General features: G+C 39.3%; 6 protein-coding genes across 9 annotated transcripts; 3 read left to right on the top strand and 3 right to left on the bottom strand.

Moving 5' to 3' along the window:
- Positions 1–14,801: 14,801 nt before the first annotated feature.
- LOC112188414 (protein ACTIVITY OF BC1 COMPLEX KINASE 7, chloroplastic) lies at positions 14,802–20,228 on the top strand. The gene is made up of 18 exons (XM_024327523.2): positions 14,802–15,114; positions 15,518–16,127; positions 16,258–16,401; positions 16,558–16,683; positions 16,781–16,868; positions 17,023–17,116; positions 17,296–17,389; positions 17,524–17,578; positions 17,696–17,787; positions 17,920–18,090; positions 18,285–18,341; positions 18,436–18,519; positions 18,794–18,878; positions 19,126–19,187; positions 19,297–19,371; positions 19,473–19,577; positions 19,685–19,826; positions 19,922–20,228. Exons 2-18 carry the CDS (start codon positions 15,534–15,536, stop codon positions 19,993–19,995), a joined length of 2,142 nt encoding a protein of 713 aa, XP_024183291.1. The 5' UTR covers positions 14,802–15,114; positions 15,518–15,533; the 3' UTR covers positions 19,996–20,228.
- A 2,245-nt stretch (positions 20,229–22,473) lies between these two features.
- LOC112189280 (acetyl-CoA acetyltransferase, cytosolic 1) lies at positions 22,474–25,995 on the top strand. Its single transcript, XM_024328579.2, has 10 exons — positions 22,474–22,590; positions 23,311–23,379; positions 23,651–23,749; positions 23,856–24,029; positions 24,137–24,242; positions 24,327–24,465; positions 24,561–24,704; positions 24,957–25,042; positions 25,274–25,373; positions 25,495–25,995. Exons 2-10 carry the CDS (start codon positions 23,331–23,333, stop codon positions 25,822–25,824), a joined length of 1,227 nt encoding a protein of 408 aa, XP_024184347.1. The 5' UTR covers positions 22,474–22,590; positions 23,311–23,330; the 3' UTR covers positions 25,825–25,995.
- Positions 25,996–27,778: 1,783 nt separating this feature from the next.
- On the top strand, positions 27,779–31,297 carry LOC112188282 (protein NOI4). Its single transcript, XM_024327376.2, has 3 exons — positions 27,779–27,956; positions 30,133–30,315; positions 30,997–31,297. The coding sequence occupies exons 1-3, from the start codon at positions 27,951–27,953 to the stop codon at positions 31,030–31,032; spliced, it is 225 nt and encodes a 74-aa protein (XP_024183144.1). The 5' UTR covers positions 27,779–27,950; the 3' UTR covers positions 31,033–31,297.
- Positions 31,298–31,750: 453 nt separating this feature from the next.
- On the bottom strand, positions 31,751–33,549 carry LOC112188281 (transmembrane emp24 domain-containing protein p24beta2). The gene is made up of 5 exons (XM_024327371.2): positions 33,326–33,549; positions 33,007–33,212; positions 32,493–32,679; positions 32,301–32,408; positions 31,751–32,122 (listed from the first exon to the last, which is right to left on the bottom strand). Exons 2-5 carry the CDS (start codon positions 33,205–33,207, stop codon positions 31,989–31,991), a joined length of 630 nt encoding a protein of 209 aa, XP_024183139.1. The 5' UTR covers positions 33,208–33,212; positions 33,326–33,549; the 3' UTR covers positions 31,751–31,988.
- An 8,188-nt stretch (positions 33,550–41,737) lies between these two features.
- On the bottom strand, positions 41,738–47,299 carry LOC112189383. 2 transcript variants are annotated; one of them, XM_024328708.2, is made up of 8 exons: positions 46,952–47,299; positions 46,590–46,847; positions 45,835–45,883; positions 45,695–45,762; positions 44,017–44,065; positions 43,265–43,550; positions 42,584–42,653; positions 41,738–42,268 (listed from the first exon to the last, which is right to left on the bottom strand). In XM_024328708.2, the coding sequence occupies exons 1-8, from the start codon at positions 47,255–47,257 to the stop codon at positions 42,089–42,091; spliced, it is 1,266 nt and encodes a 421-aa protein (XP_024184476.1). In that variant the 5' UTR covers positions 47,258–47,299; the 3' UTR covers positions 41,738–42,088. The 2 variants fall into 2 exon arrangements, with proteins under 2 accessions (XP_024184476.1, XP_040370440.1); XM_040514506.1 differs by having other exon boundaries at positions 41,738–42,209.
- A 3,505-nt stretch (positions 47,300–50,804) lies between these two features.
- LOC112190288 lies at positions 50,805–60,479 on the bottom strand. 3 transcript variants are annotated; one of them, XM_040514507.1, is made up of 5 exons: positions 60,254–60,479; positions 59,722–59,786; positions 52,339–52,566; positions 52,101–52,179; positions 50,806–51,347 (listed from the first exon to the last, which is right to left on the bottom strand). In XM_040514507.1, exons 2-5 carry the CDS (start codon positions 59,784–59,786, stop codon positions 51,153–51,155), a joined length of 567 nt encoding a protein of 188 aa, XP_040370441.1. In that variant the 5' UTR covers positions 60,254–60,479; the 3' UTR covers positions 50,806–51,152. The 3 variants fall into 3 exon arrangements, with proteins under 3 accessions (XP_040370443.1, XP_040370441.1, XP_040370442.1); XM_040514509.1 differs by lacking the exons at positions 59,722–59,786; positions 60,254–60,479 and adding an exon at positions 56,222–56,336 and having other exon boundaries at positions 50,805–51,347; positions 52,339–52,555; XM_040514508.1 differs by lacking the exon at positions 59,722–59,786 and having other exon boundaries at positions 50,807–51,347; positions 52,339–52,555; positions 60,254–60,476.
- Between the last annotated feature and the right edge of the window lie 346 nt (positions 60,480–60,825).

Raw genomic sequence — 60,825 nt, 5'->3', positions numbered from 1 at the left:
GATCGCTTATGACGTACAAACTCGAGGACGCATATGGTCGTGTGAGCATATGGATTGCATATGATAAATGTAAGTTGTATGAGCGTTGCGGAGGTAAGCGTTTGTAATTCGTGAGTGTTGAATGCTTGAACGCTTGTGTTTGTTTGGTTGTCGCTCGTATTAATGGAACGTGAAAAGAATTCGATTTGTCACAAGCGACAAATGGTAAAAGAATTCAATGTTCCATTAACGTGTGGTGTGTCGAGTAGACATGAGTGTAAAGCTCGAGGATTGCCGGGCAGGCATGCGCGAAACACTCGGGGTTGCGGGGAAGGCATGAGCGGAAGCTCGGGGTGCCGGGAAGGCATGAGCGGAAGCTCAAGGGTTGCCGGGAAGGCATGAGCGGAAGCTCGGGGGTGCCGGGAAGGCGTGAGCGGTAAGCTCGTGAGCGGAAGCTCGAGGGTGCCGCGAAGGCGTGAGCGGAAGCTCAAGGGGGTGCCTCGAAGGCATGAGCGGTAAGCTCGTGCGCGGAAGCTCGTGGTGCCGCGAAGGCGTGAGCGGTAGCTCGGGGTGCCGCGAAGGTATGAGCGTGAGATCTCGTGGATGCTGCTGAGGTGAGAATGAAAGTTCGGCGGTGCCCGCTGAGGCATGAGCGCGAGAGCTCGGCGGTGCCTTGAGGCATTAACGTGTAGCTAGAAGGTGATGCCCTGAGGCATGAGCGTGACCGTTGCTAATTATGCTGGGCTGTATGTACAAGTCCCCAAAGTCCCCAGTCAAGGAGGGTGTTCTTGCGGGTTGATACCAAAGCGTAGCTTTGTGCCGTATATCAAGCATAATTAGTGCGAGTGCGTCGTCCATCTAGAATTGTTGGAGCGAACGCTTTTGCCCTTTCGGGTGGGCCCCTGCTAGGCCCTGCGAGGAGTCCCCCACTCCTGGCTATAGACCTCCGGATGGTCGGAAAATTGTTTGATGAGGGGAGCTGCGCGGAGCAGAGGGTGTTGGGTAGCGAGCCCAATCTTTGGTACCCAAGCTTCGGGGTTAACTGCCGGATCAATGGCTGCCGTAGGCTGTGTTAACTAGTCCTTTGCTGTTTTCTCAAATGAGAAACTTGACTGCAATGCCGCTGATGCGCTTTTGGGAAGCGCATAATTTAACCCTGAAATATCGTTAGTAGTATAAGCAAATAGGGATCGTTCTATTCCGGGGATTGAGGGTACACCTGTCATTGTGAAACAAATAAAGAAAAGTATTATTTACAAAAATAAAATAAAGAATATAAATATATACAATTGTATAAACAAATAAAGAATTAAAATAATAAAGTATTATTTACAAAAATAAAATAAAGAATAAATATATACAAGTAAACACAAATAAGGGGGGGATTAGGATTCTTAAAATTAAAATTAAAATAAATAAAATAAAGAAAATGTAAAAACATATATACAAGGGTGGAACGCAAGGAACAAAGATCAAAATCAATTCCATGTAATCAAATTCGAATCAAATCCTATAATTGTTCTTCCAAGTCATGAGAGAGGAGTTGATCATGTGAAACATTCGAAAGCAAATGATTTCCCATATTTTACTTTTCAATGCTAATTAACCTAAGCGAAAGCACCTAGATTAATCCTATCAAACATGCAATCAAGCCCTAGAAAGCTAGTCAATCATGTCATGTTTAACGCATTACACATAGAGAAAGGCTATCAACTCAAGTGTACAACTTAGTATGAATAAGTTCACCTAATTGCAATCCTCTTCAATTGAATTCGATTTTTGTCCAAAACCTTTACTACTTTGATTCAAGTTTACACAAAACGAAAAGTCGATTTCATGTTCTTAAACCTAGCACCAATTACATGCAAATCCTATAAGTGTCGACCCAAATAAGATAAACATATAAAAGTTTTCTATCAAGCAAATTCAATCGAACAAACTCACATAAGCAACTTAGAATCACAATTATGGAATTCGAAAACTTTATTTAAACATAGAAGTTGGGTTTAAACTTTACCCTAAACATTATTGTTAACTAGAAACAAGTTCATATGAATTCAAACAAGGAAAACAAAAGATCATTACAAGGAAAAGAATGAATTACACCGTGAGGGGAGATGGAGATGGAGAGCTAGATGGTTGGATCTTGAATCTTGGAAGCAAGCCTTCAAGGTGGATGATGGAGGATATGATCTTCACGGCTCCTTCTTCTTCTTCCTCTCCTTGCTTGAAAACGCAGAACTTTGCAACTAGAGAATGGAGAAGGAAAATGGAAAGGAAATGGAGAGACAAAGAAGATGAGATGGATGAAGGAATTGGTGACTAAGGAAAATGGAGAGGAAATGGTGAGACAAGGAGATGAAATGGATGAAGGAATTTGTGGGAAACTGGAAAGGAAATGGTGAGACAAAGAAGATGGAATGGTTGAAGGAATTCGTATCTTGAGAGTGAGAGGAGAAGTGTATTTATAGCCCAAAAAATGATGAATGGAGGGTGGAGATGAACATAAATGAAGGGCTAGATATGTTAGACAAATTTGTAAAAAATATTTTCCCACTTGTTTATCACTTGTTCAACTTGAATTGATTTTCCTCCACAAGATTTTCCACTTGGTTGCAACTTTGATTTTCCTCCTCAAGATTTTCCACTTGGTTGCAACTTTGATTTTCCTCCTCAAGATTTTCCACTTGGTTGCAACTTTGATTTTCCTCCTCAAGATTTTCCACTTGCTTGGAGGTCCTAAAAATAGAAACTAATAAGAAAAATAGAAACTTTCCTAAAATGAAAAATGGCAACTACCGAAAATGGAAACTTACTAAAAATGATAAATAGAAACTATAAAAATAGAAACTTTCTACAAATAGGAACTTTCCCAATCAAAGAATGAAAACTTTCCTAAACAGGGTTTTAATAAGGAAATAACGCAAGAAATGTAGGGAAAAGCAAGTAAAACGTCGCATTAAAATGCTCCTATCAGCCGCGTAGCGGTCATTGTCACTATGAGGCGTAGCCTTACCGCCTGGCGGTTGGTTAAAAAAAATGATAAACACATAGAGCAAGTAATAAAATTTTGTTTGAGTGTCCCATACTTATTTAATTGAGTTGCAATTAAATATAAGCATGGCATATGTGTGTAGCATGTACTTGTAATGTGGATGCTAATATCATTTTTGCATTTTTGTAGATATGCTAAAGGATCATTGAGATCGGTATGTGAAGCATGGCATATCTAGCATGTGAGGTCTAGAAAGTGTTGCCAAATCTACGAAATATTGTTGGCATGCTCAAAAGTTTATGGAAGCATGTAAAAGCATATCAAGTGTGATATTCTATAAGCATTCTTAGAAGTAGTAAAAGCATGTGATTGGCATGGCATTAGCTCAATTTGAAAGAGCGTAAAAGATAAGATATAGTTACTTATCTTATGCCGATTTGGAGGCTAGAGAAGTCGTTCGAGCATGACACTCCATCGGATTGGCAAATGATGTCGTTGATTGCAACGGTGCATGTGCCTCGTTAACATAAGACAAGGTAAATAATTAGTGCCTTTGTCCATGTAATTGAATTGATTAAATGTGCAATGAAGATTTTAATGTACACATTTGAGAATGTCATAGTGATAATCATAGTGATATGATCGCTTCACATATATATGCATATACACGCATTCACGTTATAAACATACGTAGATGCAAAGACTTGCATTTTGATGAGCATCAGACTCAAGTTTGAATCAAATAGCCAAAAATGAGATGTGGCCAACACATCATGCATAAATAGCATGTGTAATTAAAAGAGTTGTGAAAAGTGCCCCAAAAATACCAGAAGGATTTAGTCTCAACCTCAATAAGTAAACCAAATACAATGACAATAATGAATGGAATTGAAAAGCTTATCACATTTCTTGGCTGGCGGTGTCCCAAATCTGGGCCTTGACAATCTAATCATCGACATGGATGCTCCGGGTGGCAAACTCGACACCGATGGTGGACTTAGACTCGAGGTTGAACTCATTGCGCATGAACTTGGACAACAAATCAGATTTGCCGATACCGGCATGGCCGATCAAGATGACCTTGAAGTGGTAGTCGTTGTCTGACCTGTAGGCCATGTCGAAGAGCTGGAGTGACTTTTCCGTTTGGAGATGAAGAGGTCACGGGCCTTGTCGTCCTCGCCGGAGAATCAGTGCTCATTTAGGTTTCCGATGCAGGTGAGGTGGAGGAAGTGGCGATGGTGGCGGTGGAAGAAGAGGCGATGATGGCGGTGGAGGAAGGTGTTGCCGGAGCCGAGCTAGATGTAAGGAAGGGAGCTGCCGGAGCCGAGGCTCGTGAGGTGTCTCAAGTCGAAATTGGAGATCTGAGTGAATCGGAGATGAGTAGAGAATCGTCTCCAGTGAGAGAATCAGAAAGAATTGGAGATGAGTAGAGAATCAGAGAGATCTGAGTTGGACTCCAGTGAGGTAGCTCCGATCAGAGCTTCTTCGTCGACGTCGTCATCTTCAGGCATCGCGGCTCCTTTTTGAGGTTTTGTAAGCTTGGAATCTCACCATATCAGAGGCAGTGGTCGTCGGAATCAGGGCAGGGGGGTGGTTGGGCTTTGGTCAGGTTTATGTTGTGGTTCAATTGATGGTGACGGTGATGAAAGATGATGGCCGGAATTGATTCTTTCCGTTGATTGCAGAGGGAAGAGAAGAAGAAGAGAGATCGGGGAAAGAGAGAGAGAGAGAGAGAGAGAGATAGGAGAGGAAATGAATTTCTATTCATTTTGGCCGGATGATTATGGAGTTAGTGGAAGGGTAAAATTGTCAGGTTGAAAATAATTTAAAGCCACAAGTGGCCTTATGTATACAAGAAAACATTGGTGGTCTTATGGCTAATTTAAGTTTCAAATTAACACTTGTATGTAATTTTCTAATATATCTATTGCCCATCAATACAAGTTTTGTAAAGTGTATACTTGCCCCCAATATTGGTAATTTTTTTTTTTACTTTTTTGTTGTTTTATTAGTTGCAGGTTCCACAAGCAAGTTAAGAAGAGAACATTAGGGTTACTGGAAACATGAGAGTATTCCTAAAGGAGATAAATACAGTGATTGAAGATGAAGGTGACAAAAACAAAATGGAAGAGAAAATAAAGACTATCTTACAAGCAAATGAAAAATTGGCAAACCATATTAAGGTGCTATGGGAAAAGATTATGGTTGCCGATGAGAAGATTTTGTCAATGGAGAAGAAAGTGACTGAAGTGATGCAAGAAAACAGAGCGCACAGAAACCACATCAGAGCTCTGAACATATTGTTGGCGAAGGCAACTGGGATGAAACCTGATCAGGAAAGTAGTGATTAGAGATCTAATCAACTTCAGATGGTGCTGGCGTCAACGGAGCAAGAAGATGGAACGGGGTATGAATATGATCGAAGCCAAGCTGAATATCAACCTCAAACACAAGTCAACGAAGGACCAAAGGGAGGTGATCCAGTTAACGCAATTCCTCTATCTTTCAAGAAACCATAAGAGGAAATAATTAAGCAAGCAAATGAGGAGGAGATATTAAATGCTGTAGAAGCAGAAAAAATAGATATAATTGTGTCGACAATTCTCGAAGCAGCTAATTTGGTAGAAATAGCAGAACCAGAGAAGAAAGAAACTGCCACAAAGACAGAAGCCATAAAAGAGAAGGAAAAGGTTGTCATGCATTCTATTGAGAGGAACGTGAAACAAAACAAGAGAAAGACAACAACTAAGGACAAGGATGAGGATTTTGAGTATGACACTCCGAAGATCTTGAAGACTTACAGAGAGAAAAGAAAGATGGCTCCACAAGAACAGCCAAAGTAGAGAAAGAAAGCCGAACAGAAGCTGGAAACAAACCTGCAGAAAGGGAAACAAGTGCAGCAGCCAATCCAAATTAAAGATGTGAATTGCGAGAAGTACACATGGAAAACTTTAAAGCTTGATCGCAAAACACTACCAACAATTCTTTGAGATGGTTGGTGACAATTTGTAAGTGCATAGTGTTAATGTTAGTGACCGAGAGGTCTAATGACAAGACCCGCCCCGGATTTCACCCTGAAATCCGAAGTGGCCCTGCGGGGCTCACCTTAGAAGAAATTCTACCAAGAATTTGGCGGAACTTCCCCTAAAATGAGCTACCCAAAACCTGTAGAAAGCATTTACACTTCTAAATCAAATCATCCTTATACTTCTGGAGCCACCCTGCTCCCCAACTCAACATCAATCTCCAATTCACAAAACACAAACCCCAACTTGAAAACATAAATCACATAGGTAATCAGAGTCAGGTTCTAATAGAAAGGTAAATAAGGACAACCTAACTCAAAGGCAACCGCGGAAGCTATGCTATTGACTATGCCTCAACTCCGTGTACGCCCGACCTCAACCAATTCGCCTGCAAACTGGGCATTTGAAATCGAAGGGCCCAGGGGAAAGTACATAAAAACGTTAGCGTGAGTGGACAAAATAAACAATTTTAAACCAAAAGGATTTTATACTTTCCCACATTTATTTCCTTAAAACTCTCGATGCATGTAACGATGTAGAAAAAAAATCAAGAGAAGCTCTTCTCAAGAAATGGGCTAGTCACAAATAACCACAAATAAGAATTTAAATTCCCATGCTCGGGAAATAAGACCAGCCCCCAGTGGTTAATGGAAAACGGACTAGCCCCGCTAGTCAAAAACAACAATAAAAGGATACGGGGAAGAGAGTTCACCATACGGGAATGGAGCCCCTCAGGCTCTACCTACCCTCGACTGCCATTCGCACATAGATTGTGCGAGGAGGAGAACTAATAACCTCAACTACCATTCGCACATAGATTGTGCGAGGAGGAGAATATCACCTCGACTACCACCCACGTGAGGAGGAGAAAGCTACCTCACTGCCACCCACAAACACAAAGTAAGTGAGGAGGAGACCTAAGCACATAACCCGCGTATGGTGAAAAAGAAGATAGTCGAAAGCCAAGAAAAACTGTATAATTTCCCCACTTATTTCACAAAGTAAGAATCCAAATGTATAAAGACGTGGCCCCGCACGCCAAGCTCATCTGAGGTTCAAATACAAATAGGGTATAAATAAGTATAAAATCTTGCTTCATCGAAATCTCCATATAATCTCAAATCGCCGAATATAAATATAAAATAAATAGTATAAATTTCCGAATCCGCATAAATCAAAATCCTCAAATCGAGCATAACGAAACTTAATTCAAAAGTTCAAACTAATAAATCATTCCAAAATAAAATGCTCGATAATTAAGTTGATAATTCAATATCTTAAAACATGCGGAATTTAATTTGCATGCATCAATTAAAATCAAAGGTCCACTCACAGTACTATTCCGACGATCACGCATTTATGTTCCGTCATCGAGCAATAGCTCGGTACGTCGTCCTGTACACAATTATATTCCGTGAATAATTATTCAACAATTTAATACGATTCCTAAAATCAAATCCTTACAATTACATCTCCCATTCTCCTCGGATTCAGCCCAAATCTCTTCCACAATTCTAATTCCTCAATTTACATATTCCATAATGAAAACGAGGGAAATCCGACGGCCGGATTTCCCATAATTCCACCACAAAACTCCAAACTTCGAAAATTCACAAACAATTCCAAACTCCACCAAAATTCACCAAACTTCATATATAAGCTCTATGATAATTATAGAATTTAACTAGCTAAAAATTGAAATTTATAAACTACCCTAGCCGCCGCTACCGCCGCCCACAGTGGCGGCGCCGCCGCCACCATCTCCCATGGCCACCAAAATTTGGCAGTAGCACCTTCTCAACACACTGATTCAACTTCTCAACTACAACATTCCCAAATAACAATTAAAAACGGCCGAAATCGAACAATGAACAAAAACCCAGAAATCCTCAAGAACCCTAGAATTTCAATTCGTCGATTCGGCATCTACACACTAAATCGTGATACAAGGCCATAGGGGAAATGATCAGTGATGAAAACTGAACCTTCGATGGCGAAATGGGGACCGGAGGTGGCCGGAATCGCCGGAAAACGATGAAACCTCCGTTCGGCTACAGTGACCGTCCTCTTCTTCTCATTGCTGCACCTTCCACAGTTCATATTAGGCTACCAAACGAACCCAGAAATCAAGAGAATGAAGAGAGCTTTCCAACGACACCTTACACGTCAAAATCCGTCGCCGGATGGAGGAGATATGGCCGGAAGAAGGTGAAGAGGTCGGAGAGGAAGAGAGAATCGGGGAGAGAGAAGAGAGAGCTCGGTAAGTTTCCGAAAATGGGAACTTACCACAGTAACTCGGCTATTTATAGAAACTTACTACATGAACAGTAACTTTAGTATTTCGCTTATAACTTTTGCATACGAACTCCGATTTTTACGTACCACATATGCACGCGCTCGGTTTAACGTCCTCTACAAAAAGTCAACTTTTAGGGCCACTAAAAGTACTAAACCGAAAATAAAAGTGAAAGTAAAGGTCGTTTACCGTCCAAATGACTAGTAAACACGTGGATTTAGGTTCGGGACGTTACATCTAATTAATGTAAAAGAGAGAGAGGGAGAAGACACAAGAAGTATAGTGGTTCGTCTCCCGCCTTAGCGGGAGACTGCGTCCACTTGAATGTTTAACTATGTGTGTTGGGCCCTGTGGCCCAAGAGGAATACATGAGATGTAATGGGATGGCTTCTAAATGTGAGGAGAGATCCCTTTTATAGGTAAGGGAACCCCTCTCATTTACATGTTCTTCAATGTGGGATGCAAACCCACTATTCTAGTGTAGAAAGGCCTATTATGGAGGCAACTTGGCAAGGCCGGGAAGGTGGCTTCCCGGCGAGGTCTTGGCCGCTTCCGACTATCACTGTGTAGCTTGGATGTCTGGCTATGGGATGCATATCGTGATTGGGTCCCACCATGGCTTGTGGGCCCACAAAGAGGGTGTTACTTATGCTTGGTGAGATAGCAAAACTAGCTTACTAGTAGAGGGATCTACAAGTCCTCGAAGTCCCTAAGTAAGAGGAGCTTCTTGGTTGGAGAGTTATAATCATGAAGTCATCAAGCATAAGAAACCGGGAGGTACAGAGCCCCTACAAGTCCCCAAACTCTGTAAGCAAGAAGGGACTCGTTAACTTGCACAACAAAGACAAAAAGAGCACATATGTAGAATGCTTGTTGTACTGGGGAACAAATGCGAGTTGCATTGATATGCGTTGGCATATATGAATGTACGAGGTGCATGATACATGTTGATGTATACATGTGAATGGCGCCTAGTATGATCGATTATGACATATAAACTTCAGCACGCATGTGGTTATGTGAACATATGAATTGCATATGCTAAATGCGTGATGCGCGCAAGAAAAACGAATGAAGTCAAGTTGACGAGGTTACACTCAGTTTAAGTTGCAAGAGTGCCATGAAGGTAAGCGTTTGTAATTCGTGAACGATGAATACTTGAACGCTTATGTTTGTTTGGTTTTCGCTCGTATTAATGGAATGCTAAAAGAATTCAATTTGTTGCAAAGGACAAATGGTAGAAGAATTCAATGTTTAATTAATGTGTATTATGTCGAGGGGATGTGAGTGCAAAACTTGGGAATGCAGGAAGGCAAGAGCGTGAAAGCTTGGGGTTGCCGGGAAGGCGTGAGCAAAAAGCTCGGGAGTGCCATGAAAGCTTGAGCAGAAAGCTCGGGGTTGCTGGGAAGGCATGAGCGGGGAGCTCGTGAGAGGGAAGCTCGGGGGTACCAGGAAGGCATAAGCGGAAAGCTTGTGAGCGGGAAGCTCGGGGGTGCCAGGAAGGTATGAGCGGAAAGCTCAAGGATGCCGGGAAGGCATGAGTGGAAAGCTCGGGGTTGCCGCAAAGGCATGAGAGAAGAGCTCGTGAGCGGGAAGCTCGTGGGTGCCGTGAAGGCTTGAGAGGAAAGCTCGGGGGTGCCGGGAAGGCATGAGCGGAGAGCTCGTAAGCGGGAATCTCAGGGGTGCGGGGAAGGCATGAGTAGATAGCTCGTGAGCGGGAAGCTCGGGGGTGCCGGGAAGGCATGAAGGGAGAGCTCGTGAGAGGGAAGCCCAGGGGTACCGGGAAGGCATAAGGGGAGAGCTCGTGAGCTGGAAGCTCGGGGGTGCCGGGAAGGCATGAGTGGAAAGCTTGTGAGCGGGAAGCTCGGGGTGCCGTGAAGGCATGAGAGGAAGCTCAGGGGTGCCGAGAAGGCATGAGAGGAGAGCTGGATGGGTGCCAGGAAGGCGTGAGCAGAAGCTCGGGGGTGCCGGGAAGGCATGAGAGGAAAGCTCGTGAGCGGGAAGCTCGAGGGTGTCGGGAAGGCATGAGCGAAAAGCTCGGGGTTGCCGCGAAGGCGTGAGCGGAAGCTTGGGGTGTCGTAAAGGCTTGAGCGGAAGCTCGGGGGTGCCGTGAAGGAGTGAGAGAAAGCTCGGGGGTGCCGGGAAAGCCTGAGCGGAGAGCTTGATGGGTGCCGGGAAGGCATGAGTGGAAAGCTCATGAGCGAGGAGCTCGATGGTGCCTCGAAGGCGTGAGCGGGAAGCTCAGGGGTTGCCTCTGAGGCATGAGCGGAAAGCTCGTGAGCCAGAAGCTCGGGGATGCCGCTGAGGTAAGAATGGGAAGCTCGAAGGTGAAGCCTTGAGGCATGAGCGTAACCGTTGCTAATTATGCTGGGCTGTATGTACAGGTCCCCGAAGTCTCCAGTCAAGGAGGGTTTACAGCGGGGTTGATACTAAAGGGTAGCTTTGTACCGTATTGCGAGCATAATTAGTGCAAGTGCGTCGTCCATCTAGAATTGGTCGAAGCGAACGCTTGTGCCCTTTCGGGTGGGCCTCCTGCTAGGCCAGCCAAAGAGTCCCCCCACCCCTGGCTATAGACCTCCGTATAGTCGGAAAATTGTTTAATGAGGGGAGCTGCGTTTAAGCAGTGAGCGTTAGGTAGCGAACCTAATCTTTGATACCCGAGCATCGGGGGTTAACCGCCGGATTAATGGCTGCCGTGGGCTGCGTTAACCGGTCCCTTTACTCTTTCCCGGAGGAGAAAAGCTTGACTGCAATGCCGTGTAGCGGTCATTGTCATTATAAGGCATTGCCTTACATCTTGGCGGTTGGTCGTAGGCCATAGACTGGTGGAGTCTAGACCCGTTTGGGTCTCTTTCCCGTGGGGAAAGTTTTACAAAATATGGTGGCCAAGAGGCTGGACAAAATATTTTACATATAGTGTACATGTAATCCTGCTAATTGTATGAACAACAAATAAGCATGACATAGTTTGTCTAAGTAAGCGTCACATGTTTATTTAATTGAGTTGCAATTAAATAGAAGCATGACATATGTGCATAGCACGTACTTGTAGTAAAGTTACTTAATAACATTTTACATTTTGTAAACATGCTTAAGGATCATTGAGACATATGTGAAGCATGGCATATCTAGCATGGCGGATGTACTAGTAACATTGATACATGGTGTATGCATGCTTAAAGTCATAGAAGCATATAAATGCATATCAAGTGAGATATATTGTAGGCATGCTTAGAAGTAGTAAAAGCATAGCATTGGCATGACACTAGCTCATATTGAAATAGCGTAAAGGAAGATATAGTTACTTATCTTATGTAGATTTGGAGCGAGTTGGAGTTGGAATTGATGTAAGTACCCAAATCATGTTGGAGTTGTCCAAGCATGACGCTCCATTGCTTTGGTTGGCCAGTGGAGGATGTCCAGCGGAGGGTGGCCAGTGATGGATGGCCAGCGGAGGGTGGCCAGTGATGGATGGCCAGCGGAGGGTGGCCAGTGATGGATGGCCAGCGGTGGATGGCCAGTGGAGGGGTGGCCAGCGGTGGATGGCTAACGGTGGTTGTCCAGCCGTGGATGTCCAGCTGTGGATGGCTAGTGGAGGATGTCCAGCTGTGGGTGGCTAGCGGAATATATCCTAGCGGTGGATGGCTAACAGAGGATGTCTAACTATGGATGGCTAGCGAAGGATGTCCAACTATGGATGGCTAGCAGAGGTTGTCTAGCGGGGGATGTCCAGTGGTGGAGGATGTCTAGCAGTGGATTGCTAGCGGAAGGTATCCAACGGTGGATGGCTAGCGAAGGATGACCAACGGAGGCTGTCTAGCCGTGGATGTCCAGCCGTGGTGGATGGCTAGCTGAGGTTGTCTAGCAGAGGATGTCCAGTGGAGGACGTCCAGTTGAGGGTGTCCAGCTGTGGATGACTAGCTGTGGATAGCCAGCGGATGATGGCTAGCAGAGGATGTCTAGTTGAGGATATCCAGCGGAGGACGTCCAGTTAAGGGTGTCCAGCTGTGGATGGCTAGCGGAGGCTGTCTAGCCATGGATGTCCAACTGTGGATGGCTAGCGGAAGGTGTCCAGCGGTGGATGGCCAGCGGAGGCTGTCTAGCCGTGGATGTCTAGTGGTAGATGGCGAGCGGAAGATGACCAGCGGAGGCTGTCTAACCTAGGATGTCCAGCGGAGGACGTCCAGTTGAGTGTATCCAGCTGTGGATGGCTAAAAGTGGATGGCCAGCGGAGGCTGTCTAGCCGTGGATGGCTAGCAAAGGATGACCAGCGGAGGCTGTCTAGCTTTGGATGTCCAGCGGTGGATGACTAGTGGAAGATGACCAGCGGAGGCTGTCTAGTTGAGGATGTCCAGGGAGGACGTCCAGCAGAGGGTGTCCAACTGTGGATGGCTAGCGGTGGATGGTTAGCTGATGATAGCTAGCAGAGGATGTCTAGCCGAGGATGTCCAGCAGAGGACGTCCAGTTAAGGGTGTCCAGCTGTGGATGGCTAGCGGTGGATGGCCAGCGGAGGCTGTTTAGCCGTGGATGTCCATCGGTGGACGTCCAAAGGTAGATGGCTAGCGGAAGGTGTCCAGCGGTGGATGGCTAGCAGAGGATGACCAGCGGAGGCTGTCTAGTCATGGATGTACAGCCGTGGAGGATGTCCAGTGGTGGATGGCTAGCGGAAGATGACCAAAGGAGACTGTCTAGCGGAGGACGTCCAGTTGAGGGTATCTAGCTGTGGATGGCTAGCGGTGGTTAGCCAGCGGATGATGGCTAGCCGAGGATGTCCAGTTGAGGGTGTCCAGCTATAGAAGGCTAGCGGTGGATGGCCAGCGGAGGCTGTCTAGCCGTGGATGTCCAGCGATGGATGGCTAGCAGAAGGTGTCCAACTGTAGATGGCTAGCAGAGGATGACCAGCTGAGGTTGTCTAGCCGTGGATGTCCAGCCGTGGAGGATGTCCAGCAAAAGGTGTCCAGCTGTAGATGGCTAGCGGAAGATGACCAGCGGAGGCCAATAGACATTTCACAAATACCGAAACCGATCGAGCTGTTCTAAAACAGAACCACACAAACTTAGCACAACGAAATAGATCTAACTTAGCACAACAAATTTATAAGCATGAAAATAGCAAATCAAACCAAATCAAAGATGAAATTCACGCTTTTCAAAAAAGAAAAAAAAATGGAATTAACGAAACATAGACAAATCTTAAAGCAATGATTCGGAAATAACAAACCGCATAGGAAAACAAACTCAGATTCAATGCAGGTGAATAGCAAACATGGATCCAAAAAAAATTGAAGAAACGGAATTGAAATCGAAGAAACAGTTCAAACCGAGTTGAAGCAAAGTTGAAATATAAGCCACATTGCTTCTCTCTCTTAGTTCTCTCTCTCTTTATCGCGCGAAGCAGAGTTTCTCTCTCTATCGCAGTTCTCACTCTATCACGCAAACCATAATTTCTCTCTCTAAGCGAAGCTTTACTCTCTTCATTCGCTCGAAATTTTGAATCAAACGGGGTTTAATTGGGTGGAACGCTGGGTAGTTAAGAAAAGGGCAAAAATATCAATAAAAATATGTAAAAATGGAACTTTTGTGTAAAGGGAAATAAGTCTTTAGAGTGTTTTGTGTAAGTGAGAATTAAATAAACTTAATGGGGTAAGTGGGAGCATTGACTCTAAAATTAGGGTAAATGGATAAAAACCCTTAAATTATAAAGTTTAAATTACCCAAAAGTAAATAGCCATTTTTGAGATGACGATTTTTTTTTTGTTATAAAAAGTTTAGGTAAGATGGAGGTTTCCCTACACTACTAGGGACAGAACAAACCTACGACCTCAACCCAACATGACTTATGAAACTGGCCAGTGTCACAGCCCAGCCCATTGGTATGGAATTATGCAGGACATTTTTTAGATTGCCCACCAAATGAGAGATTGTTGGTAGCGGGGATCGAACTTATGTGAGTTTACACCTCAAGTCCGCCCTTGCTAACTGAACCAACTCTCATTGGCGCGATTTTTCATTTTTCGCTTATAGAATTTAGCCTATTGTGCAGTCCTACCTTTTGTTGATAGGTCAAATGTGTGTCTTGGAGAACTGTTCTGTTTTGAGTAGGCTAAATAAGTTTGGCTTTTGGCCTATGATGGTAGATGTATTTACTAATCGTGTCATTATATATCTGAGACCACTTAACAAAAAACCTTCTTACCTAGTCGGAAAAAAAATAAAATAATAATAACCTTCTTACCATTTTCCTCTTGTGTCATGTCATTCTTGGTAACAATTGGCATCAACGAAGCAAAACCATAACATGCCAACCTTCCCTGCTACGTATTTGGATACGATATTTCTCTCTATGTAGTATGTACAGCGACACCATAGACTATGAGAGCATAGCCAATAGAATTTACCAGACCTAAGGATTGCCACGTGACCATGAACTGATCGAAGGTATAGCGTATAGGAGTCCAACACGCACCAAGCAACCGAATGGCGGCAGTTTAATATACCATTTTCCGTTTTTTGTCCTCAACACAAATTGCTCCGACCAAACTCTGCCTTGAACGCAATACTCTTGGAAACTTGGACACAACAGAAATACAGAACAGACCAGCTCATGTTGTGCACGTTCTTCTTCTTGTTATAGCAGGCTCTCTAACCTCTCTCATTTCCTCATTATTATTATTCCATAAAAGTACTGCTCACTTGTAGCTTGGTTAACAAACCCATTAAATATTGCTCCAAAAGTCCACCTTCTTCTCTACTCAGTCTCCCCACAGTTGTGAAAGATTGGAGCTTTGGTTCTGATTCCTTCAGTTCTTCTTACCCAGTAAGTTTGTTTACTCTTTCTGTCATCTGGGTTGTCTTTGGTTTCAGAGAAACATATCAAAGTTTTTATGCTTTCTGTCGACTTGCAATATGTTGGTCTGCTTATTGTTTATGTCCAATTTCAATGCTTTTCAGTTTGAAAATGTGTTTGATTATCTATATGAGTGTTGGTTGGGTCAGTTTTGTGCATATGCATGTTGAGGCTCAGATGATCATTACTTTATTTTCTTCAGAATTCCCATGAACACCAAGGTTTTGATCTTTTTCTGGTCCAGTATTATTGTGTGCGCTTAAAGATGACTGTGTCTATTGCTTTGCTTCAAAGTCAAATTGGGATTTTTGGATTTTTCATTTTTCAAATTCCACAGTTGTGTTAGAGTTTCTGTGAATATTGTGTGCTGTAGGTGTCTGCAATCATAGATGGCTGCAGTACTGGCTACCAACAGATGCTATGGGCACAATGTGGAGTTAACAAATCAAGGGAAATCAGTAAATAGTCTTAGTTTCTCAAGCTCAATTTCGATTCCTAAAAACATCAATTCCGGGAGACCAACTAGTAATCCAGCTCAGGCCAATCAATGTCTTCGGTTTCAAGTGGAAATGCGACAGGCTGAGTCATCATCTTCAAGGCTTGGTGTCAATGGAAGGTCTGTGAAAATGGTGCCAGCTAGTGAGGTAATGAAAAGACAAACCCCATCTACTAATAAGGCTGACATAGTGAATGGAGTGAATGGTTCGAAGCCGGTTGTTAATGGAGCAAGTCTAGTTAGAAAACATTCTACTCCAGCTGCAACCTTGGTTAAGACACAGAAATCTAAAACTTCTAAAGAACTTCCCCCGTTAGAGGAGCTAAGAGTTTTGCCATCAGATGAAAGCTTCAGTTGGGCCAATGAAAACTATAATTCATGGCAACGATCTGCAGATGTATGGTCTTTTGTTCTCTCATTGCGTGTTCGTGTTCTGTTCGACAATGCAAAATGGGCATATATAGGAGGTTTCACAGAAGATAAGCAGGTGGGTTTGTTGGTTTTGTGGACTTGAAGTCTATTTTGCTTATGTCATAACTGGCCAAGTTTCCCTTCAGTTGTTGGTTTTATGGACTTCTTGTTCTTCTGAAGTCTTTATAAATCAATCTCTCATTCAGAAAATCAGAAGGCGAAAGACCGCCTCATGGCTGCGAGAGCGTGTATTGCAGCTTGGCCCAACTTTTATCAAACTCGGACAATTATCTTCAACAAGATCAGATCTATTTCCGCAGGAGTTTGTGGACGAGCTTGCCAAATTACAGGTACTTAATATCAGTTACGATACTTTTTGTTAGTGCTGTGCTCAGAAATTGCATAACCTTATATTAGTTTAATCAGCTTTCAAGCATTTGTGCAGTTATGTTCTAGATTGATATTTCCTTATGTGATTCATGTGGTTCTCATGTTCTATAATTCAGGATAGGGTTCCCGCCTTCTCACCAGCCAAAGCGAAAGGCTTTATTAAGACTGAATTAGGAGCTCCCATCAATATATTGTTTAAGGAGTTCGAGGACCAGCCAATTGCTGCTGCTAGTCTTGGTCAGGTATTTAGCTCATCACTATGTGTCATCAGCTGCTGTCTGTTTATATTGTTAAGTATTCTCTTTAGCTAATTTGAAGATCAATGAGTCATGTCTTTAGGTTCATCGCGCTATACTACATAATGGAGAGAAAGTAGTCGTGAAAGTTCAAAGACCTGGTCTGAAGAAGCTTTTTGACATTGACCTAAGTAAGTGCATAACATCGTATCGTACGTGTATATATGTTCTGTGATTTTGTATAGCTAGCTATCTGACGTGCTTCTCACATTTCTCAGTGGAGTATGTCATTAGTGAATTTAGAAGTTTTAGTTAGCTGTCTAATTTTCTGCTCTTTCATTTCAGAAAATCTGAAGCTAATTGCAGAGTATTTCCAGAGAAGTGAAAGCCTTGGTGGTCCATCAAGGGACTGGATTGGGGTATATGAAGAATGTGCCACGTATGTGCTAAGTGTATCTGAGTTGCTTGTTAATATTTGATGATATTTTTTGTACTATTACTCTATTACTGTAAGCGTGTCAATTTGAGCTCGGCCGAAAGATTCTAGTGAAACATTTTTTCATTTTCCCCTTCACAAATGTGATGCTTTGAATCATACTTTCACTTCACGGATTGCAGGATTTTGTATCAAGAAATTGATTATATAAATGAAGGGAAGAACGCTGACAGATTTCGCAGAGACTTTCGGAATATAAAGTGGGTTCGAGTACCTGTATGTTTCTGCTGCAGAGCTACAAGATAAACCTTAATATTTGATCTTCTTAGGGGAAAAAAAAAACTATAAAACTGCAATCTTTAGTGCAGTCTTGCTGATTTATATCTTAACGACACTGTTCCCTTTTGTAGATGGTCTTTTGGGATTACACTGCCACGAAGGTGTTGACATTGGAGTATGTTCCAGGTTTTGCTCTATACTAATGTCTCTTCTCCTCTTTTTGTTCAGATCCTGTATTTGCCTTCTGCTGTTGGTCAGCATCATCTTTATGTTGTTGATCAGTTGTCTTTCTTCCATCACCAGGTATTAAGATAAACAGGCTAGATATGCTAGACGCGCAGGGATTTGATCGTTCTCAAATTGCATCACATGCTATTGAAGCATACTTGATCCAGGTCAGGACCTTTGTTCCTCTCCACACCAATTCCTGTGATCACTCATCCTGCCATTCCTTTCTTTTGATTACCATAACTAACAAGCCTATCTTATATAAGTAAATAATGAACTAGATTTTTCTGTTCTCACAGATACTCAGAACCGGTTTCTTCCATGCTGATCCTCATCCAGGAAATCTCGCTGTTGATGTGGATGAAACTCTAATCTATTATGATTTTGGCATGATGGGAGATATTAAATCTTTCACCCGAGAGAGACTACTTGAACTTTTCTATTCTGTATATGAGAAAGATGCCAAAAAGGTGTAGTTTCTAGCACCCCCTTACAGACAGCTGATTTTGAATTCCCACAGTTAATATAAGCATTAGTCATTTGTTACAGCTTTGGTCATCTAACCCTTAGAATGACCCAAAAGCATGCATTTAAAGAACACTAAATTACATTTTATATTTCTGGCCTTGCTCCAAAGACTTAATCTGATAAAAACCACTTGCAGGTTATGCAATGCCTCATAAATCTTGGAGCACTTCAGCCCACAGGAGATTTATCTTCCGTATACATCTTGCCAAAACTCATGTAATGTCTAAAGCTGATTTTCTGGAGCATTTTTGGTACTAATTTTCTCTCTTTTATCACCTTATTTCTAGGTAAGGAGATCCGTTCAATTCTTTTTGGATAATTTGCTAAGCCAGACACCAGATCAGCAGACTACTTTTTCTGCAATAGGGGAGGTATGCTTATATTTGTCACTCTAAATGAGCTTACAGGATAACTTTACTGATAATAGCTTCCAGTTTTAGCTCTTATAGAAAGAGCCAGAAATGGAGAAATGATCAAACAAACACAGGTCCTACAGCTATCAGGATATTGACTGTAAACCAGTTTCAAAATTGAGATCTTTGATTACTTGCATCACTGCGTTGATGAAGATCAATGTTGAATCATTTGCCCATTTCACCCTATAACCTTTTATGACCTAAAGTTGGTAAAATTTCTCAATGGCAGGATTTATTTGCAATAGCACAAGATCAACCATTTCGATTTCCATCCACATTTACTTTTGTTCTCAGGGCATTCTCAACCCTAGAAGGTGCTCTCTCTCATCCTGATATTCTAGTTGTAAAGATCTCCCAATTCTATGGAATGTCCTAGTCCTTGATTCTATGTTCTTTTAGATGAAATGACTGTTTGTTTCAGTTCAAAATCAGATCTCATGTGCATAGGACCTTTATGTTTCTGAATAATCTCATTTTTCAATTATTCAACCATTTCATTTTATCAAGTTCAATGTTAAACAGATTAGTCACATTTATTCTTACTCGAAATTTTGCTTTCAGGTATAGGCTATATTCTAAATCCAGATTTCTCCTTCGTGAAGATTGCTGCACCTTATGCCCAGGTTCCTTACAATTTCCTAACAATTATAATCTACCACTTGGTGAATAACAACTTGTTTGCCTTGGCAACGGTTTGGAAGCATATCACCGACATTATTGTGCTATATGCAGGAACTCTTAGATTTAAGACAGAAGCGGCGTACTGGGACACAACTTGTAAATGAAATCAGGAAACAAGCCGATGATGTACTGAGACTTAACTGGCTTTCCTTCATTTAGTTCCTTGTTCTTGTTTTCATGAAGTAAATGTTAAAGCAAAATTAAGAGTTTTCTGTATGCATTTTTAGGCCAGAAGCTACACAATGTCCATGCCATACAGAGTTCAGAGAATAGAGGAGTTTGTGAAAGAACTTGAGTCGGGGGATCTGAAACTCCGAGTTCGGGTGCTTGAGGTATTCCACTGATCTGACTCGAATGGATACATTTTTCACTTGTGATATACTTTCTTAGCACTTACAAACACAAGTTCACTTTCTAATGAAAAGACTACATTTGACAGTCAGAAAGAGCTGCTAAGAAAGCAAATATTCTCCAAATGGCGACGATATATACAGTCTTGGGAAGTTCTCTGCTTAACCTTGGGGTCACTTTGGGCAGTCAAGGCAATCTGGCTTTTGCAAATGGGTCATACATTGGTGCAGGTGATCACCTGTTGCTATAAACTCTTGATATAAAGGCCCCATTTGTCAATTTAAAGATTGTGTTCATCGCAGTTCTTTTCTTTGTAACTGTGCAGGAGTTCTTTTCGCACTGTTTGCTAGATGTATGCAAAGGGTGAAGAATCTTGATAAATTTGAGAAGATGATATAGTTCCTCAACCTGGAAAGCTAGAACAGAAGCTTATAACCAGTATTCTTGTCTATAAAAGTCTAATTTTTTGCATGCAAACAAGAGTTGCATGCCTTGTATACACAGAGAATTGAACCTTGTATATATATGCATTGGTTGTTCATTGAGGAAATATAATAGTATTGGTTACAAAGAAAATGACCAGATCGAGATATTATTGTTATTATGAATGTAAAGGGGAAACCATTTTGGTTTGGGAAAGTGGCAAGAGGTTGATGGCCTCCAATTTTTTCAATTCAGGCAAAATACTTGAATTCCATCCAGAAAAGGGTGCTTGTTTCTCAATATGAGAATCTTGATCACACGGTGGATCAAAAATTAGCTTTTTCAAATATGGTACTTGAACTTTAACCCGTGTTTGGAATCACTTAATGAACTCTAATGATCATTTCACTATGTTCGTTTTCCTGTTTTAGTAAGTTCAAAACAAACTTCCGTTGGATGATCATATGCTGTGTCAATTAAACATGTTTAACTTGCCAACCAATGTTTATTTATTCTTGGGCTTAATTAGCAGCCTTTTTTTCATCGACATACATGTGAAAAATAGAAAACTGAAAAATAAGACAGCAGCAGTGATCAGTGGACTGGTTGAGGTGCTTGGGGATGCAGAAAGTGACGAACTTCAGTTGAAGTCAACAAAAGGCTTCTATAGATACATAATTAATTGGTGGTTGGTGAAATTTGACTCAGACTTTCATGATCCACGAAATATTATAGTGGTTCACACAGAAAAAGAAACTTGAACTCATATTAATCACTCTCTTGGTAAAAACTAAAAACTAGCGAGGTGAAACAAGCATCTGTTTCCAGTAGTAATCAAAACATGAATTTGGTAATTTTAAAAAATTAATATTTAAACTTTAAAGTAACATCCACCAACTTCACTCGTTTAAATGTTGTAAAATGTATGCATAACGATTTTTCAATTAGTTCTAATTGTCACAGTTTTAGCTTTACATTCCTTCGAGTGTATGCTTTTAACTCTGAAAATACTATGTGTGTAAGATTGAGCCTCCCAACTTAACTCAATTCTAAAAGGTAATAAAGATAATTGGATACCATGTCGAAATATTTCTGCTTGTGTAGGTCACAAACATCATGTTGATACTTTGCTGTGGTTGACTTAATCACATGAAAAGTCATGTTCATTCACAATGAGAACAAAACTTAAATTTTTCTCCTTACTTGCTGGCTTAAATTGTTTAAGTCCAATTGACTTGAAAATGATTGTTCAACAACTTAGCTTAAATGATTGGTTGCTGCATCAAGATTTGGTAAAAGTTTAGCAGCTGCATAGATACGTGCACCTACTGACAAAATTTTACCGAGTCATTTAAAATTTGCCTCACTAGTTTCAACTTCTCACAATCCTAAACTTCTTCCCAATTAAGATTTCTGAAATAAATTTCAATATAAACACAATATCATCGCATAAAACCAAATTCTTCCCAAGTCGAGAAATATGTCTGATGCTGCGTTTTGTATGCTCTTACAAAGTGATATTCCTTTTTTCACATCTAACAGACCGAAATTTGCATTGTTATTATCAACTAGATTGCCATTAAAGCCTACCCCAGGAATATTATGTAGCACACCCTAATCGGCTAATCATAGATCTTTTGGTAGATAGGTAGGAGCCAGATTAGTGAATTTATCTTCTTACCAATTAAAAATACAAAGCTAAGATGCAATGTGTAGTTGGCCCATTTGCCACAAAACATAGATTGGAGCTGTCCTTAGTTGACCAAAAACAAACAAATATAAACTCATACAAAAAAAAATGATCATTTGCATCATACCTTACAGAAGTCCTCATGCCTTTTAACAATGCATAGTCTCTCACCCATGTTCTTTGTCAAACTTGACGCCTAGGCACCCTTTGAATTTTGAAAGCTACCAAAGCCAATTAATATCACATTTCTTTGATTGGCGCCTCCAAAGCTCCATAATAATCTCACCAAATTACTTGAGAATTTAATGTGAACTAATTTTTTTTTAAATAAAAAAAATTTCAGTACCTACCCTAATGCTATAGCTAAATAGCTACTTATATAATAAAAATAATTTATTTTCAGGTACCATGGTGACCATCCATGCATGATTGTGAGCTACTAAACAGAAAAAAAAACTATTGTCAATTATGAATTAGGAGAAAACGATTGTAAGTTAGTGACGAAGAGAACATTATTGTCAATTATAAGTAAAGCAAGTTAGTGAGCATGAAAACATGACTAATAGTTGATATTCAAGTCTCCAAAAACTCATCCAATGGGAGGAAGAGAGAGAGATATTAAAAATTTTTCCCCAAAAAGAAAATCAATCACTTAGCTTAATTGTTTTTAAAAAATGAAAGTGCTTAGAGTAACACATCAGGGGCATTTCAGTAATTTTCGACCTCACGTGCGTCGCCATGGTGGGCTGAGCTCCTCCCCCCTAGATATAAATACCCATGCTTGGATTTCTTGTTGTGATCAGCTCCAATTTGAAGACCTTGAGTTTCACTACTAAGCAGTGTTGCTCTGCACATCTCTACCAAACACCCAAAACCCAAAGGTAATGCCTTGTCTCTGTTCTTCACTTTACTCTCATCTCAAACCTCAAAACTATTACAATTTTCAACTTTACACTGATTTCATTCATCTATTTGAGCACGATCACATCATTTCTTTCGTTTCCCATTTGGTCAATCTTGGCGTTCTTACCGTTAGGATCGACTGAGATCCGTCAGTAGTCTATAAATTCAGAGCCTTTTTAGGATTGTTATGATAGTTGGTGCATGATTGTTTGGTTGCTGATGATAGATCTATCTCTAATTTGTTCGAAGAAAAACACTGTCTTTTATGTTTGGTTGCTTAAAGATATGAACTTTACATAATAATGTGAAATTGGGTTCTCAACTGGCTATTTGCTCATGACCCAAGTCACTAAACAAGTCAAATTTTCTTTGGTTTGTGAGAATATTACTCGGATAGTCAAATGGATCACTTTATACACTGTTGGAAACTTTCTGTTGAAGTTAACTGATTAGCTCAATGGAGGGTGGAGTAGATATTACGACTTGTTAAGAATGGTATAGTGGTTTTGATAAAAATCTGTTAGTCTGCCATTGATCAGCCTCTTCTCTCGTTTAAATTTTTGCGTTGAAGTTTGTAAAATTTAATGTATTTTTTTTTTCAAGCTCCATCATTTTATTTTGACTCGGCTTAGGACATCGACATGTTTTTGATCTGGTGTTTTTGTTTAATCTAACCAAATACCCTTTAATTGTTGCAGATCTCCGTTAGCTTGTATCCATGGCACCAGTCGCAGCAGAAGCATGTGCAGATTCGATTAGTCCAAGAGGTTTGTACTTTTGTCTGTTTTGTGGACAAGCTTGGACTATATAGTAACTATAGTTATCATATTAGATGGTTTTTCATATCATAGTCGTTGTTCTTGTGTTTATGCCTCTATGATCAACTTATGTTTCCCTTTGTATGTACTAAATACATGTCTATTTTGCTTACTTGCAATAAGAAAAAACATAGTTCATATATACTGTGTAGATTAAAACCAATTTTTTTTTAAGTCTCAAAAGTTCTGTACATTTAGTCTTAGTGGTTTGTTATTGCAGGTGTTTACATCGTTGGTGTTGCACGAACACCCATGGGTGCATTTCTCGGTGCACTTTCATCTTTACCTGCCACCAAGCTAGGATCTATAGCTATTGAGGGTAAGCACTACATTTGTCTCCTACTTCCTTAACAGTGTAATCTTTGCATTTTATTTTCTAATAAGATGCCTCTTCTGATCTTACATTCATTTATCTCAACTTGCAGCTGCTCTTAAAAGAGCAAATGTTGATCCATCCCTGGTAGAAGAAGTTTTCTTCGGCAACGTTCTTAGTGCAAATTTGGGGCAGGCTCCTGCTAGACAAGCAGCATTGGGTGCAGGACTATCTCATTCAGTGGTCTGTACCACTGTTAACAAAGTTTGTGCATCAGGGTTGAAAGGTGCATACACTATCACCATGGAAATTGCGGTTCATTCTAAACTAGAGTTCCTCTTCTTTGACACAAAAGTGATATTAGAATAACACGTTTATTGTTTGTTGTTGCAGCTACTATGCTCGCAGCACAAAGCATCCAGTTGGGCATCAATGATGTTGTTGTTGCTGGTGGTATGGAAAGCATGTCTAATGTGCCCAAGTATCTTGCAGAAGCAAGGTAATATTTTGTTCTGATCCATGGACATTTTAGAGTTCAATGTTTAAACTCAATGGACGCTAATTTGATTTCAAAAAAATGCAGGAAGGGATCTCGACTTGGACATGATTCTCTTGTTGATGGAATGCTGAAAGACGGTTTGTGGGATGTCTATAACGATTATGGCATGGGAGTCTGTGCTGAATTATGTGCTGATCAGCATTCAGTGTCTAGGGAGGAACAGGTAATATTTTAACCTTTTTATGCATTATAATATTTTAGCAAGTTTACCATATATATGTCACTGTTCACTTATACATGTGTCTGGGATCCCTGCAGGATAACTTTGCTGTTCAGAGCTTTGAGCGTGGTATTGCTGCCAAAGACACTGGTGCCTTTTCATGGGAAATTGTTCCAGTTGAAGTTTCTGGAGGAAGGGGAAGACCATCAACTATTGTTGACAAGGATGAAGGTCTAGGAAAGGTAATAAAAACTTGTTCTTATGTCAGTCAGACACCCATACAAATCTTTGTTCTTGTGAAATATCAACTCCCAGTCTATGAACATTTCAAATCCTTTTTCTTCAAAATGTTCAAATCTGTTGCTAATCATTGCAAATTTGCAATTGCTCATCAACAATATCTCATATACAAGTAATATTGGGTATATGTGAATTATATTCCTTGAACTCACTCCGTCCCAAAATCCTCATACATTGCTTTATTGTGATGCCAGTTTGACGCTGCCAAATTGAGGAAGCTCCGACCAAGTTTTAAGGAGACTGGAGGTTCTGTTACTGCTGGCAATGCTTCTAGCATAAGGTTTGTTAATTTATATAATTTGCTGATTAATTGACTTCTTCTATTTCTTTGTTGCAATGCCTGTACATTTTTCACTGGAATGTGCAAAAAGTGTTGAATGGCAAGTTGATGGTTTTATTTTCTATTCATGGAAGCAAATGAAATGGCCTTGCTTTCATTTTATGCTTTGTAAGCCTTAAAAATGCACAGGCTGGAGCTTTTTCTAAATAGTGAAATTCCTTTCATAAACAGTGATGGAGCTGCTGCATTAGTTCTAGTGAGTGGAGAGAAGGTACTAAAGCTTGGGCTACAAGTGATAGCAAAGATCAGTGGATTTGCTGATGCTGCTCAGGTAAACCACAAGTTTTTGCATATCTGATATTAAATCCACTGCAGATATTGGAAGTTGAAAACTCGTTGTGCATTTACATCATTTTATACCACCTGATGCTTATACGAGATTAATTGCACAGGCACCAGAATTATTTACAACAGCTCCTTCCCTTGCGATTCCAAAAGCCATTTCAAACGCTGGCTTAGAAGCTTCTCAAATCGACTTTTACGAAATTAACGAAGCCTTTGCTGTCGTGGCTCTTGCAAACCAGAAAATTCTTGGACTTGACCCAACAAAAGTTAATGTGCATGGTGGAGCCGTAGCATTGGGACATCCTCTTGGTTGCAGTGGAGCTCGTATCTTGGTCACCCTTTTAGGGGTACTGAAACAGAAGAGTGCGAAATATGGTGTTGGTGGTATTTGCAACGGTGGAGGTGGTGCATCTGCTCTTGTTCTAGAGCTTTTGTAAGCGACTCTCAAGTTAACTTGTTAGACTGATGCATACTATGAGATGGAACTGTCACTAGCGAAATTCCTTGTCGTGCAATTCTCTCTATTTTTTCTGTTGCCTTGTTTCCAAAATAAATTACAAAGTGTATTTAGCTTTTAGAAGAAATATATTTTCAACACTGTTCTCATCTCTCTCTCTCTCTCTCTCTGTCTTCCTCTTCTTGTTTTGGTTTGGATGTTTGTGCTATTTGTGGAGCCAATGCTAGATTTATGAAACTTCAAAAGAAATGGTTACCAATTGAATGCCAATTTCTTGGGAAGCAACAACCAATGCCAGTGTTACTGTGTTCTTGTGTTATATGATGCAAAGATCCCAAAGAAGCCCCATTGTTTGAACCTTGAATGGATATGGTCCCCAGCTGCAAGGTCCTGCGTTAGAATTGGAATATCTTCAGTTTCATTGTTCCTTGGAGAAACGACATTTTATGAATCTCGAAAGTTTCAGTTTGACGTCATGATAGCATTTTGAAGAAATGTTAAAGTGATTCCTATAATTTCATTCAACAAAAGGATTGCCATAAGAACAGTCATTCAACTTGAGAAATGCCAGTTTCGATGCAAGTTTTACTGCTCATCGCATTATGTCAACATAAAAACTGAAGTTGAGCTCTAGAACAAGAACTAGTGAGTGTTAACTTTGCAAAACATTATTTCCTCTTATCTACGATGAACAAGTAAATTTTTACAGAAGCACGAAAATTCGATTACCATTTGGTCAGCTGAACGGCTTCAAAATTCAAACATATCTTACTACAAGTACGACAGACAATGATTGCTGGACTGTTGAGGAATTCTGTAAACCTAAAAGATGTAATTGAAAAAGAAACACTCTCGGTTAATTTTACGCTTATCCAATGGTTCAAAAACTTCATTCTAGTAATCTTAGCACCAAAAATTCTCAGAAAAAAAAAAATTTAATAAATAAATTATATATATATATATATATATATACAGTCCAGCTATGGTGCGGACGGTACAGATTTCCCATTTTCCCCCACTTTCTGATCACATTTTCACATTTTAACCATTTAATTTTTAGGTCATAATGTATAGATCACCTCTGCAAAAATTCAGCAAATTTGGTGATCGTTAACAAAACTGCAAATTACAACAATGTACACGAACGGTTCCGGTTCTACAGATTTGGTTCGTTCGTGTAAATTGCAGTTTTGGATGCCTTAACGATCACCAAATTGGCTGAATTTTTGCAGAGGTGATCTATACATTAAGACCTAAAAACTGAACAGTTAAGATCAAAATATGTTATCGGAAAGTGGGTGAAAACTAGAAATCCGTACCGAAATTTCGGTAAGGAAGTTCGCACCTAAAAAAAATCCTATATATATATACAGCCGGTTCTGAAGCCAACGTCAATGCGGAAGGCGACGCAGCAGCGGCGACTGCTACTCGGGGCTTGGCCGACGGAGGCCGGAAGCATCCTAGACGGTTCTGGGCATCGACTCAACCTGCAACTGCAACTTTTTGGGTAGAGCTGCAACTTCGTCGCCGGCGACTCCACCCGACTGCAGATCGGTCCGTCCTACCCCTGGCCTCCGTCCGACAAGCGGTGCCGCGCCGTCAAAGCTTGATTGAGATTGCTGCGTTGACGTCCGCACTTTAGCAACAGTGCGGACGTCCTCTTTGGAACCGCTGCTAAAGTGCGGACGTCCTCTTTGAAACCGCTCCGTATACACACACATTTGTTTTCGAAATATCATCCAATTATGGTATATTCGGAGCATTATTTTGTGAAGAATCAAAGGGAATAGAGGGGGGAAAGAGGCAAAAACAGAATGGCGCACCGCTGGAAGCACCAAACACAGTTTAAGTGGTCCCAGCTAGTGGGCCCCCCCCCAAAGCCCATCATCCCATTCTGCTTTACATAAACTCCGTGGCCCACTGTCCCACCCCCAGTACACCCCCATCACCCGAAAAGCAAAAGAATCTTCATCCTCATCACACCATTATTTCCATTAATTCCTGCTTCCTCCTCTTCCTCTTCCTCTCCGAGAAACCAAACCAATCAAAGGAGGCGGCTTCTTTTCATCGACGACAACCTATCCTTAATCTCATAACCAAAGCCCCATGGCGGTACGCTACCCAGTTCTTGTTTTATTTCAGTTCTTCTTCATTTTCGATGTGTGTGCACGTGTTTGATCTGAGGCTGTCTGTGTTTGTGTGTCGAGCATTTCGTTTCTGGGTTTCAGCTTGCTGATTGTTTGAAATGACTATACTGCCCACCCTCCGCTGCTTTCTTTCAGTTCCCATCTCTTGTTGCTGTCTAGTTCTTAGCTGAAGCTTCTTGCTTGGATTTTTTACTTGGAACTGAGTATTTCATTATTCGAATTTATTGTTATGTACTGTATATGATAGTATTGATGTATGGTGGGTAATATGTGGATTGTGCTTAGACCGCAGCCCCAGGTCTATCTGGAAACTTGTTAGGGTAAAGTAAATATAGCTGATTATCTGATTGTTAGGTTTTCTGAATATCTGTGTGCTGTGTACAAAGGTTGCTCTGTGGGTTTGTTAGCGTTGAAAAGCCGAATGACACAGGTATCCACTCGGTTTCGTAAGTAGAGATATCCATGGTGTGATGAGTGAGAGCTCAGAAAAACGATGAGAAGAATAATGATTGAAATGTGGAGGAGGGAGGTCAAAGAGGATGTTTAATATTCGTGTGAGGACTAAGTCTGAGAGATTAGTTAAATTGATAGATTAGGTGGATGAACATTCTTACGTTTTCTGTATCTGTATTTTCACAGATTCTGACGTTTTCTGGGTACGGTGTTTCTATGCCTGCAAAGGTTGCTATGTGTATGAGTTATGGTCATATGTACAAACTGTGCAAGTTCCAACTTTAGTGGTTTCATGCATTGGCTTAGATTTTCGAGAGTTTGAGTATCTGACTCGACTTAAAATGTTCTTTTTAGGTATGTTCTCGGAAGTATCTTGAAGAAAAAGGGTATATTTAATGAGAGATTATTCAAGAAAATGCTTTTGCCAAACGTACTAATTTGTCGACTTTTCATCTTCTTTAGTCTTTTGCAATACCTTCATATTGAAGAGTAACTAGAGGCGTCAATTGATAAACCAACATATGAATAGATATGACTGCCTACATGCAGTAGTTCTATTTTTATGCCTTGGTATTGAAAAATAAGTGGAATTGATTAGCTATGAATAGATATGACTGACTATATGCAGTGGTTCTATTTCATGCCTCAGAAATGAAAAATAAGTGGAATTGATTAGCTATGAATGGATATGACTGACTATATGCAGTGGTTCCATTTCTTGCCTCAGAATTGAAATATTAGTGGAATTGATTAGTTTTTTTTGGTTCAGTGCATGAAGTCATCCATCACCATAATATAAATCAAGCTCTCTAATTTTATGTTGATGAAGGTGCTAGGCTGCATACATCTAACCCTCCTCAGACCTCCGAATGGTGGGAGGTTGGTGCACTAGACCATCCTTTACAGTAGATTCTGGCTTAGCATCTGCTGTACAAATGTTCTTTGGTTCTTCAAATATGAGCACACACTACTGCAGGATTTTTATGATTTTATGAAAAGAGTTTAAACGCCTTATTTGATTTGATCCGTTGACTTATGCCTAACTATGGGTTATTACCACTGAGTTAGTAGGGCTTGTTTGATTCAGTTTCAGAGTACAGTTACTAGCCAGTATGTCATTGCCCTGTTATCTGCGGTATCTTTACTTTCCTTCTTGGGTTAGAACATATCTGAATGAGATTGGAATCTTTTAGTTGTTGAAACCATAACTCTTACAAGTTCATATTGCATCTACCTTCAGAGTTGCGTATGCACCAACTCTTGAATATATATGACTTCCTATGTCTTGATCTTCTATTCTCATGCATTAGGACCAAAACTACAGTAGAATTGATTAGATGTTTTGTTTCAGACTTTCAGCACATGGAGACATCTATCACTTAATCTAAGTCAGCTTATAACTTATTTGGATAAACATCTATAACTTAATCTAAGTCAAAATTTAAATCATGAGCATATATAACGTAATCTAAGTTAAAACATCTATCACTTAATCTAAGTCAGCCTAAACCCTAAACTGAATCAAACAAGCCCTACTAACTCAGTGGGCTTGTTTGATTCAGTTTAGGGTTTAGGCTGACTTAGATGCTTGCACGGAAACATCTATCACTTATTTTAAATCATAATAAGTTTGCATTATTTATAGACATCAACAGCTGACTCGTGGAAGTGAAATTTGCTTTCCTCAGGATAAGGGTGTACCACTGCCAAAGTTTGGTGAATGGGACGTCAATGATCCAGCATCAGCGGAGGGGTTCACAGTAATCTTCAACAAGGCTAGGACTGAGAAAAAGGCTGGTGGCAGACCTGAGTCACCATCAAAGGATGACTGCACATATAAGCATGGAGCAGTTCTCGGAAAGCCTCCCACTGTAAGTTGTACTTGCTTACCTTACAGTTACTCTGGTTTGCTCAATAGCTCTATGTGTGATGCCTTCCATATCTTTCTTTAATATCTGAAGGAGGATGACTGAGCCATCCACATTGAGATAGAAAGTTAAGTTGAACTATAGTGGGTATTTTTTGTTACAGAACCATAATGCGTTTGAAACCTACAATGTTTTGTAATCTTTACTTGGACATATCAAATTTTGCACGAGACTAAATTTTGCACATAGCTCTATTTCCCAAATTATATTATTGAACTTTTCCAATTATTTGTTAAGTTATAAAACAAAATTCTCTCAGGAAGTGGTACTTTTATTATCATTTCCAGTTGCTTCAATTTCTCTCGGCACTGCTGTTCCCTCTCAAATTTTTGGTGCCAATCTGGCTCCTGTTGATCCTACATATGCAGTTGTTTTATATACTATATTTTCATATATTTTCAATTGGCAATGAACTTCCTCATTTTGGTGAAGCATTCATGTGCTAATGATATGATGTCCAAGTATCTTGGCACCAGAGAGAAATAAATAGGGGAAGAAAAAAGAATGCTATCAGTCGGTTTTAAGCCACACGGATAAAATGACATCTAACAATCAAAGAGATGATAACTTCAGAAGGGATATTAACTCTCGGTTTCTGATGTTTTTAAGTGTTTTGATTTGTAGAAAAAATGGTTTTGCTGCTTGCGTGCGGAATCGTGAGGAAGCTCCCACCATGTCGTAGATTTTACAGAAAATGCTATTACGTATTTATGTCCCCATGCCGTTATATATTCCAGAAGACTGGAGCTATGTTCAAAAGCCGTGATTGGTCCTGCTGGAATCTGTTTGCTGTCTTTTTGAACATTTGGTAGAATTGTGGGCTTATTTGGGAGACAAATGATTGAAGAACGTTGCTGTATTATGTTTGTGTACTGGTAGACTAATATTTATGTCAAGTTTGTTTCTTAGTTGTTGATTTCAAGTCTGGGCTGAGCGTTTTAGTTTGTTTGTGCGAGTGGATTTGAGTTTCTTTGATGCATATTTGTCTACAGCGCAGCCTTACCTGGTTCTATTCCTCCAAAATCTCACCAAATTGGGAAGTTCCAACTTTGAGGCATCCCCCTCAATCCTCAATAACGAGTTATCATCTGTGCATAAACAGTCTTCATGCCTCAGTTATAACCATGGGAAAGACGGAGCTCGATGGAAGCCTTCTCTTTAAGCAAAAGCTTCAGCAAGAACAGCCAGGCTTTCTTGAATTCACAAGTTCGCAGGTTCCTGCTGGTATTGGGATTGGATAGGTTGCATTACATACAAAAACAATATAAGCAGTTAAGCACTAAGTGGTTCTGCCTGAATTCAAACCCTGGCATCAGAGTTTATACGGATTGCAAAAGCAGTCATTGTCTTGCAATCTCAAAATCACCAATTTCACCAATTCAAGTACCAAAGACAAATACATGTAAAAGATGAAAATAACGTTTACAAACTCCAACTAATGATGTTTCCTGCAAGTAACCATTATGTAGGGCACTGAATAAGCAACGCAACCATCTTGAAACTATCAGACTCTATAATGGTACAGTTTCTGTTCTGAAAAATTTCACCATGTAAAATATCTTTCCATTGTGTAATGTTACAATTGATAAATACTTGATGCAAGGCTACTGAATGATCTAGACTCTAGATGACCCAAGCTTGCGCTCAAACAAACGTTTCAAAAGAAAAACTTGGAGGAGGCTGGTTCCAATAAGTGCAGCTGATTCAAACATTGCCTTGTGAGTTGCCCTCTGACTCATTCCTTCATTCACTGCAGCACAGTTATATGATCATAAGTTCCAAGATTAAGGCACTTTACGAAGATAAAGCACAACCATACTAGCTTAGTGTGTGCCATGTGAATATTGTATTTACAATAGTAAAAAACCACAGAATGATGCACCGAGACAAAGCTATCAAAATTTGACAGAGAATTGAGAAGCACGTACATATTGCCTGGCGGTCAGTCTCAGCCTCTAGCCAGTGCTGTTCAAATTGGATATTGAAAATGGCTTCCTCCAACTTTTGAATCTGCTCAAACAAGGGTTTGAAATGCTCTGCAAACATTAAGAAGAATCAGCGATCACTCTTTGTCATAAAGAGTACTTCAAAATGTGTAATGATAAGACATGGGCTCTCACCATCTTTAGCATGCTCATCATAATATGTGAAGTGCGCAGAATGTACATCAAAATCAATGGTTTCATGGTAAGGAGACTTGTTAGTGAAGCAGAAGTGATGAACACCGGCCTTCTGAACCACAAATTCAAACTTCTCACTCGTCTTGTCACGTATGTCATGAAGTTGTTCACCAGAAGGCCCCTTTACCTAATAACGCGAACAAAGTCCCCACATTAATCACAGATTATCGAACAAGCATCATTACCATTTATATCATCCACCCATAGCAACAATTCCCTAACTTCTTCCAAAGATAATACCTTTTGCTTAAACCAGTCATTGACAAATTGTAAATAGCAAAGGGTTCCTTATCCTAACGATGATTTGTGAACAAAAATTGGAACACCATTTTATCAAATCATGAATACCTCCTCAATTCTTTCACAACAATTCTCTGAAAATTAACAAGGCACACAATTGGGCAATATCATAGAATCACCAAAATCAAACAAGACAACGAAAAATACACCATACCACAAGATCAACTCCTTCTTGAGTGTAATGCCAAGTCGAATCGATTTTGATCACGACAAAAGAGACATGAACAGTGTCACCCTCATACTTTGCCTCATGAGAGAAGCACTCTTCTCTATCTATCACGAACCTCAACCCAACCGAGCCTTTCATTTGGCACAAGACCACAAAACCCATCATTAACAATCCCAGGAGCTCCATCTTCTCTGCCATTATCATCAACCCACAAAATAATATCATCAGTTGCAAATAATCACCGCATAATCATATACAAAAACGTAAATCCATAGATCAAGAAGAAAAAAGATGCAAACTTTACCTGTGAAACAATCAAAATTGGAGAGAGAAACAAAAAGGGTACGGTGTAATTGATAATGGGTTTGACTGTTTGAGTTTGGTGTTAGGTGTTGGGGGTTAGGACTAAGATTTACTGACCGAACTGAAAGTCGGAAGCTAATAATAGCTGTCGGACCACCGCGCTGGTTCTTATTGGACCAGCAGGGGACTCGCTGCGATGTCGTTTTGGTGTTTGATTCAATTGATCCAGCGTGGTCGGGTGTGATTCAATTACTTGATCCTGGGACCAATTGTAAGGTTACACGTCGGAGGGTATTTGCCAGATAGGATTAATCTTTTTTTATTTTATTTTTCTTTTCCAATAGACTCCAATTTTGTTAGACTTAGACCTGACTTCACTTGAATTTGTTCTCCCATCTTAGGAATTTTGAATTATTAGTACACCACGTTTTATGGTTAAATCTTATAATTTTTTTTTTTTTGAAAGAAATGTGGATTTCATTAACGCATGCCAAATATCCTTCTACTGCCTTTGACTAAACAGATCAAAAAGTTGTAGTAAGAGAACTACTGTGATACATAGAGACAGACCACCTATATTCGAACTAACCGCTCACTTATTTAAAAGTGAGCCTATAAACTATGGAGAATTGTAAGACATAGTATATAGGCCCTACCACACCTACCTATATTTTTTCCTTGCCTTTCAAGCGTGGGCTAGGAGGGTTACCTGAGTACATTACACTCAAGAGCTCTTCAGTTGACACCATCTTAGCTAATATCTGCAAGTTGTCGGTGCCTGAAAAGAGATGGCACCCTAGCACTCCATCATGAAATGGGCCTATAGATCCAAAGGTTTCAATTTGGGGTCCAAAAACCCAAAGCCCAATACTGGTCCAACCTTTGCCAAACCCTAAAAACCATAGACTCCATTTTCTATGGACACCCCGAAAGGAGATGCCCACACTTTGAACCCAGAGGCCGGACCAGCGACATTCAATTGCACCACAGCTATTGATACCGTCATAAGCTCGATGACAACTGCAAACGGACGCAATAGTGTCCAAATTTGTTTCAAGTCTGACCCATTGATACGCACATCGCCGTATTCCCCTATAGTCTCGATCGGTGATAGCGTTGCCCTAGCTGTCCACGACACCCATCCCGATTTCCACCTCTTAAACGGCGCCCAATAGTTCCTGAAGGTGCACACCAGCTTCGCCGACAGTGTCCAGGATGAGCCCTCAATGTCAACCTAGTTGTCGCCACGCGGTGGAATGACCACCGTCTCTACCATCTCCTGTGAAAACTTCTGGATCCTTGTAATCTGAGATCTTTCACCATGATTATCGATATGGGGTTCACCAGTTCTGGTGTGGATGAACCAGAGAGAGTCACCCACAAGTAGGCTTGAGAAGAACAAAACTTCGACATAGAGCAATAGGTTCGTCGACAAACATCGACGTTGGAGTGCAACTGGAAAACCCCAGGCTGCGACCTTAGAGCGACACAAATCCCCAAAGCCTAGGCGGCTAGGGGTGAGGGACCGCATCATTTCTATTGCATATAAGAAAAAGTGGTAAAATCTTATAATAAGAGACATCGCTAAAAGTAAACTTTATTTCGTTTAAAGTGGATAATAAATTTTTTTTCCTTCTTGTTGATCTGTCTAAACGTACGTTAATCTTATCTAAATTTTGTACAAAAGAAGTACAGATAATGATTTTACTCTAGCTTGCCTCTGCATGGACCTTAATTTTTCAATTTTTTTTTTTTTATACCATTGGATATGTCTATCCATTTTTTCGAGAAGATTTACGAGAAAATTGAAAATCCAAGATGAAGGAAAAAAAACAGATTGTGTTTTAGGGAATCAGAAATTGAGAGGAATTTGATGTATATTCTCATTGATAATAGGGGCCTCTTTATATAGAGGATTACAATGCATAGAATCCAAATCATACAAGGAAAGTAATTATACATTGAATAGGAATCTAGATCGTTCTAATGTAACCTTATTACCACTAGGTCAAATAACCTAGAGTTTGGGCCAGACACACAAATAGGGATTTCCTTAAACACTCCCCCTTGTGTTGCCCAAACGCGGTGCTTCTCTCGTTGCCTCATTAATTAAAAACCTTGCCGAGTAACAAAAACCCAGTGGGACAAAAATAACTTCGGTCGAAGGGGAAAAAGAGCACAACACACCCTTTACGTTTCGAGACTATACATGTAGACATCTCCCCTTGATGTCTGCATCTCCCCCTAATGACTACGATCATGGGAGTTCGGATAACTTCCGCAAATAATACTACCAACATGTTTCTCGAAAGTGGAATTTAGGCAATGACTAAGTGAGCAAGTCTGCCATACTGTCCTCAGATCGAACCTAGTTCACCTTGATCTTGAGGAGAGTTTGTTGTCGCTGATTATTCTTGGTGTTGTCGCTTTTGATGCAGCCTTGCTTTATTTGTTCAAAACAAGCAGCATTATCCTAAATGCTCGTAGGCTCATATGTGGTAGACTTCAAACCACAATTGTTCGAACATGCGTAATAATGGATCCAATCCATAAACATTCACGAACCATTTCGTGAAAAGCAATAATCTCTGCATGGTTAAAAGATATAGCGACTAAGGTCTGTTCTGTAGACCTCCAGGATATCACGGTATTTTCCCCATGGTGAACACTTAACTAGTTTGGGAATGACCTTTGTATGGGTCAGAGAGATACCCAATATCAGCAAAACCTTCCAAAACACATGTCGTTTTGGGATGGGGATAGCGGACGCATGCCAGTGTTGGCTGCGTTCCTGGTGTGTGATGGGTCCGAATCTATCGTCTTTCTGTAGGGATAAAACAAGCCCATGTCAATCGTACATCTCAAGTATCAAAAGATATCTTTTACACCAATCTAATGGCGTCGCGTTGGCGCAGAGCTGTACCTTAGCTAACAAGTTCACAACGTATGAGATGTCCGGTCTTGTGCATGGAGCTAAGTACAATAATGCGCATATTGTACTTATGTAGGGCACTTCTGCCTCTAGCACATCTTCGTCACCATCCTTCGGACGAAGAGGTTCCTTTTCAGGATTAAAACTACGGACGATCATGAGGGTGCTTGAAGGCTTGACCTTGTCAAAATGCCTAAGCATCTATCAACACGATGCTCAAGTTCCAAACCGAGATATAATCGTGTTATCCCAAAATCTTTCATCTCAAAATCTGATTTCAATTGTTCAGCGGTTTCCCTTAACTCTTAAAGGGCTTCCAATTAAGATCATGTCCAACATGAACCGCGATATAATCAGAAACTTGTTATGGAAAAGCGCGGGCATATCCCTTCCCAATCAAGTAGTCACTTTAGTGAGCGTTTCAATCTCTTTGTAAAACGCGCTCCGTGGTCTAGAGCCACTTGACTTGGGTAAATGAAGTTCACCGTGAACCTTTATGTATATTCCGTATCTAGATCCCCATAGAGATACGTAGTGACCACATTTGTAAGCTGCATGTTCAGTTATTTGGAAACTACCAAACTGACAAGGTAGTGGAGTGCAATGACATCCATTACGAGAGAATATGTCTCATCGTAGTCGATTTTCAGGACGTTTTGTGAGAAGTCTTGCGCCATAAGGCGAGATTACTATCTCTTTTTCTCATCACGCTTTGTAACGAAGACCCATTAGTCAACAGGTTTTATGATAGGAGGTGTTGGCATCACCGGCTCGAAAACCTTCCTCTTCATTAGAGAATCCATCTTAACCTGAATCGCATCTTTCCATTTAGGCCAAATTTCTCTACGTTGGCATTCATTCATCAACGGAGTGTGGTTCGATATCATCGGACTCAACAAACTCATGCGCAATGAAATGGGCGACTACATCATCAATTATGATGGAGTTTCTATCCCACGTCTCATGTACACTAGTGTAAGTTTCATAGAGCTCTATATTCTCAGGAATTGGTTTTGACATTGAGGTGTCCCCTAACGATAACCATAACCCAGAAGATTCTCATGAGACGGATTTTGAGCGTCGATGATCAAAGGACCTGAATGTGCCAAAGTATCTGTACATACATGTACATTTGCAAGCATAATTAGCTATAATGGGCCACGCTCATTGTACCGCCAAATGTACTAATTCCAACCAAAAGAATGACATACAGGTACACCGCCAGGCGGGCTACAACCTCAGCGTCGGATCACCCTCAGATCACCACCGACGCGCCGCCACGCGCCATGCCAAAATGGCATCAGTAGCTCCCAGAGCTGGGAACTGAAACACCTCAATCCCACATCGAAAGCAAAGAGAAGAACCTCATATTCCTCACCTATAAAAGGTTCTCTCCTCTCTCCTCATTAACGACGCATTCAATACTTACCTACTCTTACTTTGTCAACATAAATACATTGACTAACTTAGGCATCGGAGAGTTGAAGACCGCCTAGCGCGGTCTCCCTCTAACGCCCCTTTGTATTTTACTTGACAGGCAGCGGAAGCTATGACAGCATCACGAGTATCGATCCGCCCATCGGATCAGCGTTAACAAAGGTTCAGCTACCGCCGAACTTTTAGACATTAACAGTATCATTCGAACCCACTAGCCTCCCACGCATCCTAGCTGGGGTCATGACCTGTAACTCCAGAGTACCATTCTCTTTGGCGTTGGCGCCATGCCTACCTCCGTGTAGGGTGGCGCTACGTCCTCTCGTAGGGACGTCCTTTCTTGCAGGCATGTTTGCAGCATATTTGTGTGATCTCCTTACTTTAACAGGGATCGAGATGAGACATAGTGGGGACAGACCAAGACAATTCCTGTCTTTCCTACTGAACATCTGTGTTCTTATCTCCCCCTAACTACAGGAAGACTGTCTCATCAAAGTGACATCCGCAAATCTAGCGGTAAGGAGATCGTCTTGCAAGGGCATTAAGTGGCAGACGATTGTTGGAGTCGCAAATCCAACTGAGTTGCACATTCGTATGTAAAGACCTATCATAATGCATTGTAGCAGCACAATTGGCACGTAAATGGCTCACTCAAATATGCGTAAGTACGATACTTGTACCCAGTCACTAGCTGTAACGCAAAGGTAAATTGAGTGGCGGTGGGTCGTAGACGAATTAGCATAGCTGTGTGGATATTGCATCACCCCAAGCGGATATAAGGAGATTGGTGCACATTACCAATGTCCGGACTACCATCGTAGTCGTTTTCGCGAGACCATTTGGGTGTGTTCATGGGAATGTGATGTCCAACATCGGTCCCATTGCAATAACCATTGAAAGTCTTCGATGTAAACTCTCTAGCATAGTCAAATCCAATTGACTGAATAAGATGATCCGGGGAGTGAGCCCGTTGTCATATGATATGTGCTAGGAGTGTAGTATAAGCAGCATTACAAGTGGACAATGGTACAACACGTGACCAGCGTGTTTGCTTGCCAACCAACATCATGAGATATTTAAAAGTCCGCAGGTTGGTTGAATCAGTCCACAAAATCCCCATGGATTCTATGTAAGAATAGAATGAGTATTTTCATATCCTTTGCATAGGACGGTCTCAGTCCTAATTTCCCTAGGGAACAGGCTTTGCAAAATAAGCGAGGTGCCTTAAAAGCAATCAATGAGGAGTTTGGTTAGGCATGAGCGTCTGTAGCGCTATTAGAAGCAAAATATGTGACTACATCACCCAACATGGCGGTGGAACCATGGAAAGTGGCGTCCATGGTGGCATGGCCATGGTTGGAGTCGTTTATGGCGTTGTCACAAAAGGACTTTCGCTGCCCTAAGGCAGCTAAGGATAGCGGCAGCGCCGGATGCAGCGGTAGCGGCAGTCACGCTAAGTCCGGGAATCAATTTTCGATTCTTTCTTCTTGTCACTCTGAAGAATGGATGTCCGTGTGAAGTCTTTAGTAGACGGATCATCATATCATGACTAGGATGATCTCTCCTGTCGTTACAAAGCCAATATGTGTCTAAATCCAAGAGATCTACTCTCATAGCTTCATTGGATTTAATATCTCAAATAGTGACATAGAGTCCACTAAAGAAACACATAAACTTCTCTAAGATGCGCCTTTGTTAGCAATAGTTAGAGGTATTGCAAAGGAACTCATTTATGTTCTCTACATGTGTTTTCGCATGGAATCCGTTGGCTATCCATAGGGTGCGATTTTCCCTAGGAGCGTAGAGAGTTTCTGTGACAGTAATCAAGGTGCCATTTGGCAAGTGGAACTTGAGCTATTCCATGTCCTTGAATTAATACTGATGGCCCAACCATCGTAGTCACAAAAGTAATATGCTCAGGAAAAATGGAGTCATAAGGAACTCGAAATTGTATTCATGAGTCAACGGAATACATCATTGTCTCTTAACCATTAGGACAATCTAATCCAAATGCTAGCTAATGCAAAATGGCATTTACGACAAAGTATATGGCAATTGCTTATTACATCTCTTGTAAAAATAAAGACTTAAACAGAATTGGTAATCTATTGATCCCAGCCAGATTTGTAGTCTTCAACCCTTCACTCTAGATCATCTTCTTGATCTTCTTGTTCCACATAGTGAGCTTCTCTTGCTTCACAATATGCTTTGTAGGTGGTGACAATTTCTTCACGAGCTCTACAAACGTGTGCCCAATGATCGGATACTCCACATCGAGAACATGCATCTCTTTGCTCAGACTCCATTAATTGAGGCGCTTTGAAAGCGTCATTTAGATGACTCTTAGTGTTGGTGGAGCCACCAACATGGCCAGAGGCGTTGCCTCCCTCTCTTTTTCCATGTTGACCTCTTCGGTTCCGTTCTCCAGGATTCCATCGGCCTTGAGATGCTGGCGGACATCACGAACCCACCTGTGATATGCAGAGCCAGTTGTTCTCAATGGAGCAAAGTCCAATTTGTTCAGGTTACTCATCCTGAAAGAGAACAAGAAATTATGGTTAGTTTCGGAGCGAAAAAGACTACCACGAAAACAAATAAAATTTCTGAGCGTAGTCGCTTCTAAGAAATTTGATTCCAAGAGGGGTTGGATTAGATCGAAACAATGATGTTTGCGGTCGATCGTTTTATCTCAACAAACTCTAAGTTTGGAGAACTCTACAAGCTCCAAGCTTGAAGTGAGCACGAACCCCTACAGTTCGGCTTTTGGTCTCCCCTATGAAGAAGAAAAGGGGGGGGGAGAAAAGAAGAAAAGAATGAAAACTTCAAAAATGGGAACTTTTAGAAAAGTTTACCTCTTAGGATTGCAGAGCGAGCTTTAGTCCTATGCGAACAGACTAGAGAGATGGTCGCGTGGTCTCGCGGTCGCGGGGTCACGGTGTCCAGGGCGAGTCGCGGGAATGCAGAGCCGCGAGGATCCAGAGCCGCAAAGAAGCAGAGTCTCGAGGGCAGGCAAACGTTCGCCGGAGAAGCGAGCGCGCGCAAGGGTACTATTCTGATATCTCGCAGAAGTGTCGGGTGTTGCGGGAATGCCGAGAGACCGCTGCGGAGATGCCGCGGGGCCGCGAGGACGCTGCGGAGATGCTGCGGGGTCGCTGGTGAGTCGCGGTCGCGAGGGCAGGCGAGCGCGCAGGAAGGTAGAAGGCAAGCAGGGCTTGCCGGTGCTACAGGGGCAGCGAGGCTAACCTGGTAGAGTTAGCATTGAGTTGGGACGCGGGGGTTGCGGGGGCAGTAGTAGCACAGGCAAGGCTAATCTGGTGGAGCTTGATCAATTTCTAGGGTTTTGGTTTCTAAAGCTAGGGTTAGGGCTAGTGCTGATAACGTGTTTTTGGGAATCAGAAATTGAGAGGAATTTGATGTATATTCTCATTGATAATAGGGGTCTCTTTATAGAGAGGATTACAATGCATATAATCCAAATCATACAAGGAAAATAATTATACATTGAATAGGAATCTAGATCCTTCTAATATAACCCTATTACCACTAGGTCAAGTAACCTAGAGTTTGGGTCATAGACATAAATAGGAATTTCCTTAAACAGATTGTTCATAAAAAAAATGTGTCTTTTTTTATTTTAAACTTATATAACAGTCTAATACCAGCGTGACCCACTCATTGGTAAAATTATGTCATTTTATTTTTATTTTCTTTATTGTTGTCATTTTTTTTTTGTTATGGGACACATGTATCAGCAAATGATCCCTCAATAGAAAGTGTGTCATTTTATTTGATTAAAAAAAAAGGTGTGTCATTTTTATGGGAGGCTTTTACTGTCATCCGTCGCCACAGGTATAGAACTATAATAAAATTGTGCCATCTTGTGACTTGCTTCATAAATATCAAGCAAGAAACCATTGTTCGTTGACTTCGTTCCTCATTTGAACTCACAGACCTTGATCGAATATTTTCAGTTTTATGGTGAAAACACGCAAAGCTAGATGAAGGTTGTAGCCATAGCACCAAGAACAACTAGTATGGATACGAAACTATATCTTCTTTCTGATATTCAAACACATGCACCAACTGATGCAACAGGAACACATTACAATCTGGAAATACATATAGCTTCTATATAAGTCACATTCTTTCACAGGCAAATGTAAATGTACAGAGTGTGCCTTGACGCTATACACAGGTATAGGATAATAAAAAAATAGCTGCATGTGTTTATACACAGGTATAGGATAAAAAAAATAGCTGCATGTGTTTGTTACGTTTTTCGAAAATTTGATGATCTATAAACCATCTCTAACAAACGATCAGCTCATGTTTTTTTCACGCAGTCCATGTGTATAACATAGCAAAATTACTGCACAAGTTACAAAAGCTTTCCGACATTCACCTGTACTTCTTTGAGATCTTTTCCTCTTCAAGTTGTAACCTCCGCTGAAGTCCACACTGGTGTTCAGTGAACTCTTTAAACAATTTTTGTTGCTCTTTAGCTTCCATGTATTCGTGACTTCCAGAAAAGACAACATTCAACTCATTGTTACTTAGAGTTCTTGTCTTCAATTCCATCTATAAAAATCGATAGAAATCTTACTTTTAGTGCTAAGTTGATGCTTTATAATTGTTATTTAGATTCTATAAGCGTTTACAATGCTTTCTCAATTTCTTCCTTCTTCTGAGGAGAAAGACAAGAAAGATATCTGCTAGGAAAATTATCCAAGTATCACGGCAAACCCATTGCAAGTTTTAATACAAAGAGACTTTCCAAGCAATGATTAGTCAATGACACTTTTAACTAAGCTTCATCTTACTGAACCAAATATCGCGGAACATGCACTTTTATTCTTAAAAGCACAATTACAAGAGAAGTTAAAAGAAGCTAACCTGAGATAAGGTTTGGATTGATGCCCTTAGTGTCTCAGGTAATGATCTTTTCTCTGTCATGAGCCAAGGCCTACAGAGAATTACAAAACGATGAACAATGATAAATCAATAAATTAAGCTAAAGGTTCATAATCTTAACAATTACATCCAGGTTCCAGATATATAAACAAACCGTAAGATTTTTTCTTAGATATTCAATCAATCAGTGAAGTAAAATTCATTTAATGATACGCATTTACATGAAGCCCTTCTAATGAGGACCAATATAATGAAGACTAGTTGAGAACTTTCTACATTCATATAAATCAACCATTAGATGTTTATGTATGTATGAGTAGATTACTTCTGAAAATTTTCTTCTAAATTGCTAATCGTTAATGTACCTAACTAGATCAAATTAATGGTTAATAGACGAGCCAAATCTATCAAACATGAACTGTTCATGTTCATAACTGATAAATGACGACTATGAATGCCTTAACGATTTCAATTTAGTTGAAAAATTGCATAAATGATTTACATATAAATATCTAAACATCTAACGATTGATTTGCGGAAATGTAATCTAAAAGTAAGTCTCACAAAAAATTTATCAACTAGTCATCATTATAGTGGTCCTCATTGAAAGGGCTCCCCACATTTACATACTTCATAATTAAATGAATTTGACAAAAGATATACCTTCCTATGGAGGAAATGATGATGTGATCTGGACTCTCCAAAAAGTCGGATAACTTCTCAAGATTCTTTTTGTTGTCTAATAGGATAATTGCACGTGTATACAACTCCGATGACTTACTTGGCGAAACAAAGACTTGACATGTGATTGAAACTTGCTGGTGTATAAATTCCATAATTGTAACCGGTGATATTTCCTTCTCCAGGTTCTCAACTATTACCATATAGGGAGCCCCTCCTACATCCATGTCATCTCGTCCATCCATATCAGAAGCATTATCACTTATTCCTGCATTTGAAAGGTAATTGAGGATCAAGAAACTAATGCATGTGGGAATGACATAAAGTAAATAGCTAATTTTATTTTACCTCCATAACCTTTACACATGAAATCAGTTATAGTTCTGCACTTAATTTTAATTTAATCACATGTACCCATGTACTGTCCAATTTAATCAATCATGTCCAATAATTAGTTTTTCTGTCAAGTATTTTGTAAATTGACAATGTGGCTCTAATAGATTTCCTTATATGATGATGATTCACTAATGTGACATGCAAAATCATATGTATGTGACTACAATTTCAGAATACATTACACAATAGTTGGCAAAAAAGTCAAAGGTTGGATAAGATTGATTGAAATTAGTCAGTATAGGGGCACCCGTGATGAAATTAAAAGTTTAGGTGCATAAATGATTTAAAGTGAAATCCGAGGTAAAATGAAATTTACCCTGAAGAAGATATGTACAAACCTTCAACGTAGCAGCTCAAAGGCAAAGATTCCTTGGGCGGACTTGTAACCTACAAATAGACCGGAAATTCTACAATGTTTTAACATATGACATGCATACAATTGTCTTGAAGTGGTAAAATGAGTCATTAAAATAGTAATATTAGTCCTCAAAGTGGTAACATGAGTCCTTAAAGTGCTAAATTTTCATAGTTACCACATGAGTCTTCAAATAGTAAAATGAGTCATTAAAGTGATAAAATGAGTCCTCAAAGTGGTAAAAATAGTTGATATATGAGAAATATTAACATATTATAGCATTGCCCTAGAATTATAATTGTTGTGAAATAAGTATCATAGCAAACTATCAAAAATGTAAGTAAATTGTCTAAGCATTCTATTCGAACACATATAGAACCAGGACAAGAACATAGGTGGTGAAATATCCACTTCTAACTCTCACTCTCACAACTGATCATCAAGTTGTATCAAACAAATGGAAGGTTCATGAATAAGATCTTAATTGTTGCCAAAACTATCTATGTGTGATAAAATGAATGACTAAACAAGAGAGCATCTCCAATGGGACTTTAGAGTAAAGATTGAATAAAGACTTTGAAATCAACGGTTGGATGAGTATTTAAATTTTAGTTGATATTTTAAATTTTCAGATAAGTCATCCATTCTTTGATTTGAAAGTACTTATTGAGTTCTTAATCTGAAGTCTTTGAGAGAGCCCCCATCTAAACAATATTTGCTTTGATTCATTTTTGGTAGAAATCATCTTTAAATGGTGACTAACAACACTTTGTCGGAAATGCCTTCCCGCTAAAATTAGATTATGGAAATATATATGTTGCATGTATCAATGCTGCATTTAATAAATAAATGAAAAGAGGCCAAGAATATGAAACTAAACTAAACCAAACTAAAATTTGGGTCTTATTGTTACAAAACTCAGATACTTCAAGCCGTGATTATATATATATGCTCTGTTTGGGATTGCTTCTAAAACTGGTAAAAGTACTTTTCATTTATGAAAGCGTTTTTGGTATTGTTTGGCAAGAACATTTAGAAGTGTTTTTTGAGTTTCATACACACTTTTTAGTGGTTTTTGAAGTACTTGGTATGTGTTTCCTAAAAGCAGTAGTACAAAGTGTTCTTACAAAATAAGAAATAAAAGTAAAATCTTCAAATTTTCATAAAACCCTCTATGTGCTTCTTACAAAATCACTTCTAGTGGAAATGCCACATAACAAAACACTTCTAAAGAAGCGATCTCAAAAAGAGAGTTAATGTGACTAGGAGACTTTCTTATCACACAACAACTAACAAAACCCTCTATGTGCTTCAAACAAAACCGCTTCTAGTGGAAACACCAAGTAACAAAAACATTGTTGATGTGAATAGGAGAGTTTTTATAATATAACAAATAACAATTAAACTATGAGAGTGAAATTTAGGACATCCCACTTACGAATGGAAGACTTACGCTAATAGACCAAATGGTCGTGGCCGTGATTAGGAAAGTTTTGTTAAAAAGCGACATTACATAATGAACGATTCAATCTAATGAGATAAAACAAAAATGAACAATTGAATCTAATGAAGATAAAATAATGAAATAACAATTGTCATAATCAAAATACCCTACATCTGTTCCATTTTTATTCAAAAACTAAGGGTTGAGAAAAGCTTGCCTTGTAGCGCTTTTTGGGATCAGCAGCTTCATAAGAGATCCTTAATGAATCAGAATCTGCACCCATTCCTGTGTTTGAAAAATAGTTAATGATCAACAAACTAATGCATATGAAAATAATGTAACAAAATCTATACAAACCTTCAACAGAGCCGCCTAGAGCCATGGCTGCGGTGGAACGGCTTGCATCCTACAAATAGGCAAACCTCTGTGAGAAAAGTATCACAGTAAAAGTATCCAAATAGTAACTAAACTAGCCAAGTATTTCTAGAATTCAACCCAAATTAGATATTCCAAACAGTGAGATCATTCAGTACAAGTACTATTCCAAACAGAGCAATCATTTACTACAAAATATAAGTACTGCAAACTTTCCCCAAGTCCAGATCCTATCCAGAGCAGAGCTTTGCTTTGAAATTAACGTGTGAAGTTCGAGTTTTTGGTCATTTTTCGATCGTTTATCTGCATCTCGACCGTTCAGTTTCTAGGTACTAGTGTATAGATCATCTCTGTAAATTTTCAGCCAAAATGATAATCGTTAAGGCATTGATAACTGCCTTAAAGCTAGTGCAGTTCAGGTTGACAGATTCAGTCCGTCCATTGGTTTAAGCGAGTTAGATACCTTAACGATCATCAATTTGGCTGAAATTTACATAGATGATCTATATACTAGTACCTAAAAACTAAACAGTTAAGATGTCGATATGCCACCGAAAAGTGACCCAAAACTCAAACTTCACACGTTAATTTCAAAGCGGAGCTCCGCTCTAGATAAAATCTCTCCCCAAGTCTTATTTGCAATCAAATGTAACACTCCAAACATAAATATGAGTGTTATTCTAACAATCAAATTGATTTCACAAATTCAAAACACTCAACATTTGAGAAAAGCTTGCCTTGTGTGGTGCTCTGAGATCATAAACATCTCCACTAGTAATCCTCAACCGAGTACAAAAAGTACTTTCGATTCTCTCCCTGGCCTTGTTGAGAAAAGAAATCAGAACCGGATCCAATTCTTCGTCACTAGTATCCTGCACTCTGCAAATATTCTCAACAGTGCATGAACCAGATTCTCCATTGTCAATCCAGTCGAGGATGAAGGTACATTTGCACACTTCCACTCCCTTTACAATCTGATGCTCCTTCTTCACCACCTATTCAATCAAAATCCACATTGGCATTTTCACAAACACATAGAGAGCAAACCGAGAAAATTAATCAAAACAGAGACCAAGAGAGAGAGAGAAGTAAGCCAAACCCCTCTGAAAACGGCGTCGTAGAACTTCAGGTCACCGTCGCCGACGGGTCGGGCGGCGCAGACGAGCAAGCCCGGTTCGACCCGTGAACAATCCGTGTCCTGAAACTGGACAGAGATTTTCCTGAACCGAGACCTCAGAACGTCGACGTCTTGGAGCTTCTTCAAGTTCTTGGCGTGGACGAACTCGTCCTGGTCGTCGCCGAAGTTGAAGAACTTGATTCTCAGGCGAGTACCACGGCGGCCCTCCGTCACGACGCGAGCGTCGTACCACGCGTCGTCCTTGTACGACCTGAACTCTAACGCCATTTTTTTTTAGTTTGAGTGCGCTCTCAAGTTGGAGATGATCGAAACATTGAAACACTGCTCGGTTAATTATAGCAAAGCTCATACGAGGGACTGTGCCTTACGTGTCGATATTTTGATGGGTTGGTGAAAAGAAATGACTCGAACATGCAATGACTGTAACAGTCAAAGTTACTGCTCCTTGATTTTACCCATGTTGACTCTAAAACAAAAAAAACAAAAATGAAAAGAAGGAGATAAAAATGGAGTGAAAGTGAAGTGAGCCCAAGTGATGAGAGTTGGGATTGGCAATTAGATTTGGATTACTGGATCATAAGAACATATCTAGGAAAAAAGTTAACTATATAAAGAGATCCAAAGATATACAACATTTTCTAGTAATGACTGACATTGAGTTTTTTTATTGGGATCCCATATTTACTCATTTGATATTTCATCTCTTTACACCTTTTATTTGCTTTTTAAAAAGTAAAATTTGCTAAGTAAACCTCTTTCAAATACCTAACTTAACCTTACTCATAAAAGAAATTTTTTTAGAGCATTAAAGATGAGTTAGTGCTCCCATAATTATTTATTTACCACAAAATAAACTTGATATTGTTAAAAAAAAAATGAGATAATTATTGAAAAAAGATAGTATAACTAATTAACATAAATTTATCCGGGGTTTTTCAAGCCTACTATTTCATGCTTAATTATGGATTTTCAAAGCTTAGTTTTTATGGTTTATGGTTACATGCTGGAATTTAGATAGGTTATAATATTAAATTTGTTCATGCTTTGTTCTTTTAATATTTATTTTTGTCTTATATGACGCTTCACAAACTTATCTAGTTAGTTTACATGAGGGTTCTCTATCCCCTATTTCATGATCCTCAAGAGAAAGACCTTTGTCTATTTTTTTTCTCTCTTGCATCATAGTTTTATTTTTATATAATTCGATCGCCAAGTAATTTTGAATGCATTTTCTCTTGATTTTTTCTTTTTCAAAAGCTTTTATAAACAAAGAAAATGAGAAATATGAAATGAGAACTAAAATGGAAATGAATAATCAAAGTATTATAAATGTGTTTCCATTATTATAAATTTTTTCATAAAATAAAATATATTTTCCTTATTAGTTTGTTGTCTTTAACAGTCTTTTTGTATAAAGATACATATGTCATTAAATAATTAAAAAATGAGCGAGGTCTAGTGAATAGATTAAGAGGTCCCAATAGAAACTCTCAATGACATTTCATAGAAGAAAGATATACAACCTTTTCTGATAATGATATTTCATAGAAGAATCAAAATAAAGAGATATCCAGCTTTTTGGTAATCATGTTTTGAATTTATTACCTTTGTGGTCCTCGTGGTTTTATTTCTCAATCAATAAAACATATAAGAAAAATGTTAAATATATAAAGAGGTCAAGATATACAGTCTTTTCTGGTAATGACTTTTCCTTATGGATCAAAATGATGATATATGCAGCTTTTTGGTAATCAAATTTTGGATTATCTCAATTTATTAGTTAAGTTGTATCATTTTCAATTGAGTTAAAAGCAATTGTACGTTTTCTCAAACAAAACAATAAAAAAAACACAATTGTACGTTTGTTGGTGACTCTTTTTTTTATTTTTATTTTTATGGGGGATAGGATTTTGATTTCATTAGATCCAATAGCCATTCAAAGGCTTTATCATATTTTTTTTGAACTAATGAAATTTCATTAATAATAGTGCATGCCAAAAAAGTCATTACATACTCACCCGCTGACACATAACAATGGCCAGGACAAGGCTTCGTGGACGGGCCACAGTGTTGACTTGGTGTATATACCTATCATGTGTATTACAAGTCTTCCCAATAATTAAATTGCAGGACTAAAAGTTATGAATTAATCTTAAAAATAGAAAAGGCAAAACTGACTTATAATTTAAAACATGTAAATGAAAATCTGAATATAGATCACCATCAAATAGGTCTATGAAATACCCATGAAAATGAGGAAACATAAATGGAGAATCAGTTTCGAAAAAATTCAAGATGACAATAAGTATTTGAAAATTAAAATTAGGTAAACTTGTTTTCCTTTTGTTCTTTTTTTTTGGGACAATACTTGGCTGACCAGCCATGGGCAGCCCGTCCTGACCAACTCCACTCAGGGTCCAACACGTGTATTTTTGGGCCCCTCTCTTGCTGTTCTCCTTCTTCCTCTCCTGTTCTCCTTCTCTCTTCTCCATTCCCTATCGGCTGCTCACCCCGACCAAGCTGACCATCCCCAAACCTCATTCCTCCTCCTCCTTAATCTTCAACCCCTTCTCCACTCTCTATCGCGGGTTTCCAGTCACCACCACCGCACCCACCCTCTCAATCAAAGTCTACACTGCGGATCGAGATATCTCCTTACTTGTCTCCGGTAACGGCACGTCTCCGGCAACGGCAAATCCTCCTCCGGGGTACTACCCTGCTTCGCAGCAGTACTATGTTGGCTTCCTCCACCTCCATCCCCGTCATGAAGCACAGCGCCACCGACGGGATCGAGCGCGTGTAGAAGGCTTAATTGGCTTAGGGGGACACGTGTCTCCCACTTAGTGGTTATGGTCAGCGAAGTATATTAGTTTTTTTTTTTTGGGGGGGGGGGGGGGGGGGGGGTTAGGAGGCCGGAAGGGTTCATCATTTCATGGTCATCTCATGCCCCAACAGAGTTAAGTTATATTGGTGAAATAATATTTTTTAAAAATCTAAACTAAATTTCCTTTTTGCCAATCCGTATTTTCCAAATAGAAATATAGAAATTAAATTATCACAACATTTGAGAACAAGTACAAGAGGTAAAGAGATAGATATGTGTGTGTGTGTATCTCTGGTAAATCATTGATTCAATGAGAACAATAACTAAACTCTACACTAGCAATAATGATCTTCATCTTGGCCTTCCTCAAGACCCTACTTAACCATGATTGTATTTGAAGAATGAGATATGACATGTATTATGGATTTATGGATGTACGTATCGATTCATCGGTCTACGTTTATTTTATAGACAAAGTGAGGGTTGTCGGGAGGTTCTAGAATAAAGATTTAGGAAAAAAAAAATTAATGTGATATTCTGAAAGTAGACGAGATTTTGAAAATACAGTGTGCGAGTTGAAAACAATATTCGGTTTTAAAAAACATACATATTTGACAGTATTCTTAAATTGACAACTTTACTCTCCGTTAATAGAAGATGTGTTGACTGTGATTTATTTATACATAAATTATTGACTTCTGCTACAAGATTTTAAGCATTTGGTTTGATTTACTTTTTGTACAATACGATTGAAGTGAAATACTATTGCTAAAGAGGTACTAGTGACGGTTGTAAAATTAGATTATCTGATTTCTTGAAGCGAGAAGACATGAATTTCTAGAGCTCTCAATATCAAATGAAGTGAGGAACCTCAAGTCCAAACCCAATTGCGGTCGCACTTTTAGATTAGTAACCCTAGCCCACGGGCGCTACATATAACTCTTCAAATGAATATGCAGTATATGAAAAACAAGTTAATACATGGAAGCCACATTGACTTTTTTCCATTAATTTATATATACATAAATTAGTGACGGTTGTGAAATCTTAGTTACAAGGAGATATGAAATTTTAGAGCTTTGAATTTCCAGTGAAATGAGGAACTTCATAAAAGTCTACACCCAATTGCGGTCGCACTTTTAGGTTGGTGGTCATAATTCATAGATGTCACATAACACTCTTCTAATAAATGCAATACATGAAAAATAAGTTACCATATATATATATATATATAAAAGCATGCTCGGTATCCAATGTGGGTATTCTTGATCCCTTATCAGTCATCATAACCTTCAGATGCAACACTAACATTGCCCAAGGAACTAGGCTTTAAGAACTTCACATCTCTTCTGCATCAAATAGTTGAGAGATCTTTGCCTCTTCAGTAAGTAACCTCTGGTGAAGTCGAGCTTGATGATTAACAAATTCCCAAAATAAATTCTTCAGCAGCATGGCTGTGTTGAATTCTTCAGTTCCAGAGAGGACAACCTTCAATTCATTGCTCGTTTCAATTTTTCTACTCCTTAACATAGTCTGCACAATTGAAAAGAACACAACTTTTTAGTGCTAACTATTTAAAATACAATCCAGTTTTGGTATGCTTCCAAAGAGCAAAGAGTCATTGTCTTACGAACTTTATGTAGTATCAATTGCAAAATTCATTCTAATGAACAGAAGATAGAATGAATTATTTCCAAAAAAAAAAAGTGGATGCCAGTATGATGACGCTGAAACACTTACAAAGTAACAATGAATTATTTCAAAACAATGAATTCCCTTATTGTATCATGTTCTCGATCCCTTTCACCAGTCTCTTTCTTTGGTTTACAAGTCATTCAAAGCCTAACCTTCACATGGCAATGCCAAAAAAAAAGCACTACTTTCCAAATTTAAAGCCACCATGTACTATCAGCCACATTATAGAATACTATGGTAGATTCATGGCAATGCCAAAACGAAAGCACCACTTTCCCAAATTTAAAGCCACTATGTACTAACAGCCACATTATAGAATACAATGGTAGATTCATGCTCTGTACACAAAATATATAAACTAGATAATAGAGATTGACTACCACACCACACGTTTATACAACAAAAGAAGTTCTGCTTATCGATTAGACTTACTCTCAAACAAACCATTTATGAGAAGTGTCCACCACCAAGACCAAGTTGATGGTGGCTGAGGGTGCAGCATTTTGTACATGGTAGTATGTTTTCTAACTCATGGAACTACATTTCATCCCTTAAAGCCACAAACAGAGGAAAATATTCTACAAAACTAACCTGATAGTTAGCAATGAAGGCTTGAATTGAAGCCAATGAAATATCATGTGCTAGCCGTTTCTCAGTAATTACCCAAGGCCTGCAGAGAATTACAAAAGGAAAATTATTTAATGAATCAATGAATAAACTTAATAATACAAAAATCACATCCAGGTTCTGCCAGGCTGCTTAAGCTACACAAAGGCTACAAGTATCTAATCACTCAATATACATAAACAACCATTTTACAGACAACTACCTTCCCTTTGAAGAAATGATGCTGTGATCTGGATTCTCCAAAAACCCAGACAACTTGTCCAGATTCTTTTTGCTGTTCACAGTGATGGTTCCTCTTGCATATGCCTCCGACGACAAACTTGGAGATACAAGTACTTGACATGATATTGAAACTTGCTGATGGATAAATTCCATAATTGTAAATGGTGATATCCCCTTCTCAAGATTTTCCACCATTACTACATAGGGATGTAAGAATAAAATGGACATTATCATTTGTTCAATCAAGCATTCAACAACTTGTCAATCTATTTTCAGAATAAGCAATGGAAATCTTGTGACTTAATTACAGATTGCTTATTCATTGTGTGTCAAAATGGATAATGCGAGAAATCTGATAAATAAACAAAAAACTTGGAAATCAAACCAAGTGATAATGTTGTACGCCTAAAATTATGTGATTCAACATTGAATGGTTTCCTTTATGGGAGGGAGCCAAGCCTAGAATGAATCATATATAAACCAGGTCCCTGCACTCTCACTATCATGATCAATACACATACTTGTCCCATAGAGAGTTTGGTTAGTGAGCAGTGCAGAAGACTTGTGTTTGAAGTTCAATGGCCTCTGCAGGTTTGTTGAGTTTTCAAGAACACTTCATATGTTTATATTGTTGTATATGTGGTTTGAGTGCTTTATAGGAATGATATTGTATCTATGTATTTTGTGTGTTAATTTAGTTTAATATAATTGTTTGAGTTAAACATGTGGTATCAGAGCCACACACACAAGGACTTAGATCAAATATGGCTTTTCTGGAAAAATCTTTACATATGCATTTCTAAGGTTTTATACCTTTTGTTAAGGTTCCAGATCAATATATATATATACATACATACCTTTTGTTAAGGCCTGCTCTATTAATTGACACTAAAACACACTTACACGGGCCTAATAAGCCCAAAAGCTTGAAAGACAATTAAGAGAGCCAGACTCTCTTTGCTAGCCAATGTTTTTATTTTTCTGGAAAACTTCGGGGCTGAGGGTTCATATATCTCTGCAGAAAGGGGTTTTTGAGTTAATTGACTTTTACATCGAATTGGTATGTTCTACGCCTTCAGATTACTTCGAGTATATGCTGCAATATGTTTCTTGCTTCCGCTAACATGTTTTATGCAGCGCGGGATAGCGATCGGGTCAGTTTTCTTGGTACCCTGACAGATTTCCAGTTTTTCTTTAATTCTTCAATCATTGAACGTTAAATCTAGCATTTGTGGAACTATGGGATAATGGATTAATGCTTTATCTTCAGAATTACAAGTATAACTTATGATCTTGATGTCTTGTTCATACCTTATGAACTATGAGAATTCTGTGGATCGATCAAATGTTGTTGATTGATTTTGTTATCTGAGATGAATGTTTAGGGATGTGAATATATGTGTATTTGTCTCCCAGATTGAAGTGTTATATCCTATTTGAAAACTAATTTCATCACAGGTACAGTTGGTGTATTGTCAGTCTTCTGATGATCATAAAGAAGCCAACAACTGGTTCTAAGTTAATGAAACCTTTAGAGGCACATGTTGCACACAGCAAAATGCTTCTGAACTTTTCATTAGCTTTGTGGATACAAGAACCAGGAAAATTGTGTTTATGCTTTTTAGTACATGACTGTATCTTACACATAAGGTTTAAACTTTTATGTCTTAAATTGCATAAACAGCACACTGCAAATTAAGTTTAAATGCATCAGGTTGCCTAGGTCTTTTCTTCTTGCCATTACAGGTGTTGACTGACCTTTGCAAAATGCATTTTTATTTAACTTGGTTTTGTGATACAGATAATAATAAGGAATGCTATGTTATTTTGCCACTACAGGTATTACATAGCATTGAATGCATAGGGACTAAGTCTGAAAAGTTTTGAATGTCTGCTTGATTGTTCTGCTTGTTTCCTTTTTGCCCTCAGCCTTGTGTTTGCTGGTTTGAGATAATTCCCATGCGACTTAAGTAAAACAAAAGCACTTAAGAACTTTTCTTTTATTTTCAGTTTTGGGATCCTCAGGCATTAGCCTTGCCACCATTGAACCACTGAATGGTTCAAACTTCAAGAAATGGAGGGCAGACATTGAAATATATCTAGGACTGCAGAATATAGACATTTGTCTAACTGAAGATGCACCTGAGCCGATAACTGATCAAACACCTGACCATGATAAAGTAAAAGCCCAGGAGTGGATGAGAGCCAATAGAATGACTAAGCTCATTCTGAAGAGAACCATGAGTGAGATAGTAAGAGGGAGTGTCCCAGATGAGGGAACAGCCAAGAATTACCTGAATAGAATAGCTGAGATGTATCAGGAAAGTGAAAAGGCTGAGACTGGACAGCTTTTGGATTCTCTGATCACTATGAAATATAGTGGATCAATTGGAGTGAGGGAGCACATCATGAAGATGATTGAGACAGCTGCAAAACTGAGAGATTTGCAACTTTCCATTGATGACCAGTTTATTGTGCATATTGCACTAAATTCACTATCCTCAAAATTTAGCCAGCTGAAGACTGTTTACCATACCCAGAAAGACAAATGGTCTCTTAATGAGCTCATTGCCATTTGTGTTCAGGAGGAAGAGTTCCATAAGAGAGATGTGACTGTGAACCTTGTGGGGAAAAATCCTGGCAAAGCTTGGAGGTTCAAAGGAAAGAAAGCTGCTAGCACTAGTGACACATCCAAACCTAGCACCTCAGGTACCAAAACAATTACTACCTTGAAACCTAAGAAAAACACTATCTTTAAGTGTTATTTCTGCAAGAAGGAGGGTCACATGAAGAGGGATTGCTCTAAGTATAGGGACTGGCTTAAGAAAAAAGGTAATTACATAGTCTTATCTATTGAAATTAATTTACTAAATGTTTCACCAGATTCCTGGTGGCTTGATAGTGGTTCACCAATACATGTTACGAATTCCATGCAGGGATTTCTAAGGTGGAGGGAACCAAGAAAGAGTGAACAAAGAGTCTGTGTTGGGAATGGTCAGAGAGTAGCTGTGAAAGCAGTTGGAGTTGTTCGTTTAGAGTTAGGATCTGGAAACTTTTTGGATTTAGACAATGTCTTTTATATTCCTTCCATGAAAAGGAATCTTGTTTCTGTCAGTCTTTTGATAAGAACGAATTATTGTTTTTGGCTAAGTATTTCTGAAATAAAAATCTCTCTGCATTCCAATTATATTGGTTCTGGTGTTCTTATTGGTGATTACATTCAGTTACTTTGCTCTTATCCAACAGTTAAACCTGTACTAGTTTTAGAATCTGTTGAAAATGTTGATAAAACCGTTGGAGCTAAACGAAAATTTTCAGAAAACTCTTCTTTTCTGTGGCACAAAAGACTTGGTCATATTTCCATTGAAAGAATGAAAATTTTGGAAAAACAAAACCTTCTGCCTATTTTGGATTATACAGATTTTGAAACATGTGTTGAATGCATAAAAGGAAAATTAACTTCCAACAGAAAAAAGGGTTCAACTAGAAGCTCGAGTCTTTTAGAAATCATCCATACAGACATTAGTGGACCATTCAGGGATACAACTATCTGTGGAAATAAATATTTCATAACATTTATAGATGATTTCAGTAGATTTTGCTATGTATACCTCATGAGTGATAAATGCCAGTCTCTAGAAAAATTCAAAATTTTTAGAGCAGAAGTAGAAAAACAGTTGGAGAAGGTGATTAAGGTTGTGAGGTCTGATAGAGGGGGAGAGTACTTTGGGAAATTTGATGAGTCTGGCCAACACATGGGACCATTTGCAAGATATTTGCAAGAGAATGGGATTGCAGCCCAATACACCACACCTGGCACACCCCAACAAAATGGGGTGGCTGAGAGAAGAAACAGAACTTACCAAAACATGATTAGGAGCATGATGTGTGCTTCTGGCCTCCCAAAATTCTTATGGGGTGAAGCATTGAAGACAGCCAATTATCTCACCAATAGAACCCCCAGTAAGGCCATAACTAGTACACCTTTTGAACTGTGGAATAGCAGAAAGCCAAGTTTTCATCACTTGCATGTATGGGGTTGTAAGGCAGAAGCAAGACCTTATAATCCTCAGCTTGGAAAACTTGATAGTAGAACTGTGAGTGCCTTCTTCATTGGTTACCCTGAAAAGTCCAAGGGCTTTAAATTTTATTGCCCTTCACACACCACCAGAGTTATTGAAACCAATAGAGCTGTGTTCTATGATGAAATGCAGCAAAACCAGTCCCTTGAAGATTATATTTTTGAGTATGAAGAAGACTCAGAAATCAGTAACGTGCCGATCACTTCCACTGTCCCATCAGATACTGTTTTTCCCTTAGCACCAGTTCTACCTACTGTTTTGCAAGAAAATCAACTTGAACATGAAGAAGAGGCTGCAGGACAATTACCAGAAACTGAAACCCAAGCTGAACCTGAACCGCAAGTTCAGCCAATGCATCAAATCCAACTTGAAACTCAAGCACAATTTGCAGCACAACCACAAGAGTTGAGGAGGTCTAGCAGAATGAGAAAACCTGCGATAAATGCAGATGAGTTTGAGGTTTATTTACAAGAGGCTGAAACTGATTTTGGGGAGGACGATGATCCTCTGAGCTACAAGCAAGCTATGGAGGGTGAAAATGCACAAAAGTGGGGTGAAGCCATGAAGGCAGAACTGAAATCAATGGATGAAAATGATGTATGGGAGCTAGTTGAACCTACTGGAAAGCACAAGGCAATTGGTTGTAAGTGGGTATTCAAAACCAAGAGATGTGCAGATGGTACAGTTGAGAGATACAAGGCAAGATTAGTTGCCAAAGGCTTCACACAAAAGGAGGGAATTGACTTTAATGAGACTTTTTCACCTGTGTCAACCAAGGATGCCTTTAGACTGATTATGGCTCTTGTTGCCCATTTTGACATGGAGCTGCACCAAATGGATGTCAAGACTGCTTTTCTAAATGGTGACTTGGAGGAGGAGATTTACATGAAGCAGGCTGAGGGTTTTATTGCACATGGAACTGAGCATCTGGTGTGCAAATTAAACAAATCCATCTATGGATTAAAACAGGCTTCAAGGCAATGGTACTTGAAATTTGATTCTGTAGTGAGTTCTTTTGGTTTTATTGAAAACATGGTAGATGAATGTGTATACATGAAAGTGAAAGGCAGCCATTTCATTTTTCTAGTGTTATATGTTGATGACATATTATTAGCAAGCAGCAACCTTGCCCTATTGAATGAAACCAAGAAATTTCTGTCAATGAATTTTGACATGAAAGATCTTGGTGAAGCTTCTTATGTTCTAGGGATTGAGATTAAAAGGGATAGAAAAAGGCACTTGCTTGGTTTATCTCAGCAGAATTATATCACAAAAGTCTTGAAGAGATTTGAAATGCAAAACTGTTCTGGAGGAGATGTCCCAATGGCGAAGGGTGATAAGTTGACCAAATTGAAATGTCCCTTGACTGATTTGGAAAAGGAAGAAATGAAGAACAAACCCTATTCAAGGCTTGTAGGTAGCCTGATGTATGCACAAGTGTGCACCAGACCTGACCTCGCTTTTGCAGTAGGGATGCTTGCAAGATTTCAGTCCAATCCCGGGAATGCTCACTGGATAGCTGGAAAAAAGATTCTGAGGTATTTGCAGAAAACCAAGCATCACATGCTTGTTTATAGAAGAGTTGAAGATTTGGAAATTACAGGCTACACAGATTCAGATTTTGCTGGGAATTTTCCATCATCCAAGAAGTCTACTTCAGGGTATGTTTTTGTTTTGGCCGGTGGAGCTGTGGCTTGGAAAAGTGTGAAGCAAACTCTCACTGCAACATCAACCATGCAAGCAGAATTCATTGCAATCTATGAGGGTGTATGCCAAGCACTCTGGCTAAAGAACTTTCTGTTGCAGACTAAAGTGATGGATTCTATAGTCACTAGACCTTTCAAAATTTTTTGTGACAACACAGCTGCTGTGTACTTCACAAAAAACAACAAGAGGTCTACAAACTCAAAACACATAGACTTGAAATATTACAGTGTTAGGGAGAGAGTGAAGCGCAGGGAAATTGAGATTGCCAATGTTGGCACTCTATCTCAGCTGGCAGATCCCTTCACTAAAGCCTTGCAGATTATTGCTTTTCATAAGCACATTAGCAACATAGGGATTTTAGCAAGTTTTGATTGTTGAAAACAGTGGGAGCTTGTATTAGTTTTGTTTTTGTTTTGTTGCTTTCTGGAATGTCTCGGTTTTGAGCATTCCTACTTGTAAATGAAGCCTTGAGCTTCATCAGTCAAGTTCATGACGCTCAGTTTGTTCAAGAATAAATTTCAAATTCAGTCTCATATTGTGTTTTGCATTGCTGCAGCTTTACTATATTCATTTGAATTGTCATTGGATTGTTCAATTGAGTGATGTATTGAAAGAATATATGTGATATGCAAACATATGAAATAGCTATTTGTCAAATTGTTGTTGAGGTTGTCAAAACAACATAAAGTATCATTTTTACAGATATTAAGAAACACATCTAGACTGCAGATTTGTTAAAGATAATTGTGTTTCTTGTGGACCACAGCATTAGAAACTATATTGATACATTCTGGAACTCTAATGCAATTACAAGTACATCATTGTTGGTAATTCATGTAGTTTGTGATTATTCCATCAGTGGTTATGCAAGTCTTCAATTCTGTTGAACTTGAAGCTCTTTCATAGCTCTATGTTGCAGTTGCAAATTGACAGAATTTTGAATCAGATTATTGAGCGCTTGATTTCAAAATGTGCACTAAGGAACTTATTGCTATATCTGATCATCTTGGCATTCTTGTTGAATGAACTTTATGATATGTCCAAGTGGGAGAATGTAAGAATAAAATGGACATTATCATTTGTTCAATCAAGCATTCAACAACTTGTCAATCTATTTTCAGAATAAGCAATGGAAATCTTGTGACTTAATTACAGATTGCTTATTCATTGTGTGTCAAAATGGATAATGCGAGAAATCTGATAAATAAACAAAAAACTTGGAAATCAAACCAAGTGATAATGTTGTACGCCTAAAATTATGTGATTCAACATTGAATGGTTTCCTTTATGGGAGGGAGCCAAGCCTAGAATGAATCATATATAAACCAGGTCCCTGCACTCTCACTATCATGATCAATACACATACTTGTCCCATAGAGAGTTTGGTTAGTGAGCAGTGCAGAAGACTTGTGTTTGAAGTTCAATGGCCTCTGCAGGTTTGTTGAGTTTTCAAGAACACTTCATATGTTTATATTGTTGTATATGTGGTTTGAGTGCTTTATAGGAATGATATTGTATCTATGTATTTTGTGTGTTAATTTAGTTTAATATAATTGTTTGAGTTAAACAAGGGAACCCCTCCAATATCCACGTCGTGTCGATCCATTTCAGAAGAACTTTCATAAGTTCTATTACTCATCTGTGCATAAAACAACAAATTATAGTACACCATTAAGAATTCAATACAATTAGGGAAATCTTTAAGGAAACGTGCAGAAACATTTGAAAGACTACAAATAGGATGGAAACTTTCAAAGATCAAACACACTCAAAATACTATTAGGTTCTCTTTCAAATATGACCCACGTCCCACGATCGATGATCATATAAAGACTATAGTGACGTTTAGTAGCCCTCTGATATTTGATTATCGTATTGATAATGTCCCAATTGTACCAAAAAGATTGTATTTTTATTGATTGGAGTTGTATTACTAATCGGTTTTCGATTTGGCTGCTCTTTTACATGAATGGTCTCTAAAGGGTCTCAAAACTAAACCACATTCAGGGCAAGCCTTTGTCTAATATCGAAAGCGTTAGTCTTCAAAATTTTCGATGGTTTTAACACAGAGAGCAACAGAGAGTGAAGAAGAAGATGAAAACTGACCTGGTCAACGAAGGTGTGGTAGAGCCCTTGGCTTTTCGCTTCTTCTCCTTCTTCTTCTTCTGGTCACTCAACTGTCTGAACTCTAAAGCTGCTACTCCTGTTTGGTTTGGTGAATCACGTCTTGACTTCTTTTCTTCTTCTTCTGGGCATAAGCAATAAATGTTAATTACCTTTTGGTCCTTGTAATTTATCCGATACACATTTTTTACTTTGGCTAATATTTTCTTACCATATAACCCTTGCATTATTTTGTAGGCACGACATAAGATGATGAGAAGTTTGAACTTTGAAGATCAATTCATGTAACAAGTCGAACTTGAAGAAGATCAACACAACTGTTTAGGGAAATTGTTGCTTAAACTGTACTTTGAGCATTTTGCATTTGAGTGGTAAGTAGTTAATTTATTCAAGTTCAGTCTAATTTTTAAAATCATACGATCAAGTTGCATGAGAAAATAAGTTATCGTATTTTGACCACAATTTCAAAGAAAAAAAATCTCTTTTATTTATTTATTTATTATTATTATTTTCAGATTTCACTAGTGAATCTAGGTATGATATGTCATATGTTC

Source organism: Rosa chinensis, chromosome 2 (assembly GCF_002994745.2).
Source record: "Rosa chinensis cultivar Old Blush chromosome 2, RchiOBHm-V2, whole genome shotgun sequence".
Classification (NCBI taxonomy): domain Eukaryota; kingdom Viridiplantae; phylum Streptophyta; class Magnoliopsida; order Rosales; family Rosaceae; genus Rosa; species Rosa chinensis.
The sequence above is the reverse complement of the archived record's forward strand: the minus strand, read 5'-3'. Positions and strand labels throughout refer to the sequence as shown.

Coding starts and splice junctions, on each gene's coding strand:
- LOC112188281 (XM_024327371.2), bottom strand. CDS start 33,207: ATGGAGCTCCTGGGATTGTTAATGATGGGTTTTGTGGTCTTGTGCCAA. Junction 32,409..32,492: donor TGATGAGCATGCTAAAGATG/GTGAGAGCCCAT, acceptor TAATGTTTGCAG/AGCATTTCAAACCCTTGTTT. Junction 32,123..32,300: donor GACTGACCGCCAGGCAATAT/GTACGTGCTTCT, acceptor ACTGTGCTGCAG/TGAATGAAGGAATGAGTCAG.
- LOC112188414 (XM_024327523.2), top strand. CDS start 15,534: ATGGCTGCAGTACTGGCTACCAACAGATGCTATGGGCACAATGTGGAG. Junction 18,342..18,435: donor CCACAGGAGATTTATCTTCC/GTATACATCTTG, acceptor CCTTATTTCTAG/GTAAGGAGATCCGTTCAATT. Junction 19,827..19,921: donor TGGGTCATACATTGGTGCAG/GTGATCACCTGT, acceptor GTAACTGTGCAG/GAGTTCTTTTCGCACTGTTT.
- LOC112189280 (XM_024328579.2), top strand. CDS start 23,331: ATGGCACCAGTCGCAGCAGAAGCATGTGCAGATTCGATTAGTCCAAGA. Junction 23,380..23,650: donor AGATTCGATTAGTCCAAGAG/GTTTGTACTTTT, acceptor TTGTTATTGCAG/GTGTTTACATCGTTGGTGTT. Junction 24,466..24,560: donor CAGTGTCTAGGGAGGAACAG/GTAATATTTTAA, acceptor GGATCCCTGCAG/GATAACTTTGCTGTTCAGAG.
- LOC112188282 (XM_024327376.2), top strand. Junction 30,316..30,996: donor TTCTCGGAAAGCCTCCCACT/GTAAGTTGTACT, acceptor TTTGATTTGTAG/AAAAAATGGTTTTGCTGCTT.
- LOC112189383 (XM_024328708.2), bottom strand. CDS start 47,257: ATGGCGTTAGAGTTCAGGTCGTACAAGGACGACGCGTGGTACGACGCT. Junction 45,884..46,589: donor ATCTCAGAGCACCACACAAG/GCAAGCTTTTCT, acceptor GCCTATTTGTAG/GATGCAAGCCGTTCCACCGC. Junction 42,269..42,583: donor CAATCCAAACCTTATCTCAG/GTTAGCTTCTTT, acceptor CGATTTTTATAG/ATGGAATTGAAGACAAGAAC.
- LOC112190288 (XM_040514507.1), bottom strand. CDS start 59,786: ATGAGTAATAGAACTTATGAAAGTTCTTCTGAAATGGATCGACACGAC. Junction 52,567..59,721: donor GACGTGGATATTGGAGGGGT/TCCCTTGTTTAA, acceptor TTTATTCTTACA/TCCCTATGTAGTAATGGTGG. Junction 51,348..52,100: donor CCTTCATTGCTAACTATCAG/GTTAGTTTTGTA, acceptor TCAATTGTGCAG/ACTATGTTAAGGAGTAGAAA.